Source organism: Ceratotherium simum, chromosome 31 (assembly GCF_057802395.1).
Source record: "Ceratotherium simum simum isolate JZ-2026a chromosome 31, ASM5780239v1, whole genome shotgun sequence".
NCBI lineage: Eukaryota > Metazoa > Chordata > Mammalia > Perissodactyla > Rhinocerotidae > Ceratotherium > Ceratotherium simum.
In genome coordinates, this window is record NC_141930.1 from 3,278,952 (window position 1) to 3,351,040 (window position 72,089).

Genomic DNA, 72,089 nt, shown 5'->3' on the forward strand with positions numbered 1-72,089 from the left:
TTTTCTTTGTCCTTGCAACCTTCAAGCACAGTTGTTTAAAGTGCAGGTTTTGGATTAAAATCTTGATTCTGCATATCTTAATACTTCTGTCTCCTCATCTGTAAAATGCAAATAATAGCCGTAACTCTCTCATGGGTTACAGTGAAGATTAAACAGAGTAACATACGCAAAATTCTTAGACTAGAGATTTCCACATATGAAATTCACGAAAATATTAACTTTCTAATGTTATATTATTATAATTAACATTATGTTTTTTATACCATTGTTAATATAATTTTAATTCTTCAATAATATTGGTAATATTATATTAATGATAATATTATTTCATATTATTACCCAACTCCTTATTTGTTGTATTTGTTATCCATTACTGCATAACAAACTACCCCAAAACCTTGTGACCTAAAACAACATCATTGATTATTTCAACTTCTGTAGGTCAGGAATCTGGGTATGGTTTAGCTGGGTGCTCTGTTTCAGGGTCTCTCTCGAGGCTGAAATTAAGGTCTTGGCTGGGGCTGCAGTCATCTCAAGGTTCGACTGGGGAAAGATCGACTTCAAGCCTGCTCATGTGGTTGTTAGCAGGATTCAGTTCCTTGTAAGCTGTTGGCTGAGGCTGCCCTCAGTTCTTTGCCACGTGAGCTTTTCCAACATAGCAGCTCACTTCATCAAGGTGAGCAAGATGAGACGGCAAGGGAAAGAATGCCAGGAAAAGAGAAGTCTCAGTTTGTACAGTTTAATCTCAGAAGTAGCATCGCATCACTTCCACCACATTCTACCCACTAGAAACAAATTACCTGCTCCAGCCGACAAGTAAGGGGAGGGAATGAAGAAAGGAGTGAACCCGGTGGGCAGGATCGTTAGGAGTCACTTTAGAAGCAGCCTTCCACAAGAGTACTGCCTACGCTTTTGTGGCTTGGGAGAGAAAGATAAAATAGAGATATTTACAAGATAGATATTTATCTATCTGAGTTAAAGACCATACTGATTATAAATTATGTGATGGTTTGAAATGAAGATAAATGTCCTATTTGCCTAATTTTTTCTATAGTAAAAAAATAAAGTTCAAGATAACAATAAAACAGAGCACATTTGAAACTGATCCAGATATGTATGGAGACTATGATGCAGATGTCAGCTCAGCTGTAAATAAAAACCACGTAATTGCGTAAGTAATTTCCATTCTCAAGAGCACTATGATTTAGTTAATTGCCAGCGTGATGGGGGTGGATCATTCCTGGGAGAGAAAAGAAAACATTTTTTTTTAAAAGTTGAAAATGCTTTCAATTTGGGTAAGTAAATGGCAACGTGGCTAAATCAACTTCTGCTGACTACTCGGCACTCTTGGTTTTTGGAAATCTGCTAAGGAGATAGCACACATTTACTCAGTGCGGGAAAGATTCAATTAACGGTTTTGCTACAGTGAAGACCTCTGGAAAAAATAAAATAAAATTCCTGCTTTATTGCTTACTCCAAAACAAAATTTCAAATGGTTCTAATATTTTAATGGTTCAAATAAATAAATAAAGGTTCAAATAAATAAATTCACCAAAGTATGAGGGAAAATGGTTTTCTAGCTTTGGAGTAGAGAATGCTATTCTATCTATGAATCAAACTCAGAATTCATAAAATAAAAGAATCACAATTTTAATACATAAAAATTAAAAATTTCTCCATTGCTAAAATATGGTAAAAGTAAAGGCATAATGTTAAATGATATAGAACAAGCTGGAACAAAGGTTTGCAACATGTATTCTGGTCGAGTTGATAATTTCCTGAATATATAAACTCTTCTACAAATCAATAAGAAAAAGAACCAAAAAGACCAAAAAGAAAATGGTCAAAGGACATTTAAATATGATTTTGTAGAAAATATAAATGACTTTCAAATGTGAAAAAATTCTCAGCCTCATTCATTGTAAAAGAAATACACACTAAAATTAAAAGGAGGTACTAATTTTCATCTATTCAATTGCAAAATTCCTGTATTTGGGACAAGTATAAATTGCTGGTAAGGTAATAAATTGGCACAACATTTTTAAAGGACAATTTGTCAATATCTATCTCAATTTTAAATATACATTCCCGTAAACTCAACAATTCCTCTTCTAAGAATTTATTCCACTCACATACATGTGCACAAAGGAGTATATTCCAAGATATCCCTTGGAATATTATTTAAAACACAAAATATCAGAAATAACCTTAAACTCTTAAATCATTAAGACTCATAAAAAATATTATAGTGTATCATTACAATGGAATATTATTTGGCCACTGAAAAGAATGAGGTAAATCTCAAATAAATAAAGAATGGTCTCCATGACATAGTGTTAACTTTTAAAAAGTTAAGGTATAGAACAGTATGTATAGTATGCTTTCATTTGTGTTTAAAAGTAATAAAAAGATACACACGTACACACACTCACACATATTTGTATATGCACAGACTATCTCTGGAATAATACACAGAAATGGATATCAGTGGTTAGCTTTTCACTGTATAGGTTTATGCTTTGTTTATATTTATTTTTGTGCATTTCCTATTCAAAATATATGTATATATAAATCACCTCAAAAATTTAACAAATGTGATACCAACAAACAGAATCATGGCAAATCCAACCCAATATCAAAATTGCTTACAATTTAGTTTGTTGTTGTTAGTGCCATCAGTCGATTCCGACTCATGGCAACCCTGGTACAGGAGAGTGGAACGCTGCCCAGTCTTTTTGCGCCATCCTTTCGCCCTCCCAAGCTGTATCAGACAATGCTCCGCTGCTGTTCATAGGGTTTTCATGCCAATTTTTTCAGAAGTGGGTGGCCAGGTCCTCTTCCTAGTCTGTTTTAGTCTGGAAGCTCCGCTGAAACCTGTCCACCATGGGGGACCCTGCTGGTATTTGAAACACTGCTGGTACAGCTTTCAGCACCATAGGAACATGCAGCCGTCACAGTATGACAACTGACAGACAGGTGGTGTGGTTTCTTGACTGGCAAACAAACCCCAGGTGTGGCAGTGACAGTGTCAGATCTTAACTAGTAGACCACCAGGGCTGGCTAAACTTAGTTTAAGCACCTTTGATAGAATGGTGATTTAGATACAGAGTCTCACGTTTACCTTTGTTGGAATTTGGTGGTGAATTCAGAACCAAATTAAAGTAACAATGTCAGAAAATTTAGTAGAATCATTTAATTAATCCCTCTATTAATCTAATTTTTTACATTATTTTTTAATTTATTCATTTTTTTCAATTAACATCTATTGCACACCCACCATGGATCGGGCAGAGTGGTAGAGGATAAAAGAGATTAAAGCACAGTGCTTGTCATGGAGAGAATTTCTCTGGTCAAATAGGACAAAGGAATTTATGTGCCTATTTTAGTGTTTGTTACATTGTGCATTTGGTCTCCTTGGTTCATAGTGCACTCACAATTAACTCTCACTTATTGAATAACAAAATAAATAATGATAGGAATGAATTATAATTCACAGAATAAACATCCATAAATCTAGACTAACAGAAATAATTGACTAAACAAATGAATGGAGAAGGAATGGCTCTTCCTCGTAGTTGTATTCCAATTCATAATGTAGAAAGAATGATGGAACTAGAACATCTCCATTAGGCAAAGGCTATAGAAGTAATTGTTGCAGAAGAAAATCATGAATGGATACTAAAATTAGTGAGTGAAGCTATGAGGAGAAACACAATATTTGCATGGTCTCCAAGTATCTCTCGACAAGATACTTATTAGTTACAAAGGGAAACATGGTAACTTTACACAGGAGAAACTATAACTAAAAGATTAAAGTTCATGTCACCAGTAAGAAGACCTATCGATATTATGTACCTCTTGATCTGATGCACACAACACCACTTCTGTGATAATATCGCCAAAAATGCATAACCTCAATCTAACGAAGAAAAGCATGAGACAAATACGAATCGAAGGTCATTCTACAAAATGACTAACTGGTATCTTTTTAAAAATTGTCAAAGTCGTGAAAGACAAACAGAGGAACTGTCACTGATCAGAAGTGCCTAAGGAGACATGAAAACTGAATGCAATGTGGGGATCCCAGGGGGTTCTGGAATAGAAATAGAACATTAGTGTGAAACTGGGGAACTCTTAATAAAGTCTGTAGATCAGTTAATCGTGCTGTATTTAGTTAGTAGTATTAATTTCCTGGTTTCAGCAGTTGTACCATGGCCATGTAAGCTTGATGAAAATGGGTGAAGTGTATACAAGGACTCTCTGTATTATTGTTGGAGATTTTGCATAAGTCTAAAATTATTCAAACTTAAAAAATAGGGGAATGTCATTCCTTACTGAAGGTTTAGTCAATTCAGAGGACTTTAACAATTGTCAGAGTAACCTAGTTGTCTCTACTGTAGGGAAAAATCCAGCTTTGCTTGTTTATGGCAAATAGGCTGAGCTCAGTTTAAGGAAAGACACTTATAAACTTGAGGTAGCTCATTCCCTTGTGGAGTATTTGATATATTCAACAGAGCGCTTTACCTTGTAACTACTTGAACCTTGAGATATACCCATAAACACTCTTAAGTAAAGGCAAAAGACTAATTTTAGGAGAAAAGAATGTTAATGTTTATTTTCGCCATATCTCCAGATTTCTCTACCTTCCTTGGACCACATGTGACTAGTCTCGCGCTACAGTCCCAGGGTGGTATACAATGGCATGAGAGGGCTGAACCCGGAGAGTGACGGATAAGATTCATGAGCAGTGCAAAAGAATGACTCTCAGCAGTTATTGTTTAGGGTAAAACACAATATTAAAATTTGACTCATTCTTTTAGCACTAGATTATGAGGTCTTCTAGGATCCAGGAGCTTCAGGGAAATAGGAAAAAAACTAAAGACTATTTATGATTTTGATTGTTTATTATCTAATTTGGGAGAGAAAAATACCCACATGAAATGACTTAAGAATTAAATACAAAGCAATATATTACAGTGCCACCTCAATTAAATGGAACCCAGCTTTCCAGAACCCTTAATTAACTTTTTTTTTTCCTTTTCAGTTTCCCTTATAGGAGAATGACAAAAAACAGCAGAATAAAATGGGAGAGTTAGGGGGAGAAATTGGGGGTCGAGGGGACTTGCATAGCACATGGCCTTCGAAGCCGTGCTGGACCTGCACCTGCCTGCAGCAGGCTTCTGATCGCCTCTGCTGTCACTCCCCTCCAGCTCGCCCTGCTCAACCCCACTGGCCTCCTTGATCTGCTGCAGACACCACCACGAAGCTTTAGAAGTTCAGGACTTCCGCACTTGTTCCCTCTTCCTGCATCACCCTTCCCTCTCTTACTTACGTGCTCACTTCTCACTTCTGGTCTCTGCTTAAATGACACCTCCCTGAGGCCTCCCCTGAACATCAAGTGCCAAACAGCTGGCTCCATCACCCCACCACAGTCCCTGCTCCCCTTCCTTGGCTCTGTTTTTCTGCACAGCTCTTATGACCATTTAACACACTGTGCGTTTTGTGTATTTGTTTATTGTCTAACATCCCCCACCTCTCTAGAAAGTGAACGCCATGAGAGCAGGAACACTGCTATTTTCACTGCTGTCTCCCAGGGCCTGGAAAGTCCTGGCATATGGTAAGTGCTCAGTGGTTGTTGAATGAGTGGGTGGACATGGTTCTTTAGTTATCCCAATATCCTATAACCTCTGTAGTTCCTGTGCTTAGAAAAATCATCTGTTTCTCCACTAAGGCCCTTACTGCATTCTGCTCCACATGACCATTACTCTATATAAGGATTACATTCCCCTGTTGGACTGTAAGGTTTCTTAAGGCAGAAACTATTGATCATTATGGGCCTAGTACATAGTAAACATTGAGAGAATGAATAAATTTGACCTTAATGATCCAGTGCCATAAAGCACGGCAAGAACCAAAATCCCCAAAATAAGAGTCAATCCATTTATTATATTTTGTTTACTAAAGGAAAAGAAAAAAAAATCTGTTATGTTTTAGAAACGTTTCTACAAGGGGACAACTAAAAGGGTGTTTTGTTGAGCCCTCATTTCACTATGAAATCCAATTAGCCAGTTCAATGCCTTTTTTGAACATTCTGACTTAGCGGAGATAAAGGCTCATTGGAAAAAAAAGAATGAATCTTACTTTCATTAAACCCGGGAAATGAAATAAAATATACAAATGAATGCCAAACACATTAAAGATATTCAATTGGAAATAAGAACCAACTCCTCTGGGTGCAGAATATTGCTTCATTCAGCATGGTAGTGTGTATGCATTAGGATTTTTAGCTTCCTGTAAAATTTGTGACTGTATTTGCACTAATTTATATTAGTCCCGTACTCCAAAAATTCAGCAGGAGGGTGATAAGTGCAATGACCCGCTGCTTGGACCCGGCCTTAGTGGGCCAGAATAGACAGGGCCAGTAGAGTCAGAGCAGAGCTCAGAGACCCCAGGAGGGGAAAGTCTGGATGGGCAGATGGTGCTTAGGGGAGTCTGACGGAGGGAATAAGGACGTGACGTGGGGAATGATGCAGCATCAGAGGTGCAAATGAAGACGGGCGTTTCAGCAGGTTTTGCTGAGATGGGCAGAGCACAGGAGCAAGGAGTTCAGAGTTCGCATTCAAGAACAGGACACACGTCCCTGGGAGGATTGTTTCAAACTTTACACTTTATAGCAAGACAAATTATGAGTCACAGAGAAAATTATTCCTGTGCCTCGGTAATCCACCCAATGCCCCAGGCATGAAAGAATAAGGCAGTTGGGAATTCAGTCATAAGAAGTAGGAAAGCAAGAGCCAATTTCTTAGTAATTGTACCTAAGATCAGATTTGACTTGATGACTCAAGGCCTTTAGCTGAGAAGAGTGATCGATCTCAGTGGATGAAAGAGTGTGCATCCAGCAGGTGAGGGCTGGATGGCCCCCACCTGGGGAGAGGTGTATGGTGTGCAGCCGGGAATCTGTCCTTCAAGGGGAGAGCAGAGGCATGAAACACTGGAATGGGGGTCTCTCCTCCTCGTCCTCAAGGATCACATCTTTCTCACCACAGCGGTTCGTTTTAGGCTTAGAGGCATTTCATTTATCTTGCATACTAACGACCTTTGTTGCTATCTATCTCTGGGAGAAATAAAATTGGGTAGGAGCCTGGACATTGGAATTCTCTTTCCCAGCATTTGGTTTCTTCTTTTTTGGTGGGTAGGCATTGCAGTCAATATGGAGAACCCCCTAATCCAGGAAATGAAAGATTTGGGGTGGAATTACTTCAACAGACCGTGCATTTAGATAATTATGCAAAGCTCTGCTTTACTTAAGCATTGCCCACGGAGACTATGCAATGTCATCTGTTATGAGAAAAATGCCCCTTCTCCCACAACAGGGTGATTACAGAGTTCTGGAAATAAACTCTGTATCAATGTGAGGGGAGAGGAAGAGGAAGAAAAGCAGATATTGAGATCAGGTGGAAATATAAGATCTTAGGTACGCTATTTTATGTTTTTTTTTTTTAATAAAAGAACTATTGTAAGGAAACATGCTATCTCCAGGCGTGAACATAGCTACAATACTGCTTCTGATTCATGATCAATTAAAGTATGGGTGCTAGAGTGTGTTGAGACTAAAAATTCAAGAATAGAGGACCAAAGTAGGGGTAAAGGTGAAGGAAAACCGAAGGAAAAAAAGGAAGCCATAAAAGGAAATAAAGGAGACAAGACAAAGAGATCCCAGGAGAGTAGACTGAGAGGCCAAGACCAAGACCAAGTGGATTGATGAGTCCGTGACACAAGTCTGGACAATTCTGAGCCAGTGAGTGGGCAGACTCCCCATAGCAAGACTGTTTAGTAGCCTGAGCTCAACTCACACGGAACAGGACCTGATAACTTGTGAGTGATCCAACCATAGATCAGGGGTACTCTGAGATCCCCCCATTGCAGTATCCCTAAATTGCATAGGAATCTCTCTTTGGGTGCTAGATCATAGTGAACCAAAGTTAAGTGTAGATCATATGCACCCTAGTAATGAAATAAAGACTTAATATTATTAATAGCTATTTTCTGCTCAAAATTATAAGCAAGAAGACTTTATTGAAACGATTTCCAGTTGTTTCCTCTTGTCATTCATAATGCCTGGATATTTTTCTGTCTTTTCAAAGCATATCAGAGGAAACAAGAAACAACTAATAATCCATAGAAAATTCGGCCATATTTGCAAGTTCCTTGATAAAGAATCTGTGTTTAACTCATTTGTTTTACACTTCCATGTCTACTTCAGTGCTGGGCACATAGAAGGACTTAAAAAATTGCTAAGTAATTGACCTTTAGTTAAGGAAACTGAAATTGTGTTGTGTCCAAGCTGTGATGTTCTCAGGGGTAGTTATGAGAGCCAATTCGTGTCTTCCAACCAAATTCGAGTCCCTGGATCTATGCTCTTCTTGAATGCGTGAATTATTACAATTCCAAATTAAAATATTTATTTTTATAGTTTTAAGTGAATAGATTAGTTCAGGAATTTGAATTCTTTTATAATTAAAGTTTTCTTTTTTGTTTCTTATATTCATATTAAGAAAGAGAACTAAATCCTAGTGCTTAAAAAATTTTAAAAAGTACACTTCTAAAACCATAAGAAATTTGTTTTTGTAGGTTTTAAGGCTTTAATCTCATTTCATCCTCCCATCATAAGCATAATATTATGATTAAATATTTTGTTAGTTCTGTTTCTGCACCACCAACTCCCCGGCTTTTTGACTCATCTCTTTCATTCAAGAATTTCCTCTTTTCTAATATTTTCTATTAATTTAACTAAGAATATTGACTGATAATCACCATGTGATTTTTTTTCATCTTTTCTATATCATCCTTTTTCCTTCCCAAAATTAGTCTTTGGTGCATCAATTAGTTATTGTTTTTAACTGTTACTTTACAAAAGCAAATCCTGCCTTTCTCCAAAGATCTGGCATACTAAAATTGTAACCACTAATTTCCTGATTCATGGGGCTGTGATTTATGTCCTGTTTCTTTACAAGGATGAACATGTTTTGAAATAGTAGCTCCTTGGAATCTCTCTTTATAAGGTAATATGAACCACTTGTCTTCTTTGACTCGTGTCTGACTCGTTAAGCTCACTGATTTCTTTACTTCTAAAAATATCTCTATTGATCAAGTTAGTATCATCCTAATTCGGAAACTATATGGGTTTCCATTTTAAAATATAAATTTATGCTAGAAAAAAAGAAGTAAACACAATTCTTTACTTTACCTATGTTAAAGGAGCACAAAAATTTGAGAAAAAGAAATGGTGAATCATGGGCTGCTGTTCTCATGAAATCGGTTATGTGAACCATAAAAATATTGGCCTCTCAGTCTAGTGAATTCCGAACAGCCTGATATTGTTCTCATTTCATATTTTACAACAGGCATTCAACATTGTTATTACAACAGGTTGAATTATTTCATACATATTTAGCATTCATTAGCTTCAAACCCTTTGAATCTAATTTGTAATTTTCTACTGAAATTTTGAGTAAATATATATATATAAGTAAATTGAATGACAGAAGATCATTTTTAAGTACTTGGAAGAAATTAATATTGATTTTTGATGTAAAAGTAAAACAGTATACTTGGTATAATTATGAATTTTCATGAGATTGCTTATAATTAAATAGTAACAAATGTTATCCTTGTCAAATATACTGCATGATTTCCTACATTTGTCCAGTTTTGAGACAGTGCTACTACCAAGAGGTGGAATTTCAATCAGTTTGCTGTTGAAACTGCGTGAGTGTTCTAATAATATAACCGAGGACGAGAGCTGTTTCCAAGTTTACATTGTAGTCGTCTGAAGGTGGTTTCTATAGCAGCTTTGAAGTCCTGTCTAAATCCTTTCTCTATCTTACAAACTGTGTGACCTTAAACTTTTTGCTTAATCTCTCTGTGATTCAGTTTCCTCATTTTTAAAACGGGATGACAATAGTACTGCCTCACTGGGTCATCGGGTGTATTAGATGAATCAGTAATTGTTCTGGATGTCTGACATACAACAAAGACTCAGCAAATGGTTAGTGAAGTGGCACAGTCCCTTCATAATCAGCAGAACTTTATTACATATGTTAACAAACATTGAACCAACAAAAAATATCCTTTGTGATTTACTCTCTTGAAAAACCATCAGGGGCTCATTACAGAAGTTTAGAGTCATACTCCTCTTTGTTCTTTTAGACACACACTGTGACTTACCATATTTTCAAATGTATATTGAAATTTTCACTTTAAAATTTATTTATGTGTGAGCACAAGGCCCTCCCTCTCCTGGAGATCATGAAGCAATTCCCATAAAGCAACTCCTGTAACAAATACTTGCATTGATTATATGGGGAGGGGGTCGGACTTGCGAATATTAAGGTATAAAGAGAGTGTGAAATTCTCAGGTATTAGGAACACGGTGGAATGATCCCTAAGTCCTGACTCTGAGCACTCTCCTCCTTCCCTCTCGAAATATTGTTCTCATAAGTGGCAAAATTTTGATTTTTAAAATTTGTCTGTGATTATTTTTTCCTTCCCACAAGTTTAGCTACAAAGACAAATAATTTTTTTCATAAAGGATTTTCTAAATTTAAAGCATTTGAAAATTAAAAAAAATTTTTTCTGAATCCTGGAGAGCTCTGTGCATACACAGATTTTTCCAAGTTATTCATTCTCCACTTCTGTAATTAAATGGAGCACAGAGGAGGTTTATTTAAGTCTGAACTTGAATTTCCCCTTTTCTGAAGAGGAAGTGGGTTAAGTGAGAGGCCCAACAATCAGGTTTTGCAATGGGGAGAAAGAGTCACAGAATAGGTGGTACTTGGAGTATAGGTTTTATTTCTCCTTTAGATCATAAGGAAAGAAAACAGAAATATTTCATAGCACCAACTTCAATGAAGACGATCCCTTTTGGAAGCCACCTGCTCCCAGAGTTGGGTATCTATAGTGGCAGACAACAGCAAGAAGGGATTCTTTCATTTTTTTCCCCTCAAAGAAATGGGTTTACTCCAAGACTCTCTGGGCTGGGAGCTCAAAGTGGCACTCAGGAAATCTCTCCAGTGGAGCCAGCAGCAGGGAAGGCAGCCGCCTCACGTAAATATAAATTCTGAGCTCTGGGCCCAAGTGTTCTTTGGGTCTTGGTCAATATTGAGTAATAAAGGAAAGAAAAGTCTTCAAGTCCTCAGTCCCTGAACCTTTAATAAGCAAATGTCAACACCTCTCCGATGACAGCTGAAATGTCACCCTGACAAATGGATATTTTGGATTCACAGGCATGCTGTTTCCAAAAATAAAACTTCACCAATAGGTATTTCTGAGCTTATAGCACTATCTGGAGAAAGAATATTATTTTACTGTTAGAACAGGCCTCCAGGGAGAGAAGTCAAGATGGCGGCGTAGGCAGACTCTGAACTCACCTCCTCCCGTGGACAATTTACAACTACTCGTGGAAAAATCACCCCTGAGAGAGAACTGAAAACTGGATGAGAGGAACTCCTGCAACAAAGGACAATCCTAATTGAGATGGAAGAGGCAGAAACTCCCTTCTGGAGAGGAAAAACGCCACCTTCACAAGCCACCAGCTTCACGGCCGCCCAGGAGCAACTCACAGGTACGCACCCTCCCTGGAGGCGCGGGGCCCTGAGCCGGGGAGCGCCCCCGCTGGGGGCATTTTGTGGACCCAGCACAATCGAGACCAGTGGCATAATATCTGACTTTGCCTGCTACTAAAACACTGGGGAGCACCCCCAGAAAAGCAGGTTTACAAAGAAACTAAAACCAGCTCTTAAAGGGCCTGCGCAAACTAACCCATTTCAGAAAGCAACCTAAAATCACCGGAAAGAAAGGTGCACAGTGCTTTGGTGAAAAAAGACTCACCTGATAGGCTCTGAGTGCATTGCAGTGAGACATGAGACCTCTCCAGGGACTGGGACATTGGCGGCAGCCATTGTTGTGGCCTGGTGTGGGCGTGCTGACACAGACACCATTGGAGTCCTCCCTGTGGCCTGCTAGCCCAGGTTCTGCCCCAATCACTAGAGCACTGATTTAATCCAGCTTAGCCAGGGCAGGCAGCCCACCCTAGAGACTGGCCCCACCCAACAATAAGCCCTCAGGCAACTTGTGGGCCTTCATAGATTGGTGACTGGATTCTCTGCAGCCTGGTGACTGGGCCCACTTCAGTGGGGCAGGGCGTGCACAAGGAGTGGGTGGAGAGTGTGGGCCAGTGGTGGAGTCTGTAGGGCTCATGCTGTGGAGAGAATGGGTCCACTTCAGGAGGTCAGGGTGCGCACATGGGGCAGGACTGTGTTGATTGTGTGTGTGGACCTGTCGGTGGCGGGGCATGTCAGCTGCAGAAGACTTGTGTTTCTCAAAGACCCACATAGGGGGTTTGCCCCACCTTCCAAAGCCTGAAACAATTGGGTGCTCCCGTGCCTGAGGCCAGCCCCACCCAGCTGCAATCCACAGAGAGCTGACAGGAGTCCTAAAGGTTGGAGGCTTATAGCAATTGTAAGCCCCTGAGCCCAACAACCTGCCATGCTGGGGGCCTACTCACTTAAAAGAAATAATGCAACACAAATATGGTATTAGAACTTGCAGCCAACTGTGCAGGGGCTCCCCACACCTGATAAAGAGACTGAAGGGCCCACAACAACTACAAGCAGTTGAGCATTACAACAGCTGGCCAGGAGCATAACTCAGCCTCCCACATAGGGGTCACTCCTGGAACATTGAGAACTGAGGGAAGCACACTGCAGACGTCCTAAGGCATCACTTATATAAGGTCACCTATTTAAGAGCAGAAGACATAGCTGACCTACCTAATACACAGACACAAGCACAGGGAAAGAGGCAAAATGAGAAGACAAAGGAATACATTCCAAGTAAGGGAACAGGACAAAACCCCAGAAAAGGAACTAAGTGAAACAGAAATGAGCAACCTACCCAACAGAGAATTCAAACAGAGAGCGTTAAGGATGCTCACTGATCTGGGGAGAAGAGTAGATGAACTCAGTGAGAATGTCAACAAAGAAATGGAAGATATAAAAAATAACCAATCATAAATGAAGAATATAATACTGGAAATGAAAAATTCACTAGAGGGACTCAAAAGCAGAGTAGAGGATACAGAAGAATGGATCTGAGAGCTGGATGAAAGACTAGAAGAAATTACCCAAGCTGAACAGATAAAAGAAAAAAGAATTAAAAAGAGTGAGGAAAGTCTAAGGGACCTCTGGGACAACATCAAGCACAGTAACATCCGTGTTATAGGTGTCACAGAAGGAGAAGAGCGAGACAAAGGGGCAGAGAATCTATTTGATGAAATAATAGATGAAAACTTCCCTAACCTAAGGAAGGAAACAGACATCCAGGTACAGGAAGCACAGAGAGCACCAAACAAGATAAACACAAAGAGGCCCACACCAAGACACATAATCAAAATGTCCAGAATTAAAGACAAAGAGAGAATCTTAAAAGCTGCAAGAGAAAGAGAAGTTACATACAAAGGAAACCCCATAAGGCTATCAGCTGACTTCTCAGCAGAAACCTTACTGGCTAGAAGAGAGTGGCACGATATATTTAAACTGCTAAAAGGAAAAAACTTACAGCCAAGAATACTCTATCCAGCAAGGTTATCATTCAAAATGGAAGGAGAGATAAAAAGTTTCCCAGACAAGCAAAAATTAAAGGAGTGTGTCACCAAGAAAGCAGTGCTACAAGAAATGTTAAAGAGACTGATTTAAGGGGAAAAGAGAAGACCACAAATAGGAAAAATTATCTATTTCCATGATAAGAGGGTAATGGATACAAATGCACAAAAAAGAGGTTAGATATGATATCAAAAACTTAAAATGAAGGAGGAGGGGAGTTAAAGAGTAGAGCTTTCAGACAGAGGTCAAACTAAAGAGACCATCAATTCTGTATAGAAGAAGAAAGGAACAGAGAAGGACTACTAAAACACTGAGGGAAAAAAAGTTAAAAAATGGCAGTAAGTACATACTTATCAATAGCTACTTTAAACATCAATGGACTAAATGCTCCAATTAAAAGGCATGGGATGGCTGATTGGATAAAAAAACAAGACCCATATGTATGCTGCATACAAGAGACACACTTCAGACCTAAAGACACTCACAAACTGAAATTGAGGGGATGGAAAAAGATACTCCATGCAAATGGCAATGAAAAGAAAGCTGGGGTAGCAATACTCATATCAGACAAAATAGACTTTAAAACAAAAACTGTAAAAGAGACAAAGAAGGGCATTACATAATGATCAAGGGAACAATCCAACAAGAGGATATAACATTTGTAAATATCTATGCACCCAATGTAGGAGCACCTAAATATATAAAGCAATTATTAACAGACATAAAAAGAGAAATAGACAGTAACACAATAATAGTAGGGGACTTTAACACTCCACTTACACCAACGGATAGATCATCCAAACAGAAGATCAATAAGGAAACATTGGCCTTAAATGACACACTTGAACAGATGGACCTAGTAGATATATACAGAGCATTCCATCCAAAAACCAAAGAATACAGGTTCTTTTCAAATGCACATGGAACATTCTCCAGGATTGATCACATATTTGGCCACAAAACAAGTCTCCATAAATTTAAGAAGATTGAAATAATACCAAGCATCTTTTCTGACCACAATGGTATGAAACTAGAAATCAACTATAGGAAGAAAATCAGAAAAGCCACAAATACGTGGAGATTAAACAAAATGCTACTGAACAACAACTGGGTCAACGAAGAAATCAAACAACAAATCAAAAAATACCTGGAGACAAATGAAAATGAAAATACTACATGCCAGAATTTATGGGATACAGCAAAAGTGGTTCGAAGAGAGAAGTTTACAGCAATACAGGCCTATCTCAACAAACAAGAAAAGTCTCAAATAAACAATCTAATGATGCACCTAAAGGAACTGGAAAAAGAAGAACAAACAAAGCCTGAAATCAGTAGAAGAAGGGAAATAATAAAAATCAGAGCAGAAATAAATGAAATAGATACTAAAAAAACAATAGAAAAAAATTAATAAAACCAAGAGCTGGTTCTTTGAAAACATAAACAAAATTGACAAACCTTTAGCTAGACTCACCAAGAAGAAAAGAGAGAAGGCACAAATAACTAAAATCAGAAATGAAAGAGGAGAAATTACAACAGACACCTCAGACATACAAAAGATTATAAGAGAAGACTATGAAAAGCTATATGCCAACAAATTCGACAATCTGGAAGAAATGGATAAATTCTTAGAATAATACAACCTTCTAAAACTGAATCAAGAAGAAATAGAGAATTTGAATAGACCAATCACCAGTAAGGAGATCGAAACAGTAATCAAAAACCTCCCCCAAAATAAAAGTTCAGGACCAGACAGCTTCCCTGGTGAATTCTACCAAACATTCAAAGAACACTTAATACCTATCCTTCTCAAACTCTTCCCAAAAATTGAGGAGAGGGGGAAGCTCCCTAACTCATTCTATGAAGCCAACATTACCCTGATACCCAAACCAGACAAGGACAATACAAAAAAAGAAAATTACAGGCCAATATCACTGATGAACTTCGATGCAAAAATCCTCAACAAAAAACTAGGAAATCACATACAACAATACATTAAAAAGATTATACACCATGATCAAGTGGGATTTATTCCAGGTATGCAGGGATAGTTAAACATTAGCAAATCAATCAACGTGATACACCACATTAATAAAATGAAGAATAAAAATCACATGATCATCTCAAGACATGCAGAGAAAGCATTTGACACGATACAGCATCCATTTATGATAAAAACTCTGAATAAAATGGGTATAGAAGGAAAGTACCTCAACATAATAAAGGCCACATGTGACAAACCCACAGCTAATATCATCCTCAATGGTGAAAAACTGAAAGCTATCCCTCTAAGAACAGGAACCAGACAAGGATGCCCACTGTCACCACTCCTATTTAACATAGTACTGGAAGTCCTAGCCAGAGCAATCAGGCAAGAAAAGGAAATAATAGGGTTCCAAACTGGAAAGGAAGAAGTGAAACTGTCACTATTTGCAGATGACATGATTTTATGTATAGAAAACTCTACAGAATCCACCTAAAAACTTTTAGAAGTAATAAACGAATATGGTAAAGTTGCAGGATACAAAATCAACATACAAAAATCAATTGCATTTCTATACACTAACAATGAAGTAGCAGAAAGAGAAATTAAGAATACAATCCCATTTACAATTGCAACAAAAAGAATAAAATACCTAGGAATAAACTTAACCAAAGAGGTGAAAGATCTGTACATGGAAAACTATAAAACATTTCTGAAAGAAATTGAAGAAGACACAAAGAAATGGAAAGATATTTAGTGCTCTTGGATTGGAAGAATTAACATAGTTAAGATGTCCATACTTTCTAAAGCAATCTATAGATTCAATGCAATCCCTATCAAAGTTCCAACAACATTTTTCACAGAAATAGAACAAAGAATCCTAAAATTTATATGGAACAACAAAAGACCCCAAATAGCTAAAGGAATCCTGAGAAAAAAGAACAAAGCTGGAGGTATCACACTCCCTGATTTTGAAATATACTACAAAGCTATAGTAACCAAAACAGCATGATACTGGCACGAAAACAGACACACAGATCAATGGAATAGAATTGAAAGCCCAGAAATAAACCCACACATCTATGGATAGCTAATCTTTGACAAAGGAGCCAAGAACATACAATGGAGAAAAGAAAGTCTCTTCAACAAATGGTGTTGGGAAAACTGGACACAAAAATTAATTCCAAATGGATTAAAGACTGGAATGTAAGACCTGAAACTCTGAAACTTCTAGAAGAAAACATAGGCAGTATGCTCTTCGACATCAGTCTTAGCAACATATTTTCAAGCACCATGTGTGACTGGGCAAGAGAAACAATAGAAAAAATAAACAAATCAGACTATGTCAAACTAAAAAGCTTCTGCACAGCAAAGGAAACCATCAACAAAACAAAACAACAACCTAACAATTGGGAGAAGATATTTGCAAACCTTACATCTGATAAGGGGTTAATCTCCAAAATATATAAAGAACAGATGCATCTCAACAACAAAAAACTAACAACCCAATTAAAAAATGGGCAAAAGACCTGAATGGACACTTCTCCAAAGAAGATATACAGATGGCCAATAGGCACGTGAAAAGATGTTCAACATCATTAACTATCAGGGAAATGCAAATCAAAACTACAATGAGATACCACCTCACGCTCATCAGGATGGCTATAATTAACAAGATAGAAAACAACATGTGTTGGAGAGGATGTGGAGAGAAGGTAACTCTCATACACTGCTGGTGAGAGTGCAAACTGGTGCAGCCACTATGGAAAACAGTATGGAGATTCCTCAAAAAATCAAGGATAGAACTACCATATGATCCAGCTATTCCACTGCTGGGTATTTATCCAAAGAACTTGAAAACACCAATGCATAAAGATACATGCACCCCTGTGTTCATTGCAGCATTATTCACAATAGCCAAGACTTGGAAGCAACCTAAGTGCCCATGAAGGGACGAATGGATAAAGAAGCTGTGGTATATATACACAATGGAATACTACTCAGCCATAAGAAACGATGAAATCCAGCCATTTGTGACAACATGGATGGACATTGAGGGTATTATGCAAAGTGAAATAAGTCAGAGGGAGAAGGTCAAATACCATATGATCTCACTCATTAAGTAGTAGATAATAACAACAATAAACAAACACATATAGACAGAGATTGGATTGGTGGTTACCAGAGGGGAAGGGGAGAGGGAGGAGGGCCAAAGGGATAATTCGGCACGTGTGTGTGGTGATGGGTTGTAATTAGTATTTGGGTGGTGAACATGATGTAATCTGAAATAGAAGTATAAAGATGTACACCTGAAATTTATACAATGTTATAAACCAATGTTACTGCAATAAACAAAAAATTAAAAAGAAAGAAAAGGAAAAGAACAGGTCTCCAGAAGAGCCTAGGCCACGGGAAAAGTTAAATAAAAAGGGAATTTGTGCATGAAGTTATAGAGTCTGTCAGTCATGCTAAGACTTGGAATAAACGAAATTCATATTTAAAAAACTATGTATATCCTAACCTCATCCTTGGAATCACTCACCAGGCACAAACAATAAACTGTTATTCTAAAGCCAGAAATATTAGGTCTGTCGCCTGACCTCACTGGCCTGTGGATTCAGATGAGGTCATTGTGTTATTTAGACTCACCTTTCAGCTCAATGACAACATTCAGCCCAATTCTGAGGGTCCCTCTCTCTCTCTTGCCTGTGAGATTCCCCAGGGATTATGTCTGCTTGCTCATGGGTTAGTCTGGACCCATCGTCTCCGTGGTGTACCCAAGCCCAGGGCTCATGACCCTCTACTCAGGCAGATGTCTATTGTACCCTTACAATGTCCTCAGGACCATTGCTCTTTTGCACGCTGCTCCTCACCACAAACCATCACTTGATGGTCTGCTTAAAAACCTTCTCCTTTGGAAAGTGAAGAGGCAGCCTCTTCCTCCTCTACATTAGCTCTCTCAGCATAGTGGGTCAGCAGAGTTGTGTGTGACCCAAGCTATGAGAGCTCAGTAAGTTTAAGCACAAGCCTTCCTCCCAGTAGTGTGAGAAGACTTCCGGCTTGTCTGGTACGAGAGTGGGTTCCAGTGACAGCCCACACTGGATCCAGATCTTCCACTACCCTCTGGTCCTTCTCACTCTGGATCAATTCTTGCAGGCGGCCCTGCAGTTCCTTCTTATAATTTGCCTTCTGTGGTTTTCCCCTCTCCTAGTTAATCAGGCCCAATTACATATTGGATCCTAATTGTAGACAAGTTTCCAGTTCTTCCCATAGCTGGTTCCTCAGCCACTGTAAAGTCAGCCGACAGAATTAGATAACAGAGAGAGGAGGTGTCACTGAGTCCCATACCCTAATGATAATAGGGACTCTCACCTCCCTGGCCTTAGTTCTGGAACGTCTGGGTTCTAATCTTATGACCACCCCTGACTAAAGGTGTGACCTTGGCAAATTACTTAACCGTGCTGCAGTTCAGTTTCTTGTCTCCAAAATTAGAACTATTATATTTGCAAACATCAAAGCTTCGAGATTTGAAAGAGACAATATAAAGGGAAGCGCTTTGTAAAAACTTCTCAATATAAGGTATTTTATATGTATCAGGAGTCCTTGCTTGACTTGTCGCCGGGATTCAGGAGTACGAGGGTGTGTCTGGAGCACTTGGTATCCAGGCCAACTAAAATCTATTTTCAAGAGGCTGAAAAGCCTTCCAGGAGAGACCCTATGTCAACTGGAGGATTCAGACCCAAGGCACTTGACTCAGTAAGGACACTTTAGTCTTCAGAAAGAAGGGTTGATTTTCAGTTCTATGATGACGTATTTCTCTCTCACCTCAACTCTCATCTGGGCTCAGATCTCCCTAAACACCTATCGAGGAAGCGGAGCTTCTTCTTGATCAGGGATAAGCTTTAAAAAGCTAGTGGAATTGGAATTGTTTCTGTTAAGGTGACTCCATTTGTATCGTAGGTGGTGAGACCCGAGAAAATTAATTACATATATCTGTATATCTATATCCACGTCTATATCTATGTCTATTTCTATCTATATTAGAAATACATATTAGATATATTCTACATTTGTCACTCTAACAAATATAGAAGGTAAGCATTTCCTAAGAAATTATCCTGTGTAATTCATCACTTTATACAATTTTTGCTGAGACTACTGAAAATTATAGTTTCCATTTCTTTATCTTTCATCTACGAAAGTACAGAAAAGCAGTAGACGTAGTTGGCCATCAGAAGATGGTTAGGCAGTTACAATTAACAATGAATTACTACTTTATTTTTTTTTTTATTTTTTTTTTTTTTGTGAGGAGATCAGCCCTGTGCTAACATCCGCCAATCCTCCTCTTTTTTTGCTGAGGAAGACGGCCCTGGGCTAACATCTGTGCCCATCTTCCTCCACTTTATATGGGACGCCGCCACAGCATGGCTTGCCAAGCAGTGCGTCGGTGTGCACCCGGGATCCGAACCAGCGAACCCCGGGCCGCCGCAGCGGAGCGCGCGCACTTAACCGCTTGCGCCACCGGGCCGGCCCCTGAATTACTACTTTAAAATAGAGCTTTTATAGTGGAAATGTCCTTTCCTTTTGGGAAGCTAGTTGTCAACTAAGATGAATCACTAGTGATGTTTATTTCTTCGTAAATTGGCAGGAAAACCATAAACAAATCTCCAAGGAGATTGATGAATAAGATCTCAAGGACATTACTGCTCCTGCCTGAAACCTCAACCAACGCAAATCCCGAGAATATGGAATTCAGAATTTCAATGTGTCTTCAAATTACAAGTGGACAAATGTGGAGGAAATCAGGACGTTAGCCTGACTGTTCACAGAACAACATAAGGCAAGCACAGTAAGTCAGGAGGATGACAAAATCTTGAAAGCAAAATTAACATCTCAAGAAAGGTGACAGTCCCTATTATGGGCTGAATCGTGTCCCCCAAGAACTCATATGTTAAATCCTAACACCCAAATCTCAAATATGACTGTATTTGGAGATAGAGCCTTTAAGGAAGTAATTAAGGTAAAAAGAGGTCATTGGGGTGGACACGACACAGGACACAGACACACACAGAGGGAAGACTGTGTGAAGACAAAGGGAGAAGATGGCCATCCACAAGCCAGGGAGAGAGGCCTCAGAATGAAACCTACCCCGCTGACACCTTGATCTTGGATTTCTAGCCTCCAGAATTGCCAGAAAGTAAATTTCTGTTGTTTAAGCCACTCGGCCTGTGGTATATGTTATGACAGCCCTAGCAAACTAATACAGTTCCCTACACCAAAAACCTTCCTGAGAAGTTCACAGAAAGGAGAGAGAACCAGAACTCTTCCTCTTGTATCCATGAAGTTTCTTATATTGAATAGTGCCTATAATTTTCAAAGCAGCGTCATATCTGTCATCTCCTGTGTGCCTCACAGCAACCTCATTTAACGGACAGAGGGAGTGAGGCTGAGAGGACAGCAAAGACTTGTCTTGCTCAGGGTCAGACTAAGCATCAGCGCCAAAGCCTCTTGACTCACTTGTTGGGGCAGCAGGTGAGGTTGACGAGGATAGGTATACCATTACGCCACATTTACTGATGGGGACACTGAGGCACCACGTGACTGGCTGACCTGCTCCAGGCCCACCCAGCAGGAAGCATCCTGCCACCACCTGAAGCCAGGGCTTCAGATTCGATCCCTGAGGCTTCCGCTGCTCCACAGGAGAAAGGCATGCTCTTCCTCTGCAGTCCAGGATGACTCCTAGCTTCCTTCCTCTCTTGCCTTCCTGTCTCCTTGCCAAGGAGATGTCAGCTCTCAGGACTAAAGGGAGGACAACCAGTTAGGCATATACTTTATAACTTTTGAACAAAATCTTTAATACCACAAAGACAAATTTGTATTTCCATACATCTTTCACTTTTGTTTCTAATGAGAAAGAAAAGGTCAATTTGTGTATGAGAAAAACAAAAATATTAAATTATAAGTAATTAACCCCCCCTCAAACACACACATGCTATTACACCGTTTTAGGGAGGGAATGGATTGCTCTACATAAAGTTCATCTAAAAAGAGGTTCATAGTGGGGCTGGGAGTGTGTGGAGATTTGTATAAGTGCAGAGAATCTGGGGGAGAGGAAGGGATGTCCAATAAGGGTTTTAGGAAGTTTGATTTATAATGCACTATGTAAACCCCACTGCATAATTCCCATGTGGATGTCTTCAAGAGCTGTTCAGTAGAGACCTACGTTAATTTTCAATGATTTTTGGAGCTGGAATTATGTTTGTTTATTTTTAATGTCATACCAAACTGGGGCTGGCCTTAAGATAGACTGCTTTTACCTGAATCACAAATGTTTTCTTTTAGGTTCATTGAGGAGAGTAAGAGAGAGAGTGAGGATTCAAGTGAGCAAGCCACTGGGAACTCATCAGAAAGACCTGGAACTCTCAGACTCCAAAATGTGACTCCCAAACAACCTCTTCTTGATCAGCTGATACTTCCTAACACAAGTCACTCTTAGTGTAAGTGAGCATAAGTGAGGCCCCAGCCCCTCCTCTGTGTGACTACTCTCTGCTCTGCATGTACTCCGAAAAATCCACATGCTCTCCTGATGTATGGCCTCCGCTTACGTACGTAATCCCCAATGGCTCGATAAATTAAAAACTTTGTTCTGTGAGTTTCTTCCCAGGAACAGGTTGACCACAGGCAGGAAACACACCTACAAGTTATCCATCACAGCCGACAGAAGAATGGAACTATGTGATGTCTGGAGCCCGTCACGCCTGGAGACAAACATCCCTGGACCCCCTCCTCGCTGCCCATTTTCCCTGTATAACTGCCTCGAGATTCTGTAATCCTTGAAGATGGGTTTTTTGAGACATTAGTCTACCATCTTCCTGGTTTTGCTGGCTAATCAAATTAAAACTTCGTTTCTCAATCCCTGACTTGTTGTGATTAATTGGCTCTGATCATGGCAAGCAGAGCGAGCCCATTGCTCAGTAACATTAGGACTAAAAAGGAGTGCTAGTCTCTCTCTCTCTCTTTCCCTTCTACTATCTATCTATCTATCTATCTATCTATCTATCTATCTATCTATCTATCTATCTATCATCTATCGATCTATCATCTATATATCTGTCTATATATTCTACTGAGAAGTTTCTATATATTGATTTTTGGTTTATAAAACTCTCCCACATGAAAGTGGCAGATGAGAACAACTCTCCATAATTAAAACAAGTGTGAAAGCCAGAGCTCCTGTTTACAGCTCAGTTTTCCCCACTTGCTGACAAGTGACTCACCGTCTCTCACCTTCATAAAATAAGAGCCAAGGGGTGAAGGAGCTAAGGAGGACACAGTCTGTAACCAAAAAGGAAAAAAAAAAAAGCTTTCAAAAGCAGTTCCAATTATCCTAAATGTTCTATGAGAATCTTCTCTTAGTTTTTTAAGAGTTTTTTGAAGATTTCATTTTTAAATGAAATCAGTCAGAAAGCACTAGAATCCAGCCAGGGATTCCTGGATGGCGTGGGGAGGGTCTCAGTCGGGAGGGATGCTTCTGAACACTCCTTCAGCAAGTCCCTGGGTAGTTGTCCGAGGATCTCGCAGAGAATTGGTGGTTCCTTGCATGACTCACTGAGATTCCAGGTGACTTCCATCAGTTAAGGAGCCCAGCAAGAAGGCCGTGGCCTAGACTTAGACGTAGAATGCACATCACCTGATACAGTAGTTAGCCGATCTTACAAAGTGAGAAGTGGGCCTCAGGGGAAAAATCCCCAGAAGAAGGGTCAGACTATCCCAGCTAACTATGGCTCTTAGATTAGGCCTTTTTCTGTTGTGTGGTTATGGCAGAGAGAGATCACCTTCTGAGCCCTGGGGAAGGAGGCTCACCTTTCCAGCAAGGTCACTTGCTCCAGCTAGCCCAAGAGCTGTGGGCACCTGTTCGTTCTTTATTTAGTAATAGTCCACTTTGCAATCTACTTACTATTCTCAACTGTCTTCTCTATTTTTATCCCTGTCATAAGCTGGATTCCTTGGCTCGTGTGCTGCCCAACCTGACCCTCTCACCCACTCCACACCATCCCTAAAGTGCTTCCATCAATAAATACAAACATTTTAGTAGAATGGCTGATTGTCCTTGGCTGAATTCTTCTCTTGTTTAGACCATGTGGCTACCCTTGAATCTCTCCCTGGTTTGACTCAATCACTTAGAGAGTTTTCTAGAGCATTTTCCTCAGACATATCCCTCTTAGGAAAAGGTTAGTCTTAAAATAATTCCCAGTTTATTGCCCATCTTTTCCCCAAAATAGATTCTTTTCCAGGTCTCAAAGGTTTTTATGGTCTTTAAAAGTAGCTCATTAAAATGCAAATCCTCCTGAAAAGTACAAAGCCTTATTAGCAAACATCTCATTCAGTAAACAGCTGAGATAAGGCCCTATGGATGCTTGATGCCAAATAATGGGCTAATGACACTCACATCAGTATTTTCAGCTCATTGTTCTCTCCTGAGCTTCAGACCCATTTAAACAACCACATAGACAAGAAGGTATTATCCTGGATGTTGACCAAACCCTTCACACTCCCCATGTCCCAACCCCAACTCATCGTTTTCTCCTCCAAGACTTTCATATCCCCTACTGTCCTGTAATAGCAGGCCAGCTACCCATGTGCCCCAAGACAAGATCCTGACAGTGTGTGCATACATATGCGTGATGATGGTAAAGCTAAACACACTGAGCGTTTACTTGCTTGTATGTGAGACGGCTTATACACAGATCCATACTGTATTCTTTCAAGGGGAAAGCAAATATGTAAATCTCCTTCTAAATAATTTAAATATTTAACTCAGTACTGTCCAATGTACATAAAATGTGACCCACACATATAATTTTAAACTTTCTGCAAGTCACTTAAGGAAAAGTACAAAGAACCACTTTGCGTGAGAATATGTATTCGTATGACAATAAAAGTGATTAAATAACTAAGTGGAAGAAAGAAAAGAAAAAGGCCAAAGAGACAGGTGGAATTAATTTTAATAATAGATTTTATTTAAACCAATATATCTGAACTATTATCATTTGACATGTAACATTATAAAAATTATTATTATTATTATTATTGTTATTGGTGAGGAAGATTCACCCTGAGCTAACATCTGTGCCAATTTTCCTCTATTTTGTATGTGGGACACTGCCACAGCATGGCTTGACAAGCAGTGTGTAGGTCCGCACCTGGGATCCAAACCCGAAAACCCTTGAAGTTGAGCATGCCAACTTAATCACTACGCCACTGGGCCGACCCTACAAAAATTATTAAGGAGATATTTTACTTCCTTATTTTTGTTCTCAGTGTTCGATATTAGGTGTGTATTTTATATTTACAGCACATCTCAATTTGCACTAGCCCCTTTCCAGTCCTCGATAGCTACATGGGCCTATTGACTACCATATTGGATAGTGCAGGGCTAACATAATTCTGTTTAAAGTTTAATTTGAAAAAAAAAAAAAGTAAAACTCAAAAAATGATTTTGAAATTATTCTAAAATTTATAAATTTAGAGTCTCAAAAAATACTGTAAAAAATGAGAAAAATGAAGTATTATACTAGTGCAAATATAGAAACTTAGATTCATGTGGAACAAAATTTCCAGATTCAGTTATGATTGAGAATGTAGTCAACTTCAAACCGTGGGCACAGGAAAGACCATTTGGTGAATGATATTAGTGTAACTGTTAAAGAAAGTGGGAAAATAATATTTTTAGATTTCTACCTTTTTCACTATGTATAAAAACAAACTGCAGAAAGCTTAAAGCATTACATTTGTAGAGAAGAAAGATAAAATAGTAGAAAATGGAGATGATGTGATCAAATACATTACAAAGGAAAGGACTCACAGATATAACCACAAACTAATTTAAAACATGTAGAAAGTAATGTAAACAAAATAAAAGAAAAACCATAGAATGTGAAAAATTTGAAAGAATTTTATTAGAATATTTAGATTTATGTTATAAAGAATAATCAAGGTACCAATCAGAAAAGAATACAAACAGACAATTCAGGTTAAAAAAAATTAGTAGCAAGCATATAGAATCAGTATTAGTCAAGTAAATGAAATATTTACAGATGATATTTTATATTGATCAAATTCACTCATTCAATATTTATAAAACACTTACTACGTGTAAGGAATTCTTTGAAGTTCTAGGGATATACAATTGAACAGAACAAACAAAAACCCCTACTCTCATGTAATTATATATTCTAGTTTTTGTATTCCACTTTGGATATAGATAATGAACATATAAACACATAAATACATTGTGTCCAATGGTGAGAAGTAACAAGAAAGCAGTGTATGGAGACAGGGAGTCACGGAAAGGGGAGCTGTCAGTTCGGTTCACCGGTTCGGATCCTGGGCAAGGACCTACTCACTGCTCATCAAGCCATGCTGAGGCGGCGTCTCACATAGAAGAGCTACAACTCTACAACTATAATACATAACTATGTGCTGGGGCTTTGGGGAGAAAAAGAAAAAAGAGGAAGATTGGCAACAGATGTTAGCACAGGGCCAATCTTCCTCAAAAAAAAATTTTTTTTTTAAACTAAGAAAAAATTAAATAAATGGAAATGACAATCAAACACTTTTCTCCAAAAGAGTCCCAGGCCAAGATTGTTTCATAGACAAGTTTAACTAACTTTCAGGAAAAAGATAACCCCTATTTTATCAACATTTTTACAGGAAAAAAAGACAAAGAAGAAAAACTGTGAACTCCATTTTAAGTATAGCTTTAATACCTAAATCAGACAAGAATTGTAAAATAAATACAAAAATCCTAAATATTATACGAATTATCTGCATCCACATGTATATTTGAAAAACTACTGCATTATGATCAGGTAAGTTCTCTCCCAGGAGTGTAAGAATATTTTCTTAAAAAAAAACTATCAATATAATTTAGTACACTAAAGAATAAGAGAGGAAACTCATTTGATAATCTCAATAGATGCAGAAGAAGCATTTCACGAAGCACCTATCTATAAAAAGAATGTGTCTTATTTTTTTCAGAAATCTAGGAACAAGGGAATACTTTACTAATTTGCAAATAATATATTCCAAAAACCTACTACAAATACACTGTAAAGGGATGTCCTTAGATTAGTTCATTCAAAGTTCTGCACTACGACGTGAATGCCTGCTTTTTTAGATTTTTTTTACATCGTATTAGAGATCACAGCAAAGAAAATAAGATAAGAGAAAGGAACATATCGTGTAAGAATTGCAAAGTGAGAGATAACCCATTAGAGCGAATAAGACTTTAGAATAACTGCAGAATACAAGATCAATAGTTTTCCTCCACCCTCTGGGTTGGCACGCTTTTCTGTAAAGAGCAAGTTAGTAAATACTTCCACCTTTGCAGACCATGAGAACTACTCGACATGCTGTTGTGGCATGAAAACAGCCATAGACAGTATGGAAATGAAGAGACGTGACCACGTTCTAGCAAAACTGTACTTATAAAAACAGGGGGTGGGCCAGATTTGGCCGCTTGTTCACAGTTTGCTGACCTCTGCTCTATATCAACAATTACCCACCAGGAAAGGGAATAGGAAATGAAATACTTTTCACAATAACAACAAAAACTATAAAGGATCTAGGCATTAATTTAAATAATATGATACAATACAACACAATACCCTTACAGAGAACATTTTAAAGTGCTCGTAAGCACGTTAAGACAGATCTGAATAAGTGGAGAAATGTACCGTTGCTCATGAACGGGGAACTTTCATTGTAAAGATGTCAATATTCCTCCAGATTCTGAATTTATTATAATACAAATAAAAATTTTAGCAACATTTTTCAAAAAGATGTAAACATTTATTCTAGAATTGACATGGAATATAAAATTCATGTATAGCTTAGTAAGTCAAAAATAAGAGCAAAGAGTAGTGCTTTTTCTACTAGACACTAAAGCTACAGAGCCTTAGTATTAAAAAGAAAATGATATTGGTGGAAAACAGACAAATAAACCAATGAAACTGAAAAGAGAGCTAATAAGCATGCACATATATTATAAATATTGTGTGTAGATATATAATTTTACATGTATATAAACTTAATATATTATCAAAGCAGCTTCAAAGCAACGGGGAACAATTCATGGTTTAGCAGATTGTGTTGGAAAACCTCACTCAGCATATACAGAAAAATAAACTGGATCTTTACTTCATAAAATATATAAAGATGAACACTAGATTAAAGATATGAATGTAAAATTCTAAAGTCAATATAGTAAATGTAGGGGAGATATCTTTGTGACCTTGTGGTAGAAAAAATTTGTACTTAAACAAGATATGCTTGTCAAGTCGACAAATCTGACTATATCAAAATTAGGGATCTCCCTTTTACAAAGAATACTATAGGCAAGATAACAAACAGATGACAGAATGGTAGAAGGTACGAACAGTATCTAAAACTGCCAAAGGATTCACATCTTCAAAATATGAAACTCTTACAAATCAAGAGAAAAAAAAAATGGACAAGTACTAGAAAAAGAAAAACTGAATGGATAAGAAATCCTCAAACTCATCAGTCACCAAAGAAACACAGATTAAACAATGAGACATCACTGTAGAGCCATCAAATTTGAAAATTTAAAAAACGTGGATACTTCCCAATACTGATAAGAATGTGAATAAACTGGTAGCCTCGTGCATTATTGATGAAAGCTAAAGATTCGAGTCCCTCTGAAGAACAGTCTGACAGTACTTAATGAAACCTCTTGTGCAAAAAGCCTACGTACCCACAGTCCCACTCTTGGCTATAAATCTCAGAGAAATTATCTCAAAGTTCATTATGTCATATTTGCAAGAATAGTTATTGCAGGATTATTTGTGTTTCATGGAGATTGGAGGCAATTGAGGCGTCTACAATGAATTACCACATATGTACGTGTAGAACTCTTGCAAAGATTACGTTTTAGAAGGGTACAAGTATATGCAAAAAGTAGATGTCTACCAGAGAAGAGAACGTGCTTGGGGGTCAGGAAAAAGTGGATAAAGGAAAGGGGACAAGAGGAGGATCTTGACTGCACTGAGAATGAGGGAGTGTCACAAACTGAGGGCGTGATCAACTCTTCACACGAGGTGCAGTGGAAGAAAACATACTTACTTTTACATTATTGAAAATTGTTAAGTAAGAATTATGCAGATATCTTGACATGCAAAAAAGTAACGTAGGAAAAAGTAAAGATTGATGTGTCTGAGTGATAAAAGTATGTGAAAAACTTTTTCCTTCATTGTTATACGGTGTTAGTGTTAATGAGACTTTTCCTTAAAAACTAAATATAATACAAGAGAAACCCTAACACTGATACTTTTCACAAGCGCTGAAAACTTTCATGGGGCAGCGGATAAGCAAAATTAATAGTCTGAGTAAAATGACTATTTGTTGGACACTCAAATCTTTCACTTCATAATACTAGCATAGTAAGTATTTCTAATACGTCATAATAATTTCATTTCCTTCATTTATTTAGCAGAATTTGGTTCAGTTTTGAATGCTGAGCATGGTCGCCCCAGTAACCAGTCTTGGGCTTGAGGAAGGATGATGCGGCTCTGCTTCAGCACCTAATGGCCCGCAGAGCTCGGTGGTGGGAAGGTTTAAGATCTTTTATGTGACCCCTTACACCCTACACTGGGAGTTGCAAACCCCTAGTTTTAGTTTTTTTTGATGAACCCCAAAACACAAATGAATTCACTCAAATCTGCTGCAACCTATTTTTCTTGTTAGATTCACACAGAGTGAACGTTCTTATTTATCCATCTATATCCGAGAATTTGCCTCACTCTGTTTGTCACACTTTTCATTTTTTGGTCTCCTTTTCTCCTGACCAATCTCAGTCCCTAGAATGTATAAAACCTTTGTTCATTACCAGACAGGGCTGTCCCACTTTCAGAATGACGTTCCTGCTGGCAGCAAAAGGAAGACTTTTTTGGTGATTGCTCCACTTTGCTAGGCTTTAGTTCAGGACCTTTCCAGAGTTTAAGTTCTGGGATACTGTCATACATGTGGTGGCATGGCTCAAACACCAGGCACACTTTTATAAGGCTCTGGAGTCTGCTCTTAGGACCAGTAGGTTTAGGACCAATAAATCGTTGGCATACCTCCTGCTCTTTGGCTTCCAAGTCTCAAAGAAGAACGGATCCTTCTTTTTCTTAAAGGGAGAAAAAGTGCTTCTCAGGCCCATTGCTTCCTTCACTCCTTCACTCTCCTCCTTTCTAAACTAATTGTTACACGTGGGCCTGAAGCCAGACGCCTGAGCTGGGGTGGTCTCCACCATGTACCATCCTCTTGGGCAAATGACTTAACCTTTCTGTGTCTCAGTTTCCTCATCTGTAAATTGGAGAAAATAACAGTAATAATCTCATAAATTTGACATGAAGATTAATTGAAAAGCTCAGTAAGTATCATCTCATTTTTGCTGCTGTCATTGTTAGCATGTGCCACACCCCGTAGTGTTTGTCTTAGGGTTACCACACTGAGTGAGACAGACATAATCTCTAGCCTCAGGTTGCATCTAGCTTACTGTGGGTCATCAATCTGTTATTTAGCATCCAAGTTCCAATGACTAAAAATGCAAAAGTTCCAAATCCATGTCCTAAATACCAGGATTCTTTGCACCTTTGACCACCTCCTCCACTTCATCAACTGGGGCCAGGGCTTTCAGGGATCCTTATCCCTAATCTCTCATGTCTCTTTTCTCAACTCCCTCCCCTCCAGAGGTGCTCGAATATCACAGCCGCCTGTTCCAATATCCCCACTCTCTAGAAGGGCAAACCCAGGCATACAAGAAAGAGAATACCAAGCAGGAGGTTGTGACTCCAACCATAAATAGAGCAAAAACAACATCCTATAGCCCTTGTAATTGTAACAGCTGATGTTGTTATTGGAATCTTCTTCATTGGATTTTTGTTAACATGTCAATGAGGAAAGAGATTAAATGTAGTACCATGGTTGAATTAAGTGTGGGAAAGTTTTATGAGAAGTTACAAAACAAAATTTGGCTCAAGAAAAGCTGGAGGACAGGCAGTCCAATCAGTTGTCCACAATGTATGGTCTGTGCAAGGCTCCACATGGTCTATACGCATCCAGGTGTAAATCTGGTACCAAATGATAAAACTAAGGAACACTACAGCACAACTGATAAGAAACCAGCCTCATCACGTTAAGAGATGCAGAAAAGAAAATGAATTACTTGAAAGAAGACACTGAATAATTCCAGTGAAGACCTGATTGCCACAGTGGTTGATGTAATGCCTTCTGGACTCAGGAAAATGAAGCTCTAAGGCATACTATTAACACTTCAACTCAAACGGACCTTGCTTACCCACTGTTCACCAACCCTTGAAAACTAAGCAGAACAGATGTAATGTGAATGAGAGTGTTGTATGTATATAAACTAAGTAACGGAACAGTAATGCAATTAAAGTAATGCAATCAAGACTTTAATTCGAGCTCAGATCTCTTGGTGAATCATATTAAACTTTATCCACCTTTGATGTCTTGTACTTATAAGGATAAGATTTGCCTTTTGCTTGCCAGATTTGTACCTAAAATCCCAGCCATTGGCAGAGTCATTTGCCACCAGATGTCGAAGAGGATGAAATACGGATATGAGGCTCCATTAAGCAGAGAAGGAGTAGAGAAGATCCAGATAGGCTGACAGGATGGTCTGTCCTTAGAGGAAAAGGACTCAGGTCTGGGGATCAAAAATTTATTTTCAATAGTTCGGGGTCTGGAACAAATCTCATCTAAAATGTAAAATATTTGATATCAGTTGAGTCTGGAATCTGCTAGGTAGGTAGATGTGTTGGGATGGACGAAGGCCCAAAGTGTGCAACTCATTTCTTTTATTACTGGGGTAATGATAACTGAACGTTGTCCTAGAATCATAGGTCTCCATCTTGCCTGGGGGGCAGGCTTTTAGAGGCTCAAGCACTTCTAGTCACTCACGCTGCGTACACTATCCAACCAACAACCAAACCAAAACGCTAGATTCAAGTGTTCGTTCTAACCTCTGCAGATATGCAAGTGAACACACCCTGACACTCAAATATTCATTGTTATTAACAATAAATTATAAAACCTGGACCTGGTAGAGGGACTCGGTTTATTTAGAAAGATTCCAAGATAAAGCCACTGAACCTCTTACAAATGTATGTGTTGATCATTTTGATCAGGAATTTTAGGTTCCCCGACTGAGATCTCTTCTGCCAGGCCAAATTTCCCTTTCCTGACTGAAATGTTGGCTATGGCAGATGAAAAGCATTGGGAATATAGTGATATGATCCTGTCAGAGGTTCAAGAAAGGAGAGGCAGCGTCCTGCCTGAACCCATGACACTAACACAGCCCAACAGAACCACAGGGCAGGGACTTGTGTCTAGAGATACTACATAGGTATTTTTTGTATGAATGGATCCCAATTTTTTAAAATTCTTTTTCATTTAAAAATATAAACTCTACATCTCATATTCTCACTTATTTTGTTTCATTTTCTCTTTTTCTTAGTTTTCTTCTATCTCTTTAATGACATTTTCATCTGTCCCCCAAGACACACTAACAAAAATAGCAGCTGATTTTCCCCCTTCCTTCAGTTCAGCCTAATTTGCTGAAAATGCATGACAGAGGAGTTTCCTGGAGAGAGAGAGAGAGAAAGAGATCAAGAGACAGAGAGATGGAGAGAGAGAGGGAGACTTTGGAGTCTTGGAGGATCAGATCTTGTTCTCCAGAAATGAAAACTATGTAGATAAAAGTATATGCACAAAAATCAGACATTCACTCTTCAGAATCATTTACTGCCCTGAAAGAGAGCAAGGAGGAAGGATTGAGTGAAGACACGAGCATCTTCCTTGTACATGTTTTATATAACTAATAAAATTTGAAATCACCAAAATAAAAACAACGACAAAAATCAGTGATCCTGTGAGCTTTAATCAAACTGCAAGACAATGACATAGTTCTTAACTGTCTCAGATTATGTTGAAATGTATAGAAAACGTGTCCGTCGGACACTCTTTACTGGGTGGAAATGTATTTCTTGACACCAAGCTCAAGCGCTAGGGAAACCTCCAGCGTATCAGGATGACCTTTCAGAGTGTGCCAGTGTCCACAAAATCAAGGAATTCTTAAAAACCCAGAAAGGACAAGCAAATAAGAAACTCCAAGAAACCACACAACACGTGGAAGTCAACCGAACCAAGCTTGTCTACACCTTGACTAAACGCCTATGCATCAGAAATCACGATACCTTTTTAAAAAATGTCTTCAAGAGTTCATTTTTTCTTTGATCTTCTGAAACTGTTTTATGACATTCTTAAGAAATCACCATGGACCAGAAATTAGCTCAACTAGTTCTTTCACAAACATACATTGACGCTGTTCAACACTAAAATTCTCTGAATTCTTTAAATATGTTGAAGTCACTTCCAGTATTTGCCTAGAAGTCGTGAAATTGTGTATGTATATTTGCCTGTCTGTGTATGTACGTATACATACGTGCATGCATATATGAATATATGTACATATGTGTCTTTATACATGTGGATATTTATGTGTATGTATATATATATAAAATGTATATATGTGTATAAAAACATACATATAAATATATATATAAATAATATATATATAATATATATAAATATATATATATATAAAATGTTTAAAATAACTTTAACTACAGAAACCAAAAAAGTCAAGTCCAATGCTTGTTTAGGGCAAAATTAAACCCAGACTCCCCAGCCTTAGCATATTAAGGCTCTCCAGTTAGAAAGATCACATGTCAAAATAATTAAGGGTCCACAGTGCTTCTAGCTGAATTAAAGCAAAGGAAACAGGAACTCTTCCTACTGTTGGATGCGTTGGATGCCTTTCTTTATCAGCAAGTCTTTTTCAGGCAACTCTCCCTTAGTTCATTATTTAGATTTGCCATCTAAGAGATTTATTTTTCCTCCTCTCCTAGTGTCTGATGGCATTTGTTCTAGCAATTCACTGCAGTGTCCTCATTACATATTTATTATGAGGCCAAGGGTCAGATATGCTTTAAAGTCTACAGTAAGTGTCAACTCTGTGGGCGGCTTAATAGAAGAGATCCAAGTAAATGAATGTGCTATAAATATTTTACATTTGTGAAGAAAATAGTAGAAGCTTTTGGCTTTCTCTAAGTCCTTCCGAAAGGATGTGGTTTTTAAACAAGAGAATCATTTTGCGACCAACCCTGATTTTAATTCAGAGTGTGCCACTCAATGTTCCACATGTCTATTTTTGTTGGTATGTAATTCCTAATGAAATTTATGGGTGAAAGGCATCCCTATCTCTGTCTCTGGAAAATGCTCTGAATACCATTTCCCCCTTGGAGCCTCTACTTGACAGCTCAATGGCACATACTGCTACGAAGTAAAAGGCATGAAAGAAGACTATAACGCCAATGTTTGAGGAGCGAAGAATATTTTAAGAAGCTGTGATGAAAAAGAATAGGCTGGATCTAGGGGGAAATAATTTGTTTACAACTATTTGAAAAAATACAGATAACATCACAAAGGTAGGTCTTCTTTAATGTTAAAAAATAAAGAACATTTCTTAGCAATTCTGGATATCAGCCAGCCTTTAGTTCCCTTGCATTCTAGTGAGCCACTTCCTTACACACCACATATGCACCCCATTGTCATTACCAGAACTTTCTGTTTTAATTTTCACGTCTGCTCCCATCTTTCTCTGGATAACCTCTACTCACTCCGCAGATTTCACCTTAGCTGTCACTTCCCACAGGAAATCTTTGTGGTTCCGTCCTCTCCCAACTGTATTTCTCCAATACAGTTGTCACAGGTAGTTCAAACTTAACATGCACAGATTGAAGCCCACCACAGTCCTCCAAACCTGCTCCTTGTCCTCCTGTGTCCCCACCTCAGCGAATGGCTCCACATCCATGCAGTGGGCCAAGGCAGAACCACAGATGCCATCTTTGGTTCTACTGTTCCTGATCCCAACATCAATTTGGTTATCAAGTTTCCAGTCAAGTCTGCCCACTTTTCACCGTCCCTGCCCCAACACTTCTTATTCAGGTGACTGTGTCAGCATCATTTCTCACTTTCTTAATGACAGGTTCCTATCAGGTTTCCCATTCCTGGCTCCGTCACATCCATCCTCTGTTGCCATTCATCTTTCTAACACGTGAATCTAATGAGTTATTCTTCAGCTTTTTACCCTTCACTAGTCTTCCTTGCCTTCAGGATACAATCCAAACTTCTTATCATAACTTACAAGGTCCTTCATGATCTCTTATCTTTTACAGGTTCTTCCCTCGAATTCCATTCTCTGAGGTAGATATTATCATGCTTACTATAGAGATAATGAAATTAAGTCTCTGTGTTGTTAAGTATCCTGATTAGTGTCACACGGCCAGGAACTGGTGGTGGTAGAGCTGAATTCATATTAGCAGTCTGAATGAAGTATTCAGAAGTTTGATTCAGATTTAGAAGTTTAAATTTATTTTCCTCAGGAGGTCATGCATTCTCAGGTTCCTTTTAACATACTTCTGATCTCACATACAGAACAACATGGGTCGCCTTCATTAGCGTGTTACTTGTGTATAAATTATTAGACTACCCTTACTTGTTATCTTAGTTGGGTTCTCCTGAAAACAGAGCCTGATGAAGGACTTGTGTGCAGGCAATGTATTTGGTGAGCCCAGGAAGCGGAGCGGGGTCAAGCATGAGACATGGAAGGAGGACTAGCCAGTAAAGGTACATGTTAACCATGTCGACGCTATGACAACGGGGCTCAATTCTCCCAGGAGAAGCATACTGGATACCTCCTAGAATTGCTGCTTGACAGATAGAAGGCAGAGGGAATTTTCCAGCGGCTTCTGGCCCCATTGGTTGACTGTTGCCCCCAGGGATGCTAACTGCCCCAAGGTTCTGAGTTGTACATATGTACAAGTGAGATCCTGTCAGCACCGGGGTCTGTGGAGCCCTAGGGCAGAAAGCAAAGACGGGCAGCACAGACATGAAGCCTCTGGATCAGGGGCTTCTCTCTCCCTTCTGTGAGTTGAAACCCACAAGAGCTGAAGACCTGTCTACTAGAGCCACAGCTGAAATGAGAGATGGTGGCAGCCAGGATGAATCTAGGCACCAGAGGCATCTAAGACACTCATCGTCAGGAAACGAAATAATTAAAAAATAGAACGCTGTTCTTTTCACTAATATTTTTAGATTCAAGACAAATTTCAAGTAATAGACTACAGATGAGCACAAATACATTCTTTACTGATTTTTCTCTGCAGAAAACAAAGTTAATTGAATTATGTGTAGGTGGTCTTATTAAGCGACTCATTTGTTGCAAATAAGTACTAGGTGCTTAGTCTCGAAGCTAGGGCTAATAAATAAATAATTCTCTCTGGAAAAGAAAGAATTCTACATTTCTGTAATAGTCCATTTATAGAAGTGTTAAATATTAAAAACTCTGAGCCAAAACTTAATCACACAGAAAACGATTTTTAACCATGTTTTAGAATGGTGGAAATCAAATGACTGGTATTTTCACGACTCTTTATTCTACATCAATTCTCAAGCTTCTTTGCTTACTTATGTATTAGGGCATAAGAAATATGTCAGTGTAACCTGTAACTTTCAAAAATGAAATCCTTCGTATACTTTTGGAACATGAATTCCTTATATCCATTTCATATCATTTTAAATGTATGCTAATATATCCATAGACTAAAGACAGAGATAACATATAATTAAAATATTAACAATATTGCCTTGGGAGATAATTAAAGGAGTTTTTATTTTCTCCTTTGTGTTATTTGGAATTTTCCAAATTTTCTATATTTCTTACATGTTATTTTTGTAATAAAAAACAATCCTACACTATACATCATTTTTGTTGTTGTTGTTGTTGTGAGGAAGATCAGCCCTGAGCTAACATCCATGCTGATCCTCCTCTTCTTGCTGAGGAAGACTGGTCTTGAGCTAACATCCATGCCGATCTTCCTCCACTTCCTGTGGGACGCCGCCACAGCATGGTCTGATGAGGGGTGCTTTGGTGTGCGCCCAGGATCCGAACCCGGGCTGTCAGCAGTGGAGCACACGGACTTAACTGCTACACCACGGGCCGGCCCCTATACATCATTTTTTTAAAGTCAAATTCCAAAGAAAATACTTTGGTAACTACTTTTAACTCAAATATGGTCCAAGATAGTTTACATGAAAAACTACCACAATGTAGCTCATTTACACAGAAAATTTTCCATCACAATAAAAAAGAATCGACTGTTTGATTTTATCCTAAGCTCGCTTCTTTCCCATTTGCCAGGGATATTAATACCTTTGGTTTAGAGGCCATGCATGGAGAGTCCAAGAGGTTCTGAACAACATGTCTAAAGAAAGGGGGAAAAGACTGCATTCCCTTTTTCCAAGATAGATTGGAGCAGATCTGTCCAGGCAGGAATGTGGCAAGAATCACAAAATCCCACTGACCTTAATTTAGACTATAAAGGGACAAACTATCACTTGTCATTTCATGTCTGGACTGGTGGTAACCTTACAGTTTCTGGATAGATTTACACCATAGTCTCCTGTTAGGAATGTTCTTCTCGCTCCATATTTCCCCTACTGTACAGATGGAAAATTCTGGAAAGGTACCAGAAATATATTACACAAGGGAGTCGGTGAACTCATTAGTCATTGACCACTGCACTCTCACCAAACCAGCTAGAAAGAGATGAGGCTGATAGGCAAAGCTGATAATGCCCACTGCTCACCATGGGCAAATCCTGGGTGGATCTTTATGTTGTCAACCCTGGGTCAACTCCCAGGCCTTTCTCCTTTTCCAGGAACTCCTGGCATTGACCAGCTGTCATTGCACTTGTGGAGTTGCAGCTCCTTGCCATCGGGCTCTTCCCTGGGACTGGCCGCAGAGTGGAACTCAGCCTGCCTCGTCCCCTGCGCCATGTTGCTTCCAATGTCAGCCACGTAGGCCCTTTTGGTTTGTCAGGGTTTGGAGTTTTTTTGTTTTTGTTTTTGTTTTTTTTTTTTGCTTTTAATCTTAAGAAAATTGAGGACAACAGAAATAACAAATAAGAAACAAAGTCTAGTTTCTGATAATCATAGTCCTTACCCTCCAAGGCTGATTATATTACTAAGATGGTGTCTAGTCCATCCACTACTTTCATTCATCAAATTGGGGCTTGCCAAATATCCCCTCATTTTCTGACTTCCTCACTAGAAAAGGGATGGAGAAGGTAGTCTTCCATATTTGAAGTCTTTACTTCTGTATATGTTGTCAAGCAAAGAAGTCAGGGCAAAATAAGTATGCCCTTTGTCTTTGGAGGGTAATTTGCCTTTCTGTGAACTTCCATACTGGATAGCAGAGAGGTCTTACCTAAATTCCTGATCCCCCCACCATTATATGCTCCTAAATACTCTATATTTTTCCTGTACAGCAGGGTTTCTCCACCTTAGCATTATTGACAATTTGGGCTGGATAATGCTTTGTTGTTGGGGAAGGGACTGTCCTATGTACTGTAGGATGCTGAACAGCATCCCTGGCCTCTACTGACTAGATAGCAATAGCCCACCCCATCCCCCACTATGGTCATTGGTGACAGCTACAAATGTATCCAGACATTACCAATGTCTTCCAGGGGGCAAAATCACCCATGACTGAGATTGTAAACCACTGCTCTAGACAACTTAATGAATTTGTAATTATATATTTGCATAATTATAAGTAATTATTGTCCCTTCCACTAGACTATAAATTCCACAGGGGCAGGGACCATCCCTCTTCTAAAATATGCCTAACTTCTGTTCCTGGTACATAATAGCCACTCATTAAATATATATTGACTTAATTAATGAATAAATGATGTGGCTAGTTTTATGACCTATTGCAATAATTCTAAAAGACCCAGGGTTAATTAGTGTCTATATCACATTTCATGAGAAAAATTATTCTGGCTATGCAACAAAAATGATATTTACAAACTCTAACAATATCTAAAAGACACGACATTTTGGGAGACACATCATAACCTTTCTCTTGTATCATAACTTAAAAACTTACACGTATAAGATTTTTATATTATTTCAAAAATTGATTTGAACTTTAATTTATGTTATATTTATCCATAAACCATATCTGAATGTTTTCGGGTGTGAAAGTACATTTATTAATACTGCTGTCAGACTGATGGCTCAGTTCTCTTAAAGAATTTTATTCTTAAATTTAATATAATTAAAAAAATTTTAATTACAAAATTAATATTTACTCAATCTAAAAAATAAAGAGTTCAAATCATAAAGAAAGCTCCTGACTTTTCTACAAACAAGTGCTCTCTCCGTAGTCAAAAATGATTGTTTCAGAGTTTATATATGCATTCATGAGTACGCATATAGAAATATATATATAATATACATATTTGTTTTATTGTTTTGTTTAAAAAATGATTTTACTTAAATTGTATGGTACCATACTTATTTTTCTGCAACTTACTTTCTTCACGTAACAATATTTCCAGGATCCACATAGACTGACCTCATTCTTTTTGTCTGATGCTACTAGTTTATAGTGTGGATTCGTGCAGGATTTTTGTTTTTAACAGTATTAAGATCAGCATTAAGACATTAATGAAGTTTCTTCCCCCACACGTATTCATTCCCTGACCCTTGCTTTCATGTGGCTGGTGGCATTCACTGTCTCAGAGGAGTATTAACACCCAAATGAACCAAACAGTCCGTTTCTTAACTTTTATGTTTGTAAGTAAGCTTTGGAAAATCACGGCAAAAAAACATAGTCTTAAAAGCCATTTTTTTATTTTGACAGTAAAATTTTTTTGTTGTTTTTGCTTTTGTGTTTAGTTTTGATTCTCAAAAGTGAAATTTTGGTGCAGCTAAGCAAAAAAAAAAAAAAGAAAGAAAGAAATCCATAAACAATAGCTTGGAAAGAGAACAGCTGAAGAGTCAGAATAGCTATTCTGCCTCCATCCCCACTGCCACCAGCACAATAATGTCACCAGCGCTGGGAGTGGAAGGGGTTTGAAGGTCAGGTGTCTCTGTGGGTCTCGGGAATAGAACACTCTGACCAGGCGCCATTAAATTGATGAAGGGAGGGAGGTTCTTATGATCTATTGCCTCATAACAAATTACCACAAAACGTCAGTGGCTCAAAACAAAATCAATTATTTTATTATCTCTCATAGTTTCTGCATATCAAGAATTCAAGACGGGTTTGTCTCAGAATCTTTCAGACAGTGGCTGGAGCAGAACAGTAGGTTATGGCAGCTGGGATGGACAGGCCTGTGTCTCTCTCCATGTGGCCTCAGGGTCTCCCCTTATGGTCTCTGCTACACATTCACTAGTGTGGGCTTCCTCCTAGAATGGTGGTCTCAGGTCAGCCAGGCTTTTTACATGGCAGCTCAGAACTCCAAAGGCAAGTGCCCCAAGAGAAGGAGGCAAAAGGGTCTGACATTTTTATGACTAGCTCAGAAGTCACATAGCGTCATTTCCACCTCACTCTACTGGTTGAGGCGGTCACAAAGTCCTGCCCAGGTTCAAGGGGAGAGGACAGAGACCCACCTGACCTCAGTGAGAGGAATGTCCGAGTCTCCTTGTAAGAAGAGCATGTGAGTTGGGAGATACAGCCGTGGCTATCTTCTGAAAATACAGTTTGCCCCAGGAGAGAACAATAGACCTGCAGACCCTCAGATAAGTTTTTCGGCCTCTGAGAGTAGAGAGAACTTGTCTGCACTCACAGTCTGGGACCCTGAGAGGCAGTAGGCCCCTCACAGCTCTCTTCCCTATCACAGCAAGTGCAGTAGCAGGTGGGTAAACATGACAAGTGTAGTTCCAAGAAGGGAGGGGACCTGAGGCAGCCCTGTCAGATCGCCTGCTGCCTGTGGTGGGGAGGGAAAGAGCTGAATTCTCCCCTGCTTACCAAAAGATGGGAAAACATCCTGAGAGAGAGAGAGAGAGAGAGCGGGTGCAAGAGAGCCTGCATATTGTGAAGAGGCATCTTAGTTGTGAAGGGGGAATGGCTTTCTCAACAGGAAAACAATGCTACCCTTGAACCAGAAGCAGATGGGGTCACAGCCATCTTAGGGAAGGTTAGTGTGCTGGGGAGCAGGGGAAGGGGTGAAGTCCGAGAAGCAGATATATCAGATGCCTACGCCTTGAGGATGGTATCACAGCCTTCGGTAGATGCCAGTATGGCAGACACCAAGCAATGGCTCCCCCCACCCCAAGTCTGAAGCTCCATCTGTACCTAGAATTTAAGTGGCATTCTAAGAGGAAGGAAGAAGGAAGAAAAAGTCCTATACTGACCAAGTTTGTCTGGAAGTGACCAGATTAAGTTTTCTGTCATCAGATTAAATGGGAGCTCAACATATAATCTTTATCTTGAGAAAAATAAGATAAAAAAAGAAAAATCTTTATCTTTATCTTATAGAAAAATAAGGAACATTACCAATTTTGTTTTCACATCTGGAGTTTGGCTTGCAAAATCATACCCATTATGTAACTACTCCCTTGTCGATGGATATTTAGATTGTTTCCGTTTTCACTGTAGAAATTATGTTGCCATGAAAACCTATACATGCTTTTATATATACATGTCTATTTCTCTAGAAAAGATAGCTGGAAGTAAAAATTCAATGGATTCTTTGTGTTTTTCTGCAAGGAACTGTCTCACCCAACCATTTGCCTGGAACAACTTTTATCATATTACTAGAATGTGAGCTACTTGAAGGAAGGGGTTTTTGTTTGTGTTGTGTTTTTTTGCACAATAAATATTTGCTGAAAAAATAATTCACATTTATGTATCAAATAACTTTATGCCACCTTTTCAAAATGTTTATCTTTGAGGTAATCTCATGAATCACTTTTTCTCAAGACAGTTTCCTATTTCCTGAATTAAACTAATGCCAGAAGCAGCCTCATGAGCCAGCGAAGGAAGTTTGAGTAGGAATTTGAGTAGGAAGCTGGGCAGGGATTCCTGCTCAAAGAATATCAGTTCCATCACCAATGAAATTGCAATGTTTACAGCATAATTGCTGGGAGTCTTGAAGAGGTCGGGTTTTCTAATAAATGTTCTCAGTAGGTAACATATCTGCCTCACTTACTCATCATTATCAATAAATTTTGCAGATGTTATCACTGATCATTCAAGCAGGGATTGGCAGGAGCAAATATGATCCATTTTAATTGAGATTTAGAGGAATAAGGAGGCCAGGATGGAAGAAGGAACACCGAAGACATAATCTCCCCTAACTTCGTTTTGCCTGGGGCGCACCTTGCCTGTGAGTAGCGATGACAGTGTTCATATTTACAGAACTTCAGTTACTGACAGAATTCATCTGTGAATGTCTCTTATTCTCTACTTCTCGGGTTGTAGTTTGCCAATCTGTCAGTCCAGGAGAAATAAATCCACCAGATAAGTGCTATGGCTAATTCTACCCAATGTGTAAAGCTTGCCACATTCTTAGACGTCAATGGGAGTCAGATGACACCACGATGTTGTCATTGAAATGTACAGGTCTCCCTTCTTCTTTAATCCGGGCCGGCCCAGGTGAGTGGAGCAGCGTTCTCTCTGTCACACAATGGCACCATAGTAGAAGTGAGTTTTAAAAATCTCAAACAAATGACTGGAACAAAAGAAGGAAAATGCCCACCAGGATTTTTCTCTGAAGAATATTAAAAATCTAGATAGTTTTTTCAGTGAGTTTGAGATTTAAAGTTTGAACTAAATATAATTAAGGAATAGATAGACCTCAAGGAAAAAAAGGTGGGAGGGAAAAAGAGATTGCAGAAGTACCCTCAAGGCTGTTCTTAAGATTTAGGATCACAAATGTATCGTGTTCTGTTTCTCTAAATAAATATAACAAAGAGCTCACGCAAATGTTCTCGGAGAAAAAAATGCAAGACTAGTGAAGTAAATAGAAGGAAAATCTATGTGAAAACTTAAATTGTTTTTCTTTCTTATTTATTTTTCTTGGTCAAATGGCTAATCAACAACGGAGGAGTATGTTATAGCTGCACTGATAGTCCACTAATTTAATTTTTTTCTGGGTTTGGATTATATGTGTGTTTCCAGTGAGGGAGACTCTTAGCATTTCAAAAGGGTGTTAACAATGCAGGACCTCATCAGGTTGGACAGACCTGGACGGTCCCCTGTCCACAGGCTCTTTCTGAGACAACCTTCAGTCTCAGTTTAGTTGTCCTTCAACAGCTGTCATGTGTCAGCGTGCACTGAGCACTCACTGTGGGCCTCGTGATTTATACGCACTCTCATATTTAATTCTCATAACAACTGTATGACTTGGGCACTAATATTCATCCCATTTTAGAGTGAAGGAAATTAAGGCATGATGTGCTCAAGTCATATGTCCTTAGCTCTGACCCTCTATGTGTGGAACTAAAATACAGTAGCCTGGCTCCACGGCCTACGGTTAACCACAGTGCAATTAACTCTCGTCCAGGTTATAGGCCTTCCTAGGAGCCCTCATGGGTCCTAGGGCTTTCCCCAGCCCTGCACTTTTAAAACTGCACTGTGGAACCAGACCTGATGGCCTAGTGGTCAAAGTTCAGCGTGCCTCACCTTGGAGGCCCCGGTTCGGTTCCCAGATGTGGAATCACACCACTCATCTGTCAGTAGCCATGCTGCGGTGGGGGCTCACGTAGAAGAACTAGAAGGACTTACAACTAGAATATACAACCAGGCACTGGGGCTTTGGGGAGGAAACAAAAAAAAGAGGAAGATTGGCAAAAGATGTTAGCTCAGGGCGAGTCTTTCCCAGCGAGGGGAAAACAAAACACAAAAAACTAAACTGTGGCTGCTGTTTAATGACCTGTCTGTCCTACTCGATTGCAAGTGACTTGAAGGCATGAATATCTTTTGGTCATAGTTGTATTCCCAGTGCCTAGCAGGTTGCCTGCCATGTAGTACACGAGCAATAAACATTTTAGAATGAATAATTTTCCTTCTAATGATACTAATAGTGAAGAGCCTCGAAAACCAGACTGAAGAAGGCAACACATCGACATAAAAGAAATTTAGAAATTCTATTACTAAAAGTCTGTTAAGATTCAAAGGAAGATCATACGTTAATAAATGAAAGAAAAGAATGGCGTCTTATATAACAGGTGAATATTCTTCACAATTTAGCTCTAGGTAGAATTTTACTTATTCGACTAATACTATCCTCTGCTCCACATTGTGCCTTGGAATCATAATTAATGATGTCAAAAAACAACCTATAATCTGAAAGTATTACCTCTGATGGTGGCTCCTCAAAGTGGCTGATCATAAGAATCACCTGGGAGCTCTTTAAAGCCACATGTACCCTGACCTGACACCCAGAGGGTCTAACTCTTCACAACTGAAGTGGGACCAAGGAGTTTGCCTTTGGGGTTTTGTTGTGTTGGCCTTTTTCTTTTTAATCTGGGAGTAACGATTTAAGAGAATTCCACACCACTTGGTATATTACGGTCACGTCCCTCCCCAATTTTTCCAGGAATGCCAGGGAAAACTAGGCCACAGCTGAGAGGCAGCCTGCCCCCGATGGTTTTTGGTTTTTGGTTTTTGGTCTGTCCTGGGTTTTACTTGTAATGTTGCTTTTCCCCTGTTCAAGGAATTCCCACAACCGCAGTTAGCCCCTCTGCTTGGGATTAAGAAATACTGAAGATTTAAAAAATACCCCATTAGAAACGTATTAGGAACTTAATATTTAATTTTGTCAGTGATTAAAACTGTGGTTGAGATTTTGACTCAAAAAAAAAGACATGTTTTCGTTATTGCTGTATCTTTTAAGCAATTAAAGCAGGTAAATTATTCATTTCCACTAAATAATGAAGATGCTGCTCTGTTTCAGATGCCAGCTTATTTTTTTCCCTATGTTAATTCATTTGCTCCTCATAACAAACCTAGATGGAGGCATTATTTTAGCATTTTGTTGGTTAGGAAACCGATATTCAGTGCAGTTGAAGAACTTGTTCCAGACTCCAGGCAGGAAAAGGCAGAGTCCAGGGCCCGATTTTTGACTCCATGTGCAGAGCTGTTTTCCCCTCACTAGACTAACAGGGGGGCCTTTCTTCTGTGCTGAAAAATACATTAAACTAGGGTTTTTTCTAACCTATTATCGATTTTTCATAACATTTTTGGTCATCTTTTTAATAGACAGTCCTCTCTTTTGTTAGAAGTACTCCACAGCCCCCATAACAATTAGGCAGCGAAAATTGGCAGCACAGTCTGGAATCTGACTTAGTCAAACATCAATCCCCTCGTAAAAGTCCTTAGAAAAGAAAAAAATGTCTTGAACACTTTGCCAAGCAGTGGAGAGGAGGCTGCCTTGAAGGTTAGATGAGCTTTCTTCCCACAGTTCAGAACATCCTACTTCACAGCCTCAAACATCATTAGGTATTTTTTTCTCTCGTTGGATCACTTTTAACACACGTGGAGATGAACTTTTTCCCCGAACAACACATAAAACTGTGGAGCGGCCCTCAGTTGCACGTGCCCTGTCGTTTTGGGTTAAGTGCCCTTCTCTCCTGACTCAGGATGCTGCCACCAGGAAGGGGGACATTTGTATCCTCTGATGGAGCAGCTTCTGTAGTGGCAGCCACTCGTCCCCACACCTGCTCCAACCCCTCTGCTTCTCCTCATTTAAAGAGTCTCTTGACTCAGCAGATGGAAAAAAAGTCCTCAAAATATATGACTAAGCATTTCTGACCCATTTTATAAAATCTAGATGTAATGAGGTGACTTAGTGACTGGGGTCATTTTCCGGCTTCATCCGGAACTTACAACCTCACCCAGCACAAAAGAAACACTGAGTGAATGTTGAGTATTACTGTAGCTGTCATTACTGTTACCATAAAGACTCATCTGGAATCTAGTTTAGGACTATCTAGTCACTGAGGGTATTTACTACCATAAAGACTCATCTGGAATCTAGTTTAGGACTATCTAGTCGCTGAGGGTATTTACTACCATAAAGACTCATCTGGAATCTAGTTTAGGACTATCTAGTCGCTGAGGGTATTTACTACCATAAAGACTCATCTGGAATCTAGTTTAGGACTATCTAGTCGCTGAGGGTATTTACTACCATAAAGACTCATCTGGAATCTAGTTTAGGACTATCTAGTCGCTGAGGGTATTTACTACCATAAAGACTCATCTGGAATCCAGTTTAGGACTATCTAGTCACTGAGGGTATTTACTGCTTAGTTCACACTGTAAAAAGGTTTAGCACAAGTTTACACAAAGAAACAGATTTGTAGGGTTAGAGTGTCCTAAATCTACCACAAGATAACTATGTAAACACATCGTGTCTCAGTTTTCTCATATTTAAAATATACTTCATAATCCCATAGTTCACAATACCTGTATGTAACTCATATAGTTGTTTCAGGATTAAATAAAAGGAAGTATGTAAGGACCCTGGAACATGTTACAGGTACCTGGTACACATCTCGAAATAAATATTAATTCCATTACACTTTTATGCAAATATAAATGCTCAGTATTTACTTTAGAGGAGAGGGACTATAAAGGACAAGTGCATATAACTTTTTGATGACTCCTACAAGTGTAAGGACAAGAAGACACATGCTGAAATTAATACGCATTTTTTTAAAAGTAAGTAAAGTGGAAGTACTTTTACAACCACCTGTGAAATTTAGGGTTATTGCCAGTCACGGAGATACACTTAATAACAGTTTTAAGGGTGAGTGTTTTATGGATATTAGTGACATCAAAATTATGCAAGCTGAGTGATGGGAAAAGCAATATAAGGACCATCAGACGCAATGCCTCAGGATGGACACCTGGGGGTGAGGAAGACAGCTGCCTCAACACAGAGCCAGGGGACAGAGAGGTGACAGCAAACGAAAAAGAGGGGTGGCCAGGGGGGTATTCTTAGAAATATTAATACTAACCAGGATCCAACAAACACGTTAAGAAAAAGCCGTCTTGTAAAGGGGATGGAATTATCTATTGAATTGAACCAGTGCATGCGTTTATGTACCTGATTAAGCTAAAAGCAGAGGATCTTAAATGGGATCTGAGGAGAAAGAGGAGTAATCATGACAAGGCTTCCCCACGCTGTCACTGAGTGTCCTGTGGGTGACAACTGCCCCCAGCACGTGCTGGAAGTGGGGGGACTGACGGCGTTAATTGCCAACCCGTTCCATTCCCGCGTCTGTCTTCTCTCCTACCCAGCCACCCGCTTTATCCCATTGCTCAACTACACCTTTCTTTCAAGACACATGCAGCCAAGCAGACTAGGAAAACACTAACCCGTCTCTCACACGTGGAGGTCGCCTCCCACCTGCCAGCCCCAATAGTGGGGGTACTTTTCTATTTAAATCAATAAAATCTATGCGATTAATCAATAAATATTTACTATCATCCCAGGAAGTTTAAGGAACCAGGACTCAAGGCAATAACAAAGAAATACCACATTTCATTGAATCCACGATGCCATCAGTTACAGGCACATCGTAATTTTGTGTCAACTGAGAAAGGTGAAACACTTCCAACCAACTGATGATAAGGTCACACTGATTGTTCGCACAAATGTGCGAGTGGGTCGCACCCATTCTCATTTCCTGAAGTCTCTTTCGTCTGTTAGGAAAGGATTGGCAATGTCTCCTTTCTTCAGTCCCCTTGCATGGCATACAATAAGCAGGCTTCTTGTCCACATTTTAGTACAAAATGTAAGAAAGTTTCAACCACTTGCCGCTCTTCTCCCTTCTTAGGTCGTGTAAAAGGCTTACTTGTTGCTTTGCAAGAAAATGTGGAATTGTAGTCATCGCCTCAGTCACTAATATCTGTTTCCCTACTATTAAATTTATGCCCCACTTCTCTATCTCTGCACATTTCTACGTACAAATAGCTTTCATCTCATTCTGAATTATAATGTAATCTTCCCATAGACATTTTAAGTGACTATTAAATTCAACATGTGGAGTATCAACAATGCCCACAACTCAATGGATGTGATGATATCATGAGGAGCTACAACCAAGTTCCCCCGTGCGAACCCAAGTTCACTAATGACAACTCTGTCACAACAGTAATGGTAACAATTCGATCATAAGGCACATCCTGCTTTCAGCGATGTTAAAATACGGGGGCCAGGCGGGGCGGGGGGTGCAGGATGTGCACTTTTAGTGGATGAAATGCAATAATAAGGCCTGATCTCTGTCTTCCAAACGTTCCATAACTTGGAGACAAGGTACAGATGTATAATTAGATAACCACCAGTCAGCGACTTACATAACTTTCAAAGGACTGTCACAAACAATAAAGGCTCTAGGTCTTCAGTACAGAAAGATAATACTCAGTGTTGTTTTAGGTTCCTTCAAAAGGGAAGGATCGAGACCCAATTCTCCTTGATATTAAACCCTGTGGTCCTATCCTGACGTGCCAAAATATTGTCCAGTAATGATTTATGCAGGGAAATCTGACACCCCCACCTTAATTTGCAGGCATTCAAAGAGGCGTGGAGTATTACAGCACAGTTCAAAGAACAGCACACATTCACCACACAGGTGTTAAAGCAGCTAATAGGGAAGAATGGGGACTGCACATCCTGGTATCAAGGGCTCTCTATACAGACCTCAGCCACGCTGGCCCAGGCACTGTCTCCCTTATGCTTGGCATGTTTGTGGATCTGCATGTATTTATGCTCAAACCATTTCCCCTACCTGAAATATTCACATCTAACCTCAAATTACCAATCATTCAAAGGCTCAGCCCAAATTCTCAATAAAGAATGAAGTTTGAGGATTACAGCTGACAGGAGGGCAATCAGGGGGTGCTGGAAGAGAACAGATCTGGAGGGATCAAGAACAGACTGATGGACCATTACCAACGTTATCAATCAGACACTTGGCGTCTACCGGGGTGGCTCTACAACCATCCATCCTCGTCCTAATTCAAGCCCTGCATCCTGCTTCCGTAAGTATAGAACATTTTGAAGCTGTAAACCAAATGTTATGGCATGTGTTATGAGTTGCATTGTGTCTCCCCAAAAAGATACGTTAAAATCCTAATCTTAGAATATGGCTGTATTTTGAAATAGGGTCTTTACACAGGTAATCAAGTTTAAATGAGGTCATTAGGGTGGGCCCTAATCCAAAATGACTGGTGTCATTATAAAAAGGGGAAATTTGGACACAAAAGCAGACAGACACAGAGGAAGGATGATGTGAAGACACACAGGAAGAATGCCATGTGAAGACAGAAGCTAGAGTGACGCATCTACAGACCAAGGATGCTGAAGATTGCCTGCGTCCCCCAGAAGCTGGGAGAGGCAAGGAAGAATACTTCCTTACAGGTTTCAGAGGGAGAATGGCCCTGCTGACACCTTGATCTTGGAGTTCTAGTCTCCAGAACGGTGAGACAATTCATTTCTGTTGTTTTAAGCTACCCAGTCTGTGGTACTTGGCTATGGAAGCCCTGGGAAACTAACACAGCATGATACAATGTCTTTTACTTAATGGGTTCTTAAGAATGATCAAATGCCAACACTCAACTATTTGCTGAACATATTTTTAAACATAGGGGAAAAGTGTGGAAAGGAAGAGTCAAAATATATCTATTTATTTTTTACAGGCTACAAGAGCCCAACCAATGCAACAGATAGCAACATTTTTGCCTGTGCTTAGTTTCCAACAGCTGCCATAGGAAGTGCTGATGTAAATTCCACTGAGTGGCTGCTTCCCACTGGAAGCGATAAAAACAGAAACAACGCTGCATCTCAAGTGCTGCTCCAGCTTTTCCGAGGGAGAAAGTTAAGTACTCTAACAGTTAAGGGACTGTTTCAAACTTATGTGATTGTTACTGTGCAAAGAAAAGATCCTAATCACATAGGAAGTTCCAGTGTTCCGGAATCCTGGATGTGGCCGCCTGTTAGCCCACTGGGGATAAAATGTTTTTTAAATTGAAAAGCTCGTGGCTGGGCTGGCCCCGTGGCTTAGCGGTTAAGTGCGCGCTCTGTTGCTGGCGGCCAGGGGTTCGGATCCCGGGCGCACACCCAAGCACTGCTTCTCCGGCCATGCCGGGGCTGTGTGCCACGTGCAGTGGCTGGAAGGATGTGCAGCTGTGACATACAATTATCTACTGGGGCTTTGGGGGAAAAAAAGGAGGAGAATTGGCAATAGATGTTAGCTCAGAGCCGGTCTTCCTCAGCAAAAAGAGGGGGATTAGCATGGATGTTAGCTCAGGGGGGATCTTCCTCCCAAAAAAAAAAAAAAGAAAGAAAGGAAAAAGAAAAGCTCGTGGCCAAAACCCAACACCCAATACCTAAAGCTAATGGTTTTCTTCTTAAGGTGTCTGTAACCTATTACCTACTCAAATATTTTTGAAGTCTCTGAAATCAAACCAAAACTCATTAAACATTTCTATCCTCCAAAGAAACACAAAATCTGAGACATTTCAGTTTGCAAATCACAATCAAAATATGCTGTAACTTAAAACACACTCAAAATGTAAATTTTCACCTTAATCCAAAGATAATCAATTTTTTCAACCAATGTGTGAAGATCTACTGATTTGTACACTCGCTTCCCCATAATACCAAGGATTAACAGAGCACCAGTTTCTTTTTAAAAAGGAAATGTTATCATTCAAGCATTTGTTAAGATGACATTTTAATCAGACTTCCTGAAAAATATACCAAAGTCAGACTTTATTTATTAGCTTTATTTATTTCAAAGTAGAAACGTATTTTGGTTTTATAGAATTACATAGCATAGAGCCTCTATTTTAAAATTCTTTTTGAAAAAGAAAACATTATTTGATTTCTTAAATGATCTAAAACAACATAAGGAATAATTCTCTATGGGGTTTAATAAAATGTTAAACAAAACTTAGTTTGTTTTAATCCTGATTAAAAACAAAGTGGCAGACTGGCTGTGATTGTCTCAATCCAGAGTCCCTTTTGGTGCCTCAGAATTTGTCACTACGAGAGCTTTCATTTTCTGTTTTATTCTCTCCTAAACACTCTCCTGGACTTTTTTTGGTCACTATTGTCTTTGAGCCTAAATCTTTTCTCCATTCAGCGTATTTGCCTTTGTTCCACAAACCCCTCATGATATGGAGGTCACCCAGGAGTCTTTAGACATGACTAAAAGGGAACAAAATATTCAGTAATTTTTTAACAGGTAGTAAGAAAATCTTCTTTCTCCAAAATTGCCCTCTTACCCCAAACACCTCTTCTTAAAAGATCCTGTAGAGGCGATGTGCTGCTGCTCAGCCCTGTGTTTTCTTACAGTTCTAATAAATATTACAAAGATGCAGAGGAACGGAGTATAATCACTTTTGCTTTCTTCTTATGAGCTAGTTTGTAGGTCCTCCTTCTGTGTTAAATGCCTGTCGACGAATATTGCGGAGCTGGGCACAGGTTTGCATCCCACATGAAATCAGTTTGTTAATTTTCACTTGTTTCTCGAAGGATAATAAATCTCCCTGAAAGACCCCTTCACTTTGAGGGCCAGGTTATCTGTCCCAGATCAAGATAGAGATAATATTTTCAAAGTCACTGACTTAATTTTTTAAAGGCTATTACATGGGTTTTAATCTTCATGACTTTTCAAGTCAATTAATTGCAAGTAACTCAGATGTGTTCTGTTCTGAGACTGTTTCTAGATTCATTAAAATTGATTTTCCCTCTGGGTCAGGTTGGTACCTGCTTTGCTCCTGCTAAAACCAACATCTTAGACTCAATGAGTTTTCTTTCACCTTATTTTCAGAAACTTTGCTCTGAAAGAATAGCCTGCTTTGTCCCTGGCATTGAGATTCCATGCGATTGTGTACAGCACATCACTTACATTCATCTGCTCAAGTCAGGACTGAAGCTGGGATCCGAAACTCGCACACAGTTCAAAAGGTTGGTTTTCTCCAGAGGAAGACCTAAGCGTCACAGTCTCGAGAGATTGGCACAAGGGAGGCAGACGACTAGGAAACAGTGATGTGGTCCCAGGAGGAAGGTCAGAGGGCTCCTTCTTCTGAAGTCGCAAGTTTTATTCCAACAATTGCCTGGACGTGTGGGTAGAGTTAACTAACAATTGGAATAAAAAATTTTTTTGCCACTTAGTCTTCCTTTATATTGAAGGACCTCTATATTGATGCCCTTTATAGACTGATTATAAGGATAAAAATTATCAAACAAATGAATCCTGATTTTTACCCAGCCCATGACAGAATATAATTTAAGAAAACTGAAAATTATCCTGCTGTATTATGAAAGAAGTGAACTAACCTGATTTTTTTAACTCTCCTGAGACTTAAATTACATAACAGTTCCATTTGTATATAATTCATGTAATTCATAAAAAATTTCATAAAAATTCCTTAAAACAACCATAAAATTCACCCTTTTAAAGTATGCAATTCAGTGGTTTTTAGTATATTCAAAGAATCCTGCCACCACCACCACTACCTGATTTAGAACATTTTCATCACCCCAAGAAGAAACCCTGTACCCACTAGCAATTATTCCCCACTCATCTATCCCTCAAGTCCCTGGTAGCCACTCCTCTACTTTCTGTCTCCACAGATTTGCCTATTCTAGACATTTCATGTAAACGGAATCATACAGTACGTGGTCTTTTGTTACTGGCTTCTTTCACTGCGCATCATGTTTTCAAGGTTCAATCAGGCTGCATTTCATCCCCTGAGCATTAGTGCTACATTCTTTTTTATTGCCAAATCGCTGAACTAAGAAGATCAAGCTCAATAGTCCAGGAAATACTATTTATTATACTTTTATTACCTAGAAAAGCCTTTTCACATTAGCTTCATGCGATTCTCTCTATTTCTGGTTTATGACCCAAGAGCAGCTTGGTAAATGTAATCTCACTCCTGCCAGCATCCTGGCTGGAAACAGAGGCATGTGCCTGTTGAGTAACTTGATGAGAATTGAATAAAGGGGCTCTTCTGAAACTCTGGGCAGGATGTGGAGTCTGCATGGGAGAGTGCAACCCCCAAGAGCTAGTAGGAGCAAGGGGCTTTCAGCACGCCCAGGCCTGAGGGCAGGGAGAGGAAGCAGTGACCGGGTCCCAGAGACAGCTGTGTGGAGAGGGCCCATGGCAGGAGCTGGAAGGCAGGAGGGGAGAGATACTCCAAGAAGGCCAGGACGTTAGGGTCCCAGAAGTGCTGCTGCCCCTGAGAGATGCTGTGGCAGAACAGGAAGGGAGACTAGGAGGGCCCCTCTGAGGACCCACGTGTCCAGAGAGAGAGCTCTGCAGAGGGAACAGTGTGATGAGCGTGAGAGCACGTGATTCAGTTCTCTCCAGTGACACCTCTAGACCTTCAGTAAAGTTACAAACGCCGTGAAATGCTTGCCAAGAGGAACTTTTTACTGTTTCTTTGTCATGGAAACCAGAATAGGGCTGAACTGAGAAGGCAGGTTTGAGTGCAGGAATACAAAGAGATAGAAAAAAGAGAAAATAATATCGGAAATACACAAAAATCATGAGGAGGGGTTTTTTCTTCCAGGCCCATGTGGATCCCCAAGGGACCAGGGGACCTGAGTGCATTTACATCCAAGAATAGAGTGCCAATTATTTTTAGATGAAATTATTCATAATAATAAAAGGAAGACTTATTATGATTTCCACAAAAGGTGTTCCCTCATGCTCCTCTAATTAAACCAAATTTAAAATGCATATAGCATTATTTCTTTTTCAATGTCATTAGTTTTCCCTCCTGTTTAGCTATTCCTTTAGTTTAATATTGCAATAACATTGCTTTAGCCTCCCTCTCATTGCAAATGAACAGTATCAAAACTATATTAGAGATTCAATAAATTTTCCTTGCTATTTTGGAAAACCAACCACCACTTTTATAATTTTTGTTGTAGTATCCATTACGATTCAAAATAACAGACTTTAAAATAACCTTTTGTAGTATACCTGTGTGCGAACTGGGGACTATTGGTATTAACAGGTGAGTCTAAGAGAGAAGAAGAGAGGCAGAGGGAAGGATGTGGGGGAATACAGTGATGAATTTTTTACAGGACGATAAGAAATTTAGATAAGCAATAAATCAGCGAGGGAATTTTGAGTAGTGCTGATCAAAAGAGAAATTTTTGGTATTGAAAGAAGGCAACATACTAGACTAAATATATATTGTCAATGAATTCTGAGGAACATATTTTTCAGCAAGGCAGTGAGACAAACGAGACAAAGATATAGAGATTATAGAATGTTTACATTTTTGCAACCAACCAAAATGAGGCAGACCAAGTTCATAGGTGAACTTTGTCCGAATGGAGAGAGGGTTCAGCTAAATTCATTGTGCTTCCACCTCTCCCAGATACTCTAGTTACTGAGCCCTCCTAATCTTAATGATCTTGTAATAAGTAAGACCATGCCTTCTCCAAGTCTCCAAGAGCCAAGCCAGGTGCAGGAAATTCCCTTCCCCCTAGCTGTCCCAGGAATCCAAACTATGCCAGTTCTTTGCAGGTGGTATGATATTTTACGTAGAAAATCCTAAAGATTCCACAGAAAAACTGCTAGAACTAATAAATGAATTCAATAAACTTGCAGGATACAAAATCAACTGCATTTCTTTACACTAAAAACTCACTATACAGAAAGCAAATTAAGAAAACAATTCCATTTAAAGTCACATCAAAAAGAACAAAATATTTAGGAATAAACTTATGTTGTTTTATTTAAGGTGAAAGACTGTACACTGAAAACTATGAAACATGGATGAAAGAAATTACAGAAAAAACAGATAAATGGAAAGACATCCCATGTTCATGGATTAGAAGACTTAATATTGTTAAACTGTTGATACCACTCAAAGTGATCTACAGATTCGATGCTATCCCCATCAAAATCCAATGGTAATTTTTTAAAGAAACAGAAAAAACAGCCCTAAAATTCATATGAAACCACAAAAGACCAGAATAGCCAGTAGCCTTGAGAAAAAAAAAAAAAAAACAAAGCTGGAGACATCCTACTTCCTAAGTTTAAAACATGTTACAAAGCAACAGTAATTAAAACAATATGGTACTGGCATAAACACATATATAGACCAATGAAACACAGAGGCTATTCTATCGAGAGCCAAGAATTAAGCCCATATACAATCAACTAATCTTCGACAAGGGTACCAAGAATATACAATGGGGAAAAGATAATCTCTTCAACAAATAATGTTGGAAAAACTGGATATTGTCATGCAAAAGAATAAAATTGGACCACTATCTTATACCATACACAACAATCAATTCAAAATGGATTCAAGACTTAAACATAAGACCTGAAACTGTAAAACTATTAGAAGGAAACATTAGGAAAAAGCTTCTTGACATTGGCCTTGGAAATGATTTCTTTGATATGACACCAAAAGCACAGGCAACAAAAGCAAAAACCGACAAATGGGACAGCTTCAAACTGAAAAGCTTCTGCACAGCAAAGGAAACAATCAGCAGAATGAAAAGGTGACCTAACGAATGTGTGAAATATTTGCAAACCATATACCCGATAAGGAGTTAATATCCAAAGTATACAAGAAACTCCTACAATTGAATAGCAAAAAGAAAATAACCTGATTAAAAAATGGACAAAGGACTTGAATAGACATTTCTCCAAGGAAGACATACAAAAGGCTAACAGGTACATGAAAAGATGCTCAATGTCACTGATCATCAGGAAAATGCAAATCTAAATCACAATATGATATCTCACATCCGTCAGAATGGCTATTACCAAAAAAACAAAAGACAACAAGTGTTGGGGAGGATGTGGAGAAATTAGAATCCTTCCACACTGTTGGTGGAGAGGTAAAATGGTGCAGTTGCTATGGAAAACAGTATGGAATTTCCTCAAAATATTAAAAATAGAACTACCACATGATCCAGCAAGTCTCCTTTTAGGTATATACCCAATAGAATTGAAATCAGAATCTCAAAAGATATCTGCACTCCCATGTTCATTGTAGCACTATTCACAATAGCCAAGTTATGGAAACAACCCAAATGTCCACTGAGAGATGAAAAGATAAGAAAATGTGGTATATACATAAAATGGAATATTATTAAGCCTTAAAAAAAGAAGGAAATTCTGCCACTTGAAACATCATGGATGAACTTGGCAGACATTATGCTAAGTGAAATAAGCCAGTCACAGAAAGACAAATACTGCATGATTCCAATTATATGAGGTACTTAAATTGGACAAACTCATAGAAGCAGAGAATAGAATGGTGGTTAGGACAGAGTTTAATATTCTTATTTTATCTAAGCTACAACAGCCTTCCTATTGATGTTTTAAAAAATAAAATCAACTTGCCTACATTTTAAATGTTTTGTCTTATTCTTTAATGTTAAAAAAAAAAACATGTATACTATTAAAGCACAAATCTGTTTTTTAATGTTTTGATAACTGTATTTCACGATTCTCAATAATTTCTCTTGTAATCCTACGCATTTTACTTTATGCATTAAAAATATTATTTTGAGAAGGGGTCTACAGGTTTCATTGACTGCCAGAAGAGTCCATGGCCCAGAAAAGATAAGACCCCATGGTCTAGTAGAATAATGCACATTTGAATAGTATACTACCTTAAAAATACCACTTTTTTAATAGATGTTAACTAATTATTTGAGCTACTCTGAAGCATAGCCGACTCTTTTCTCAAATGTTTACAAGCAACTGAGACTGTCAGGTGATGCTACGTTGTTGCCCACTCTGTGTAGAGTTATCAAATGGTAAGGCTGGAACTCCACAGGATCTAGTTCATTCATTCATTCATTCACTTATTCAACAAAAGTTTATCAATCCCAACCACATGCCAAGAATAGTTCTATCTGTTGGGGATATAACAATAACAAAACAGAAAAGACATACAAGCAAAAATGCTGTCCTCCTGAAGCTTATGTTCTAAGGGTCATCTTTCCTCCACTGCAGACCCCTCAGCTAAAGAGACCTCAGATAAGAAAACCAGTGAGAAAGCAGATCGAGAAACATAAACATCTAATGACTTCCTTCAACTAAGTTAACCAAGTAATTGGTACATTTTTTCTGAGACAGCAAAGCAATTGTAGTTTACTGTTTTCTCCGTTCAAAGTATCTTACTTTATAAACTTGATTGTTTCATTCTGGTCCTTTAAAAATAATCCATGGTTATTTAATATGAATGAGCAGAACACCAGTCAAGACACTCCTGGGAGTCTTAGGTTACCAGGACATAATATTTGTAATAAATTCATCTGAGAGGATTTACTCTTTAGCTTTATTATTTAAAAGTATGTGTTCTCTGGGTACCTTATTGTGAAGTATTTCTGCGGCCACACAAACAATTGGTATAGCTTTTGCTTTGAAAACTTTCCAGGGCAAATTGTTTGCAGTTATAATGTACAGCACAGACTCTAGGGACTCAGCCACTACAGACATATACATTGGAGCAGAGGGAGAACAGTTTGCTAAGGAGGATTTTGATACTGCCTTCTGGGGGTGGGTATTCCTGTTGCCCACCCTTCTGCTACTGTGGGGCGGCCATGCCTTTCAGGCGCCCGTCTTGGTGTGAGAACTTTACCCCCCTCTCTACCTCTTACTCAGTAATCAGTTACCCATCAGCGCTTCAGGGTCTTGGCAGAAACAACTGCTTCAACCTTCTCTTGTACAACTCCTCAATCAAAGCCTCATTGTGAGAGCTAGTCAGGAAGAAATCCCTGATGGACATACATTCCATTCTCCACTTTATTCTAAATGTTTTCTTTGGACTAAAGCAGGCAGTAAAAATAAAAGCAGCCATCCCTTGAGCGCTTATTCTATGCCTCTGTGCTAGCACATTTACTGAGATGTGCGTTTATAGCCATGTCATGTGTCGCTATTAATTATCTTCATTTTACAGAAGCAGCATAGCTCGTAAGTAAACTAGTATTCACATCAGCGTATCTGAGCCCAAAGTGAGTTTCCTTTATCATCGCAGTAACGTGTTCCTTATCTGAGAACTATATGCTTAAACTGTATTTCTTCTGACCTTTATTAATTATTTTTACTTAAATATACAAAACTGGAGATGCTGATGGTGGTTTTTGCATAAATGAGGACCCATCAGAAATTATTCCCAGATCTCTTTGTCAAAAAACGCTGAGATTCTTCTGCATAACTGTTTTTATTTTATCTTAAGGGCACCAAATTCCATTGATCCTGTTTTCTTCTTTGCTTTGGCCACTAGGAAGCACAGGGACAATTATTGCTAATCCCCAGCAACTATTCGTGTGCATCTCTGTAAGCCAATTTTACCGTAGGTTTATTATTCTCCCACCTATACTATCTCTTTGCCGTAATTCTCACATTTATTTATTTTAATTATTCTTCATTGTACGTATTTTTTAAACCTATTAAAATCCTTGGTGCAAATAGGCAGAGTATATTAAGTAAATACAATATATATATTCAATGTGATTCTAAATAATTTATTTGGCAAGAATTTAAGTGCCTATCATATTACCAGAACTGTTCTAGGTACTTCGTATTTCCTGAGACCTCCAAAATAAAAACAGTCACATAACCATATATTATTCTGATGTTTGAAATATAACTTCTTATTCTACTAGCCAAGCAGTGTTTAGCCAAAAATATAAAACTCACAAGAACACACTGACTCTGGTATTCTGCTTTCCTGTACTTTGAGACACAATGAGCTTCTAAGCTATTTTTTAACTATATTGAACACTGTCTGTTTGAACAGTTTAATGCATGAGGCCTGCAGCACAATTACAACCAAAACATATTCACAGGCACCGCTACAGTAGGGCAAAGCACCAACAGAGTTTCTTCGATATCCTATAGATGTTAATTAATCCTCAGAACTGTTTTTTCTCATCTGAGTAATGTGCCAGAACCTCTAGGCCTGAGAAGGGCAAGGAATTATATTTTATATAATTCTTTTCATTAGACAAAAATGAAATGCAATAATAGAACCCAAATGCAAGCCAGAGTACCTGTTATGACTACTAATCTGATTATACCGAAGAAAGAAGAAACAAACTAAGAGATTAGTCAGAATTACCCATATCAGACATGGTTAATTCAGTTTTGTTATCCCTCGACTTGATCTCACTCACTGAGTGCTCTGGCCACTTTTGAGAAGGTGAATTAATTATTAAGCAATTTCTGTAAAGCTACTTAAGTCAGCTTTTTCTTTCCACCCCAAGAGCAGTGATGCAAACAAATGCATTCACAGAGTAGGATGCAATTAAAGCTGCAATTGATTTCAATTATTGACTATATTTCAGCTAAATTAGGGGTTGAGGATTTGTTTCCCCATCTTTTATTTCCTACCAAAGGGAGAGGACAGATGCTTTAGACTTCTTTACCATTTACTTGAAAAACATGTATTTGAATTTTTTTTACGACAGTAACTATTATCCACTATTCTTCTGTAAATAGAGACTCTTCCAATTAATAGGTTTATTGACTTTTCATATTTATTTCCAGAGAAGATTGATAATTCTGTCAAGGCAAAACAAAGTTCCTAAAAGTTCTCGAGAAAGAACAATGGAAACAATAAGCTAATATTAGAATTGTTGATCTCTGAGCATATTTTAATCATTTTGAAATGGTCTGACTATATCGCTGGTTGCCTGATACAATGATTTTAAAATTAGATAAGCCACATCTTTATAGGAAGAAGAAACCTACGATATACTCACAGGAGGAACCCAATTAAAAATCTTTTTACTGGTGTGCAGATTTCTGCGTCAGTTATCAAATATTAAATTATGGCCCCACTTAGGTTCTACCCAAGGTAGAGTTGACCTTTCAAACCAAAGAATTTCTTGGCGTGAATCATTCGTGCAACGCTTTCTGCTCAATGTTGATGACAAATGAGAATTAAAAGAGGTCTCATAACCACAGTTAATGCCTATGCCGCCAGGTACAGTGTTTTCTGTTGTGAGTCACTGAGGACTCTTCCTAAAGTGGCTTAAACAGTAACAAGAGGTTGACTGGCTCATATAACTGGGGTCCTCAGGTGGCTGTGGCTTCAGCGTTCCCATTCCATTTTCCTCTTCTCCTTCAGCTGTGTGCTCCTCTGTATTTTGGCTTTGTCTTCAGAGCGAACTCCCTCATGGAGGCAAAATGGCTCAGACCTTCCACACGTCACATACATCGCAATATTCAGGGGGAGATCATTTCTTTGAGTTACTCTCTAAGAAAAGCAAGCAGACGCCCTCCTCAACACAAAGTCATGTCTCATTGGTTTGAATTGGGCCACATGCCCATTGCAGAATCAATCCCTGAGGCCGGGGGGGTGGGCCTGCCCTGAGGGACTTGGACCAATCACGGCTCTCCACTGGAAGTGGTAGAGGGATGACTTCCTCCCAGACCACAGGCTGCTGTATACGGCAGGCGCGGAATGGGTGCCCGGAGACAACTATGGTGACCACGTCAATTCCTAAACTTCTTTCCATGTTCTTTTGTTCCGTAGTCTTTATAGGAAAAGGGGGGATCGTAATGTGAAACCCAAGCACACACAAAAGCATTAAGAATACTTGTTGTAGCCAGAAGCCCAAAAATGATGGTGACTCCCAACTTCCCATTTCTGAGATTTTACCAAAGACCCAAACACTGAAATCTACTTGAATTCTAAACTAAATAAATGTGGCTTTTCTTAGTATTTTCTCACCCTTTTTAAGAGAAGCTGCTCAAAAGACTTGACTGCCACTGGCTCCCAGGCTGCCTGTTATTCAAGAAAAATCAGCAGGCATGAGAACTCCCACCTCCTTAACAACTTGCTGTGAGGCAGCTGCTTCCCAGTGAGGTCACCGTGTGAGAATTCAAGGGCAGAGAAGGCGCTAAGTGAGCTGGAGCCTTTCCTCTGGCACGGAGTCAGGTAATACATCCTTGTCATGGGCATGGAGACAAAGAGACCTGCTAAGCCAGCAAACCCTCATCTTCCAAGGGGCAAGAAAATAGAAACAGATATGTTGGAGAATGCATCTGAACAAATTAGTAAGTCTAGTCCTGTAAGTCCATTTGGGCAAATCATTTCTGATACAGAAATGGAGTCAACCATACCACTCAACTTTGTCACTGAATTTTCCTTCTTTTAATGACTGTTTAATGCTCAGATAACAGTATCTAAGCATCTAGTGAAGACATTCTAGTACCTCTTCTGAAAGGAGAACGATGTCTTAACCCAACCAAAATAGTAAATTTGGGAACTCAGTAATAGGAGTAGTCATTACCTATTTAGTGTGAGAAGTTATTCTTTAAAAACAATAGAATTCACAGTGTTTTCTATTTGAGGCTTTTCATTTTAAGTCTCTTAAAATTGAGTCTAATAAATCCTATCAGCTTCACAAAAAAAATCATCATATCCAGCTAATCAAACTCCTTTCAGTAGCTAAGTGACAAGTCTGTAAGTGCCTAGAGCGAGTCAGAGAAGTAATCTGTTTTGACTTAGGCAAAGCTTTAGACTCTGTCCTACTTGGCATATACTGTAATAATCTGCTCTCTAAAGTTCCGCTGGCAGGAGAATGGAATCTGTCCATTCATTCATTCGTTCAGTCAGTCAACAAGCATTCCTGGAGTAGTGCTAAGAGCAGTCTGAATTTTCAGCTTCACCACCAGCAGCACCAACTGAAAATTGCAAGAGAAAGGAGTGAGGAATGGAAGAAATTAGGGGCAGGAGAGAAGGAAGGGAGGAGAAGAGAGGAAGGACAGGAGATAAGGAAAAAGGGGAAAAGATTTATCTAGCGCTGGCCAATTAGTGATGCTAGCTGGCTTCTTTCTGGCCATGATGTTGTTTAGTGGGAATGGAGGGGAGAAAAGGGAGAAAAAGGCAGAGGCAAAATGAGGAGAGAAATCTCTGCCCAAGAGCTCTCTACCATCCCCACTCAATCAGCCTCAGTGCTGTACTTAACCCTCACCATCCACCTTCAAGCCCGTGCTCAGCGGCACATCTCTAGCCCCTCTTCCCTTATCCCAGAATGCTGGGAGACAACTCTAGTGCCTCAAAACCACCAGGGATGAAACAGAAGATGTGGTCGTGGCTCCCTAAGATGTAACTCTGAATGAATATTCCGGCAGCAGTTAGGGTCTCTGTTACTACACAGAGTAGTTCTGCAGAATTAATTATTTAATTCATTCACTCATGCATTGAGGACCTACTGTTGTCAGTCAGTATTCTAGGCTATGGTAATCAATGATTACACGTTCGCAGGGGGACACACAGAATAGCCAAAGAAATTAACAAGAAAGTATCAGGTGGTAGATTTCTGAGCCATACAAAGAGTTAAAACAGGATAACAGGATAGAATGACTAGGTGGCTAATTTACACTGGGTGTCAGAGAAGATCTAACAGTTAAGGTAAGTCTACTTGACAGGTGTACCCTGTGACATTTTTCTGAATGTCTGAGGGACAAGAAGGAGCCAGCCTTGCTAAAACCAGAGAGAATAGCATCTAAGTGAGAAAACAACTAGTGTCAATGCCCTCAGGTGGGAACAAAGCTGACTTATTCAAGGATCTCAAGAAAGAACAGTGTGGCTGAGCACAGGGGGTGAGGGGACAGTGGTGTGAGATGAGGTCTTGGAGGGAGCGGAGGGCACAGCATGAAAGGCATTGTGGGAAAGAGGAAGGGGTTTGGGTTTTACTCCTAGGATGACAGGAAGTCATTGAGGTAGAGTACTCACACTGGCTTGTATGCTGCTAGCATTGTCAGTACATATCGCAACTCTATTACATGTTAAAGAAGTTTGTGGACTTTTCTGGCATCCAAACCACCATGAGAAAGATTATTTCCATGAGAAAATGCTTTCTGAATTCCAGACAAAACACTGACACTCAGACCTGATCCACTTGTCAGCTGTATGGGAATCTTCCTCTGATGTGACTTAGGCGTTGTCCCAATATTGCATCACTGTTCACTTTTATTCTTGAGGACTAACTTGGAAAATGGACAACTGCAGACTATTTGAATCTTCTAGGCCTCGAGGAGAATGTGGTTTGTCATTTCTCTCTTTTCCAATGTACATGGAGCCTTACCACTGCCAGAATCCATTTGCGAGTGGTCATTTGCATCATCTAGTGCTAGGTCTACAATTCTTCAGGCTTGTTTAATTTGTTTTAAAATATTTTCTGACAAAAAAGAGAGATTAATTCACACCATCTTCTCAGTTTTAAGACTACTTTCACTTTGAATTCTTTCATAACCTTTTTTGACTTAGAAAGCAATAGTAATAGATCACCACTTGGGAAATTTCATTAGTAAGAAAAATTGAAATGCCATTATATATTAAGTTATTTGTGAAAATTATTCTCTGAGATTCAATTATTTTGTTTTGGGAAATATGTCCCATTTTCTAGGATAAGAGATCACTCTGATACATGTCGTGGGCCACACCAAATAATTTGAAACAAATTGGGACTTAAATATATAAATGTAAAATGGTGTCTTTCAAAAAGTTAATGACTATCTGGTGCACAAAAGATTTATTTTCCATTCAAGCAAGTTACTCAGACAGAAAATGATCATATTTTTTATCATCATCTTTAACTGAATTTGGTTGGATCCTTACAGTAAATTACCTTCTAGGGGAAGGCATTTTGGGGGGCTGTTGTCGAGACATTAGAGCAATATAATGCAAGCTTACCATGTGAATGTCACAGACCCACAAATCTAGAGGCTAAATAAGTTGATCAAGTAATTTAATAAAATTAAAATATAATTTTTACAGTTATAGATACTCATCACACATAATATTGCCGTAACACTTGCAGAATACTTTACATTATGGAAAACTTCAACCATACCAAAAAGTAGAGAAAACAGTGTAGTGAACTCCTATGTACACACCACCCAGCTTCAGTAATTCTCAGCATTTTGTCCATTTTGTTTTATTATCCCACTCAACTTCTGACAACATTTTTAAGAGCAGAAAAAAAATTATATGCATAAACTGGTGGTTATTTAGAAGTTAACTGCAAGGTCAGTATCTTTCCTAACACTATACACCTTTTTATGATTTTCTTATTTTTAATCACAGGTATTAGATCTAGATTTCTTAAGTAAAAATTTAGGATATAGTTGATTTATCATCATATTTTTCACAGCATCACATCGTCCAGTGCCTTGTGGGAATTCAATAAGAGATAAGTGCTAGTTGTTTTGATGTTTCCAGCTGTTCTGTTTCAGAACCATAATAGGAAGGGGGGAGGTTGGCAAGTGAGCAAAGGAGTGAGATAATAGCTGAAAAGGACAAAACGGGAACTATTGTATTGCTTGATGATACTGGATAAGTTTAGACCAAATGATGTTAATGAGAGAGCAATCTCAGGATATGGGAACCACTATGAAAAAATGTAAATATCTTTGTGCGCTTGTGCCTAATGAGTAATCTTAAACTTGTTTTCCCTACCATAGAATCCAGCCTATAAATCTCCATCCCTACAGCCGTTATTTTACTTAAGGTTTCTATTATTTCCCCCATGTATTTCTGTGACTGCCTCTTTCTGACTCTCCCAACTCCACAACATTTTCCACACTATCTACCTTCAATAGGAAATATTTCTAAAACTCCATTATGAACATGTTGAAATTCTCCAGTGGTTCCTCACCGACTTCAGGACAAGTCTGTCTGTTTAGAATGACTTAGGTGAACATATTAGACCTGACTGCGGTTTACCTCTTTGCCCCCATAGCGCATTGAACTTCTTGCATGAGCCGGAATGACTGTTCAAGGTGTCCCTTCTGGACGAAAGCTAACTTCACACCATCTACTTATTTTTCAGATTATCCTGTCCTTTGGGGACCTGATGCCTCATGAGTGTGACGTGCTCCTCCTCTGCTCCCATAGCACTGAGCCAGTTATTTTGCAAAGTCTATTGACATCCTCATTTCCCAACTTGACAAAAACTCGCTGAGGCTGGCGACCGTGCTTTACTCATCATTGCGTCCTCAGTGTGTTTCTCATCGCTCAGCATATACTAAGTGTTCCATAAATGTTTGTTGTAGAAATGGCTGAGTGGGTGAATGAAAGTACACAAATTGCTTTTTTTTTTTTTTTTTGGTGAGGAAGATTAGCCCTGAGCTAATATCTGTTGCCAATCCTCCTCTTTTTGCTGAGGAAGATTGGCCCTGGGCTAACATCTGTGCCCATCTTCCTCTACTTTATGTGTAGGATGCCTGACACAGCATGGCTTAATTAGTGGTGCATAGGTCCATGCCCGGGATCTGAACCTGGGAACCCAGGGCCACCGAAGTGGAGTGCACAAACTTAACCACTACACCACTGGGCCAGCCCCTACAGTTCTGCTTTTTTCCGTAAAATAATTCTGCTGAAAAGAAAATGAAAGAATCATCATTTGGAATGTCATTTACTATAATAAAACTTATGGTACAAAGTTACTTTCAGTCAAGTATATGATTCTGGAACTATTTTCTTAATATATAAATATTCTTAGAATCTTCTTATCTATTTTCTTAGATATATTCTAGATCTATAATTTTAAAATATTATCTTCTGTTGATATTAAATCCACATTACCAATATGCCTCAGTGGGGTTTCAATAGCACCTTATTGCTGTGAGCTAAATATAAGTCCTCCACCTTGCCCCCTACACGGGTTAGTGTACTTATTACCAGCAACCCAATCAGCTCTCAGTTCCCTGAGAGACTCCAGGGAAATGAGAGTAGAAAAGAGGAAGTCGAGTCTATTTTTTTCCCCTGAGCAAACAAGCAGACTTTCCCCAGAAACTGATAAGCACAGGTTACTTAGGTTGTGATGGGATTTACTGATTTATTTGTGTTACGTTTCAGTGTCTTATTGCAACTCTAAGCCATTTGTATTCTATACACTGCCTCAAGTCCCTTCAGAAACAGATGAAAAATAAATTTACAATGAATAAAGGTACAATTTAATCTATATATAATAACTACAGAATTGTCAACAGTTATGCCGCGTAATATGTTCATATATTAGTTTCATGTTAATGAGATTAAATTGATCGATTTTGTCACCTACAGGATGAATACATTGCTTTACTTTATTTATAAGAGATTTAAACCTTATTACCCTAAATGGAGAATGTGCCTGACTGCATCATTTAAATAGCTCTGATCTTAACCCAACACAATGCATAATAGACAAAAGATATGAAAAATTGTGCCCCTTTTAATTTCCTGGAGCATATACAATTCTTTCAAAAACATTTAAGAATAATTTGTCTAAGATATTATAATTCAAGTTACAATTTATTTTTATTTTCAGATCTTTGGTATTATTATCTTTATTATATTTGGTTTTCTGCCAAAAAAAGGTTTGCATCTGTCTCTGACAATATGTATTTTTAATAAGGCTACGGAATAACTTTCAGCTTTAAAGCACGTAAGATTTTGTAAAGGTCCTCCAGTCTAAGAATATTAGGGAAAATTATTATATGGTGCAGATGCAGATTCAACAAACATTTATTGAAAATCTACTGCAGGCTGTTACTGAGCAATGGGCTCGCTCTGCTCGCCGCGATCAGAGCCAACTAATCACAACGAGTTAGGGATGGAGAACCGAAGTTTTAATACGATTACCTGGCATAACCAGGAAGATGGTAGACTAATGTCTCAAAAAACCATCTTCAGAGATTACAGAATCTTGAGGCAGTTGTATAGGGAAGACAGGCAGTAAGGAGGGGGTCCAGGGATGTTGGTCTCCAGGCGTGACGGGCTCCAGGCATCACCTTGTTCCATTCTTCTGTCGGCTGTGATGGAGACCTTGTAGGTGTGTTTCCCACCTGTGGTCAGCCTGTGCCTGGAGAGGAACTCATAGAACAAAGTTTTTAATTTATCAAGCTATTGGAGAGTACATACATAAGTGGATGCCATGAATCAGGAGAGCATGTGAATTTTTTGGAGTACGTACAGAGCAGCAGGTAGTCACACAGAGGAGGGGCTGGGCCACTTAGTGTAACAAGTTGACTTTACTTATGCTTGTTTACAATGCCAGCCACTGGGCCAAGCGCTTTCTCATGATATCTCATTTGATTTGTATAACAATGGGGTGAGGTATTATTACCATCTCTATTTTACAGATGGGCACCCGAGACTCATGGGGACTAAGTCACTTACTCTTACACAAACAGAATGGAGAATGCCTAGAAATAATGAGACATGGTGGGCATTCAGTGAATGCTTGCTGAACCTAAAAGTACACTGCCTTTTAAGACCAACAGTGTTTCTTTTCAACATACATAGATCCGACCACATTGAATGAGTAAACAGCAGGTTTGGCAAGCGTTCTGGCTTATTTATGTATTTATTTTTGTAAGTAATCTGTTATTTTATCTGAACAGGGTATTAAACTGTCTGCCATTTTTTTAACTCTTTAAGCATGATTGAGGCCAATCTTCTCAAATTACATTATATTATCAGCCCAATACATTTCTCTCCTTTATTGTTTTATTGAGGTATCTAAGAGAAATCGTTCTAGCCAAAGTAGTTTGAGATTCTTTTAGTCAATCTAGAAAACCATCTCCTATGTTTAATCAATGCTTGTATGTTCTAACATTGAGGTTTGGACTTTGCAAATGGCAAATTGCTTTAAGGTCAAGCTTCATGTACTAATCTTTTCTCCCCTAGCACCTAGCACAGTGCCTAGCAGATTGTAGATATTCAATAAATATCAGATGAATGAAATGACGGAAGAATAATTTCTGTATTGAATGTCACACGTTCAATACTTACAAAACACTTATAAAACAAGTGATTCCTTCCTGAATGCTTCTTTGGGTTGGGTTCAATATGGCTAATTAGGACAATGTTCAAACTCTATTACTTGCTTGCTGTGGGAACTTGATCTAATCATATAATGGCCCTAAGCTTCAGTTTTCTCCTTTTTAAAATGGTGACAGTGAATTCTATTCAGAGAGTAAAATATGAAGTGATAAATGTACTTCTTGAAGTTCATGTCTGTTATGGGTTGAATCATGCCTCCCTTTCACTGGAAAAAATTCATGTGTTTGAGTCCTAACGCCCATTACCTCAAAATCTGACCTTACTTGGAGATAGGGTCTTTACAGAGGTAACCAAGTTAAAATGAGGTCAGTAGCGGGGCCGCCCCATGGGGCAAACGGTTAAGTGCGCGCATTCCCCTGCAGCGGCCCAGGGTTCGCCGGTTCGGATACCAGGCACGCACCGACACACCGCTTGGCAAGCCATGCTGTGGCGGCATCCCATATAAAGTGGAGGAAGATGGGCATGGATGTTAGCCCAGGGCCAATCTTCCTCACCAAAAAAAAAAAAAAAAAAAGAGGTCATTAGCATGGGCCCAAATCCAATATGACTGGTGTCATTATTTTTATAATAAGAGAAAGTTTAGAAAGAGACACACACACAGGGAGAACACCACATGAAGGCAGAGACTGAAGTGATGCCTCTACACACCAAGAAACACCAAAGATTTCCGGCAAAGCACCAGAAGCTGGGAGCAAGGCACGGAGGAGATTCTTCCCCACAGCCCTGAGAAGGAAGCAACTCTGCCGACATCTTGATTTTGGACTTCTAGCCTCCAGAACTATGAGATGATAAATTTCTGTTGTTTAAGCCACTCAGTTTGTGGTATTTTGTTATGGCAGCCCTAGAAAATTAATACAATGCCTGCCTGTGATTATTTCCTCCATTAAGAAGAAGTTAAAGTCATTTCTGGGAAGAAGGAGCTGGCATAGAGCTGAAAGCTTGAGAAGAGAGAGAAATTTCTTCATTCTTTCCACCTGTAGTTATTGAACATCTCCCGTGTGTCAGCTATAGTGCTTGTCACCAGGGATATAACCATGGGTAAGACCTTCACAGCCCCACCCTCCTGAAGGCAAATGTCTAGTAAAGATCTGAAAATGCCGTGGGGGAAAACACGATGGAGGCGATTTGGGACGAATAAACTAATTGTCAAAAGGTATGGAGTTGAATCTCTTGATAAACAAGATATTTTATGACTTGGATTTTGCCGGCTTCTTTGACTTCAGTTTCAACCTCGAACTCCCCTTGCCTTCCCCTCCACTCCCACTGCCTGCATATTGTGTGTACACACACACACACACACACTCCAGCCATATTCACCTGCATTTTCCACAAACTCCCATATTCTTTATTGCATGACTTGACACATTCCATTCTCTATACCTAAAAGTCCACTACTCCCTTTTATTTACCTATTATTGTGTCCCAGCGTTTCTTGAAGTTTAAACTCAAGCTTGGTCTTCATATTCTTTTTTTTTTTTTATTTTTCCCCTAAAGCCCCAGGCGATAGTTGTAAGTCATAGTTGCACATTCTTCTAGTTGCTGTATGTGGGACGCGGCCTCAGCATGGCCGGAGAAGCAGTGCGTCTGTGCGCGCCCGGGATCCGAACCCGGGCAGCCTGCATCGGAGCGCACGCACTTAACCGCTAAGCCACGGGGCCGGCCCGGTCTTCATATTCTTAAGCCTTTCCTGACCACAATCTAGGTTAGCAGTGCCTCCTCTGCTCCCACAGTACCGGAGACTCATGACCACGCTGGACTGCAGTTGGCTGTGGGCTTGCTCAAGAGCAGAGATTCTGCGTCTTTCATCTCTGTCCCTCATGCTGAGCACAGTTCCTAGAATAAACAGATGTACAATGCATGTTTCTTGGATCAAATGCATAATTAATCAATGTAGAGAAATGTCATACGCAAAGATATTCAGCAACATATACACACACACGGCAAAATGGCCCGAGGGCTGATTTCTGGTGTCACGTGCACCTGTTGCCTGGCCATGTGTCACTCTATTCTACAGGACAATGGCTTCCACCACCATCCTCCACATCCTCATCCACCATGAAGGTACCACCCACTACCAGCCCAGCTTGCTGTTAGATGCTTAACGTATGTCTCCACCCTTCACCACTCAGCAGGAAAGTCGTTGGAATGTCAGCATTTATCTTTTGAAAAGTTGTCCAGCACAATCCTAAAGATGTGTAATATTTTTCAACCGCATAACTTTATTTTACCCATGTCTTAAAATGTATAACAAGAGGCTCTAAAAAAGTCAGAAAGCATTTGAGTCCCTCTACAGAGATATATCAATCTTTTGGGAAATAAATTTGTAAAGATAAAAGGAAAATTAAGGTAGTTGAAAAGTTTCCATTTTTATGCAACCACACATCTCCAATGGTGTATATAGATGAGTAGGTCCTACTTAAAACAGTCTTATGAGAATTAATAATCATAAATCCTAATTTTTACTCTGCCTCTGCATTGGAGTGTGGCTTGGTCTTAATCGCTCACACATTTAGATTTTCTCCTGTTTATAAAATGGAAATGATTTAGGTGTTTCTACTACAATGCGTGTTCACTTTCTGCAAAATGGCACACTAAACATGAAAGAGCTTATAGGAAGAATAGGATTGGGGCAGATTGTTCAAAAGCTCTGGAACTTTGCAACCAGAGCACTCAATGAGCAGTTAACAAGCCTAATAGAAATACGAGTGCAGTTAAATCTCTGTTGGCATTTATGCCCAACAGTCAATCTTTGCAGCCTTAACCCCGACCCCGATGCTGGTACTTCCCCCGAGAGGTAGAGATCCTGGATGTAGACCATTCTAATAGACCATTTCATGAAAATTAAAAATCTAATTCGGAGTGTAACATGTTACATTTTTCCATTGTTTTAATGCAAAGATGTCTTTGCAGCATGTTCATCTACACTCGCAGTTTCCTCAGGAAGTTTAACCTGGTAGAAAGTGCAGTTCTTGAAGCCTCTAAACCAAGCTCTACCTGCAGTTCCGTACATTTCCACAGTTCTTCCTAAGGTCTCTGCAGATCCCTCTCTAATTGAGAGACAGCCTGCCCCTGATGACTTCAAAACATTAACTTGATGAGAAAAATCCTATAAGAACCAATACACGGCTGACGTGTTATATAGACCTTATTCTCCTATTTACCCAAAGTGAATGGATTAATTAGTTTCAAAGAAGCACTCTTTGAAGTAGAACAGATTGTAGTTATAAAACCTTATTTAATTGATGAACAAAATAATCAACTGGGGCTTAATGAGATCGTGTCAGGAAACTTTTCGAATTCCATGGGACAAACGTATTACATAGCAATATCCAGTGTCTCTTTGGAGCCTCGTGAATAACGATTGTTGCAATCCCTTCCACTTCTACGTTTAAAGGAAATGTGTTGTTAGCTATGGAAACTCCTCCCCTGGCCACCTTCCCAGAAAGTTGGTGCTAAATATAGTCAGGCGAAAACAATGAAGACTTGCTCAAATTTGCTATTGGAGTTCTTTTGGGCTTTGCCATGAATGCCTTACTGACCAAATGATTTGGAAGATACAGGTCTAAACCCTACAGTGGTCTATCGTTTTATTTCCCTCTGGGACGAGGACATTTAAGTGCCATCGGAAAAGAACTTTGCTGAATCCTGCACAAATATAAATCACCTCTTTCTAAAGTGACTAGCTTGATTCAACAACTATTGGAATATACACAAGTGTGATACTGGAGTGCAGCGGTGAAAAAGAAGAGGGGTCTTCCATTACAGCCAGAATATTTTTAATTTTACTTTCTAATCTGAAACTATATTACACTTCTGGAAATGGTATGATAACTAGCTAGTAACTATGTAGTATTCTTATGTAAGGCTACTGTTTAGGAATAGGTATTTATAATTCTTATCCTTCTGTATTAGTCCTAGGTAAATTTCTATTGTGTTAGATGTTATGTGCTGTTAATCCATCAACTTTAGAGTTACATGCTTGCAGAATGTTAGGATAGATTGGACTTTAGAAATCAATCAGATCATCTGTAAGTTCTTTTCATAGATCACAAAACTGATAGTCAGAAATGAATGGTGGGATATCACAGCATTTCTTAAAACGCATAACTTGTTTCATAACTTGTGAGGACAGCAGACAATTATCATTACCTGGCAAAGCAAGAGGGTAATAATGTGTCTTTTTTACTGTGTATATTAAAGCTATAAAACTACTAGGTATAAGAATTTACCCAGTGCACAGTTACTGAACTTCGAAGGAGATGGCTGCCTATCTCATTTCAATTCAGTTAAGCTGGGAGTTACATAAGCCATGTGAATCACCCAGAAAGATATGTTGAGTGAGAAAAGCAGTGGGCAAGGAAAGAAACTAGAGAGGCAATAGTTTGAGAGGCAGGAAAAAAAGCTCATGCATGAGAGTAAGAGAGAGTGAGAAAAGAGGGTGGATGACAAGGAGAGACTATTTTCATGAGAGATAGGAGTTTTTATAAGAACTAATTGGGCAACACTGTCAAATGCTACAAAGTGGTCAGGAAAGATGAAAGTTGAGGATAACGCCTACATTTTGGCAAAAATCAGGAGTGGAATAATGGAGATTATGGTTGGGGCGGGATACTGACGTTGGAGATTTCTGATAGGAGTTAGTCTGGGTTAG